The 72,089-nt window shown below is 38.5% G+C and overlaps 5 protein-coding genes across 6 annotated transcripts; 4 read left to right on the top strand and 1 right to left on the bottom strand.

The window, feature by feature from the left end:
* Nucleotides 1-4,990: 4,990 nt before the first annotated feature.
* On the bottom strand, nt 4,991-10,716 carry LOC106085111 (DNA topoisomerase 2-binding protein 1). Its single transcript, XM_013249155.2, has 5 exons — nt 9,825-10,716; nt 8,677-9,382; nt 7,888-8,618; nt 5,856-7,637; nt 4,991-5,790 (listed from the first exon to the last, which is right to left on the bottom strand). The coding sequence occupies exons 1-5, from the start codon at nt 10,503-10,505 to the stop codon at nt 5,209-5,211; spliced, it is 4,482 nt and encodes a 1,493-aa protein (XP_013104609.2). The 5' UTR covers nt 10,506-10,716; the 3' UTR covers nt 4,991-5,208.
* Nucleotides 10,717-12,878: 2,162 nt separating this feature from the next.
* On the top strand, nt 12,879-19,149 carry LOC106085118 (coatomer subunit delta). The gene is made up of 7 exons (XM_013249165.2): nt 12,879-13,019; nt 13,104-13,143; nt 13,227-13,860; nt 13,927-14,420; nt 14,489-14,600; nt 18,136-18,301; nt 18,364-19,149. Exons 1-7 carry the CDS (start codon nt 13,017-13,019, stop codon nt 18,490-18,492), a joined length of 1,578 nt encoding a protein of 525 aa, XP_013104619.2. The 5' UTR covers nt 12,879-13,016; the 3' UTR covers nt 18,493-19,149.
* A 13,088-nt stretch (nt 19,150-32,237) lies between these two features.
* LOC106085102 (uncharacterized) lies at nt 32,238-45,986 on the top strand. Its single transcript, XM_013249140.2, has 5 exons — nt 32,238-32,423; nt 32,489-32,550; nt 32,610-32,724; nt 34,141-34,277; nt 45,598-45,986. The coding sequence occupies exons 1-4, from the start codon at nt 32,389-32,391 to the stop codon at nt 34,202-34,204; spliced, it is 276 nt and encodes a 91-aa protein (XP_013104594.1). The 5' UTR covers nt 32,238-32,388; the 3' UTR covers nt 34,205-34,277; nt 45,598-45,986.
* LOC131997137 (uncharacterized) lies at nt 35,703-45,390 on the top strand. Of its 2 annotated transcripts, none has more exons than XM_059367536.1 (2): nt 35,703-35,857; nt 44,461-45,390. In XM_059367536.1, exon 2 carries the CDS (start codon nt 44,468-44,470, stop codon nt 45,074-45,076), a length of 609 nt encoding a protein of 202 aa, XP_059223519.1. In that variant the 5' UTR covers nt 35,703-35,857; nt 44,461-44,467; the 3' UTR covers nt 45,077-45,390. The 2 variants fall into 2 exon arrangements, with proteins under 2 accessions (XP_059223519.1, XP_059223518.1); XM_059367535.1 differs by having other exon boundaries at nt 35,703-36,082.
* On the top strand, nt 38,976-44,339 carry LOC131997057 (uncharacterized). Its single transcript, XM_059367323.1, has one exon. The coding sequence runs from the start codon at nt 38,976-38,978 to the stop codon at nt 44,337-44,339; it is 5,364 nt and encodes a 1,787-aa protein (XP_059223306.1).
* Nucleotides 45,987-72,089: the final 26,103 nt, after the last annotated feature.

The following is a 72,089-nucleotide window of genomic DNA, read 5'->3' as shown; positions in this document are numbered from 1 at the left end:
TTAAACTGTTAGTCAAGCGATACACTATTTTCGTAGCATGATATTTCCCTAAAAGCTCTTTAATTGTCGAAAATAAATATTCAAAGGAAAATGTTGCTCCATATAAAGTAAAAGATGGTGCAGCGAAGCGGTCCCGGTTCAGCTAGTCTTTCTATATAAATAAATATATAAAAAAATTCTAATTTATATATTGGGTTGCCCAAAAAGTAATTGCGGATTTTTTAAAAGAAAGTAAATGCATTTTTAATAAAACTTAGAATGAACTTTAATCAAATATACTTTTTTTACACTTTTTTTCTAAAGCAAGCTAAAAGTAACAGCTGATAACTGACAGCAGAGAGAATGCAATTACAGAGTCACAAGCTGTGAAAAAATTTGTCAATGCCGACTATATGAAAAATCCGCAATTACTTTTAGGGCAACCCAATAAATAATAAGGTGACCTTTCACGCCTTTTCACAAAAAAAAAGTAAGTTTAATTAAAGTTTTGCTTAAAAAACGTGTTAAAAACGTATTTACCAACATTTCCAACTATTTCGTGGCAATTATGAAAATACCAATCGGAAAATAAACTGGTTTTTATTTAACTCTTTTTTAGAATTATTCTTGTTTCATTGAACTCATGTTAATGGCGTGAAAAATTTTAACTTATGCAAAATTAGTTTTTTTTTTTTTGAAAATGGAAAACAAATTATAGAAAAATCATTAATTTGTAGCAAACGCGTTAAATGTTATAATTAAAGTTTTTTATTAATAATGTAATTGCTTATTCTTAATAAATTGAATCAAATGATCATGACCTTTAAAAAAAGGGAAATTATAAGTGGATAATGGAAAACAAGTAAACAACAGTTTACGTTAGATAACTCAATAAACGTTTATAATTGAAAATATGGCGAATGATGTATAAGCGTACTGTAAGCAAATCTGAAACGATTTCCATAATGGAATGCTAAATGTGTGATTTCGTGATGACCGATCGACAAATGTGCCCAAACTGTATGGGCTCAAGCTCATAAATTGCTTAATCGGTCTCTATATGGCAGCTATGTCTAAATTTGGACTATACTCGGTCTAGATACCGGATAGCCTACACACCAAAAAAAAAAAGGTTCGAATATATTTGTGACAAATAACTCTGTTTTATTGGGGAAGTAAAATTTTAATGGTAACTCCGCAACATTTTCCTCCACCGTTGAACTTTGTCGTACCATTTGCCACATTTGGGTGTTAAAGTCACATCGGTTATGGTAAAACTTTTATGAACTCCTTCTGTAGTAAAGGATGGCTTTTTCAAATTAAAAACTTCTTTTAGGCAAAAATGCTTCGTTTACAGCAAAAAATGATTTTTTGCAGTGTAAAATAATCATTCTTGTTTTTGTTCCATTTGGTACAGCTCAGACTGCCAGCAGTAGGTTAGGTTAGGTTGAAAAGAGGGTGCAGATATTAATCCGCCCCATGTCACTATGGACATACACCTTAGCCAGTAATCGGCTTGTTGTGCGCTCTAAAAACTAACAAGTAAAAGTGCCGGGCCGAATCTTATATACCCTCCACCATGGATCGCATTTGTCGAGTTCTTTTCCCGGCATCTCTTCTTAGGCAAAAAAGGATATAAAAAAAGATTTACTATTAGAGCGATATCAAGATATGGTCCGGTTTGGACCACAATTAAATTATATGTTGGAGACCTGTGTAAAATGTCAGCCAATTCGAATAAGAATTGCGCCCTTTGGGGGCTCAAGAAGTAAAATAGAGAGATCGATTTATATGGGAGCTGTATCGGGCTATAGACCGATTCAGACCATAATAAACACGTATGTTGATGGTCATGAGAGAAACCGTCGCACAAAATTTCAGGCAAATCGGATAATAATTGCGACATCTAGAGGCTCAAGAAGTCAAGATCCCAGATCGGTTTAGATGGCAGCTATATCAGGTTATTAATCGATTTGAATTATACTCGGCACAGTTGTTGGGTATCATAACAAAATACGTCATTCAAAATTTCATTCCAATCGGATAAGAATTGCGCACTCTAGAGGCTCAAGAAGTCAAGACCCATGATCGGTTTAAATGGCAGCTATATCAGGTTATAAACCAATTTGAACCATACTTGGCACAATTGTTGGATATCATAACAAAACACGCCGTGCAAAATTTCATTCCAATAGGATAAGAATTGCGCACTCTAGAGGCTCAAGAAGTCAAGACCCAAGATCGGTTTATATGGCAGCTATATCAGGTTATAAACCAATTTGAACCATACTTGGCACAATTGTTGGATATCATAACAAAACACGTCGTGCAAAATTTAATTCCAATAGGATAAGAATTGCGTCCCCTAGAAGCTCAAGAAGTCAAGACCCAAGATCGGTTTATATGGCAGCTATATCAAAACATGGACCGATTTGGCCCATTTACAAACCCTACCAATCTACATTAATAAGAAGTATTTGTGCAAAATTTCAAGCGCCTAGCTTTACTCCTTCAAAGTTGGCGTGCTTTCGACAGACGGACGGACCGACATGGCTGGTTCGACTTAAAATATCATGACGATCAAGAATATATATACTTTATGGGATCTTAGACACATATTTCGAGGTGTTACAAATGGAATGACGAAATTAGTATACCAATGGTGGAGGGTATAAAAAACACAAATTTTAGTAACAAGAATCACACAAAAAGAGTAAATCTGCGTCTGTAATTGTTCTCTTGAGCTAAAATCTCTACGTCAGTGACGTTGGCTTTATGCCTTGAATATATGTGAGGGTTTTATAGAATTTTCGGTTAGAGTATTCTGTTTCGCGGTTCCTGTTTTCTCCCTATTCAACCTAACCTAACTACCTCATTCATTGTTTGGAATAACCGTTAATATGACTGAATCCTGGTAAATTGACGCCATACAATATAAAGGGTAAATAAGTTACATATCTACAACCTTCCGAATGTGTAATCTTTGCCACACAATATTATAATAATTCTAAATAAAAAATGAATCATTTTTTAATAAAATTAAAATATTTAATCTTTATGTACTTCAAACAAAAACCTTAAGTTAATTGTATTTCTCACGACAATGGGTGATAGAGAAGGAGTAGTCGATTACGGAGCCCACAAATAACGATGCCAGCAGACAAGTCTCTTGTCACGCAAAGAGATTAATTTTAATTAAAATATTTTTATTTGTCCACCATAGATATGTACACTGAATTGGATGATTAGCAGACAATAGACAATCCCTAATGAATTAAAAGGAGAGTACTTGAGAATTGTTAGCGATAACATCGGGCACGAGCCAAGAAATTGAGTTCACTTGATTTTGACCAAAATTACTGAAGATATGAAAATAATGAAATATTAACTAATATTATAAAAAATAAATAAAATTTTGAAGGTTTTTTTTCTATAGAAGAAATTCGTTCTTGCCATCTCTTGATCTCTTGCTCTCAACCGTCTGTACATACTCCTCACCCTCCGCTATTACTTGTAGTAATGGAAAGTTGGTGTCTGGTGTGTGGGAACGCATGCTTAGGACCGAGAGAAAGCAACCACATGATTCTCTGTTGATGTATAGAAATAAAATTTTGACAAATTTTTTTCTATAGAAATAAAATTTTGACAAATTTTTTTCTATAGAAATAAAATTTTGACAAATTTTTTTCTATAGAAATAAAATTTTGACAAATTTTTTTCTATAGAAATAAAATTTTGACAAATTTTTTTCTATAGAAATAAAATTTTGACAAATTTTTTTCTATAGAAATAAAATTTTGACAAATTTTTTTCTATAGAAATAAAATTTTGACAAATTTTTTTCTATAGAAATAAAATTTTGACAAATTTTTTTCTATAGAAATAAAATTTTGACAAATTTTTTTCTATAGAATAAAATTTTGACAAATTTTTTTCTATAGAAATAAAATTTTGACAATTTTTTTTCTATAGAAATAAAATTTTGCAAATTTTTTTCTATAGAAATAAAATTTTGACAAATTTTTTTCTATAGAAATAAAATTTTGACAAATTTTTTTCTATAGAAATAAAATTTTGACAAATTTTTTTCTATAGAATAAAATTTTGACAAATTTTTTTCTATAGAATAAAATTTTGACAAATTTTTTTCTATAGAAATAAAATTTTGACAAATTTTTTTCTATAGAAATAAAATTTTGACAAATTTTTTTCTATAGAAATAAAATTTTGACAAATTTTTTTCTATAGAAATAAAATTTTGACAAATTTTTTTCTATAGAAATAAAATTTTGACAAATTTTTTTCTATAGAAATAAAATTTTGACAAATTTTTTTCTATAGAAATAAAATTTTGACAAATTTTTTTCTATAGAAATAAAATTTTGACAAATTTTTTTCTATAGAAATAAAATTTTGACAAATTTTTTTCTATAGAAATAAAATTTTGACAAATTTTTTTCTATAGAAATAAAATTTTGACAAATTTTTTTCTATAGAAATAAAATTTTGACAAATTTTTTTCTATAGAAATAAAATTTTGACAAATTTTTTTCTATAGAAATAAAATTTTGACAAATTTTTTTCTATAGAAATAAAATTTTGACAAATTTTTTTCTATAGAAATAAAATTTTGACAAATTTTTTTCTATAGAAATAAAATTTTGACAAATTTTTTTCTATAGAAATAAAATTTTGACAAATTTTTTTCTATAGAAATAAAATTTTGAAAAATTTTTTTCTATAGAAATAAAATTTTGACAAATTTTTTTCTATAGAAATAAAATTTTGAAAAATTTTTTTCTATAGAAATAAAATTTTGAAAAATTTTTTTCTATAGAAATAAAATTTTGACAAATTTTTTTCTATAGAAATAAAATTTTGACAAATTTTTTTCTATAGAAATAAAATTTTGACAAATTTTTTTCTATAGAAATAAAATTTTGACAAATTTTTTTCTATAGAAATAAAATGTTGACAAATTTTTTTCTTAATAAAAACCAACTTGTTTTTGAACGTTGTATTGAAAACATTAAATATTATTATTATTAACCATAATATCGGGAAAAGATACAAAATATGAAACAAATTTTTTTATAAAATGTTCGAAACGAACACTTTTGAGAACCAAAAATAAATTAAATTTTGTTAAAATAGGAATCAGTACAAAAAATAAGAACACCTCAACTAATCCAAAATGGTAAAAGTCCCGTGACTCCAAAAACCTCTTCCTTACATACGAACTTCATATTTGGCTCTATCCACATCAGCGCCATTCATGAGATATGCATTGATGTACATTTGGGTTAAAACAAATATATCATGGTTTTTAAGAAATTCATAGTCATCAGCATCCAAGGGACATTTCTTGACATCCACAAAACAATGGGTGGCTGTGGATGCCAGCGTTGAACAAGAGCTGTAGGGGGTTGTGGCCTCGACAATTTCACCTTTACCCGCTTTGATGACGTTCTTGAGAGCATCCACAGTGCGATTTGTTATGTGCAGAATGGCTCGTATACCGGTAAAGGCCCCCAATATGGAGCCGGACAATTCTTTGCGCCAACGATGTGCGGCCGCAGCAATGACCTGTTCGTCTGCCGTCAGCTGAGGCAAATTGTGGGCTTTGCAGTTACCCCATTCATAGAGTTCTTCATCGATGAAGACATCCTTAGCAAAACACTCCTCTATGTATTTTAAGCTCAGCACCCATTTGCCCGAAGAAACGCAGCCCAACATTTTCTCACCACGATTGGGTTTTTCGCAAACAAAATGGGTGCACTCGGGATCAAAATTCACTAGATTTTCACAAACCTAAACAAAAGACAATAAGAAAAAAATCACAATCTGTTTTCAAATTGGAAAAGAATGTACGGTACCTCTCCTCCTAATTGCAAAATTTTTCCTATAATCTCATCTCTGGTCTCTTCATCGGAACAAGAGATACTAAAGCGTGGAGTGCCTGGGTATTGCATTGAAGGTGCCACTTGCCTAGCACGGCGCTGTGCATGAAACTCCGTGGGATCTCGCCAACCCACCATATCCTCTGTGTGTAGCTGTTCCGATTCAAAGGGTTGCACATAGTGGGCCTCAGTTTCCATAGCTTGTACCGAGGATTGTTGTTGATCACTACTTAGCCGAGTACGTTTCAAACTTTGCCGCCTGGAATCACAATTACGCAGATATTCCGTAATTTGTTTGATTTCTGGTGAAGCGCCCGTGGGCAGGCTTGTTCGTGAAGTGGTAGCAGAATTTGGCTTTATAATAGTACCACCACCAGCATTTTCATCCACATTAGTCTCCTCAAAACTTATCTTGTCAAAGTTTATGGTTGATTTTCCACCCAAGGAGGCTCTTTGACCCAAACCACTGGGCGATGCTTGAGACATACTACGCCGATGCGAAGACATATTCGGACTCTGTGTGCCAGGTATAAAGGTATCAGACTTTCTTGTTTCATTTGTGGGCATCTGAAAAGTATTGCTAGTGTTCTGTTCTTCCGCAGCATCTGGATTGAATATAGCCCTGGGAGCCATAACTGAGGAACTGCGTGAACTCTTATTATTCAAGGGTGTTGTGTCCAAAATTTTCTTGGTTACCGCTGATTTTCTCTTATTCGAAGATGTTCCTGCCTTCTCCTCATCCTCATCGCTGTACTCTATACCCATGGCTTTGCAGGTGGCTCTAATAACTCTTCTGCGTATCTCATCAATTGGGGTATCGGGCTTCATTTTCTTGGTGGGTAAACGCCAACGTTTTTCAAACTCATCAGCCATACGCTTTTCGAATTCCGGTGTTGTACAAAAATCGGGAATACCTTTGGGTGTAGGTATTTTACGATTGACGGGAGTGCAAGCCTGACGCCGAAATCTCTCCAACTCTGGTGTTTGGTTATTCTTCATTTCATTGATGACCTCCCTCAGGCATTCGCGTTCCTCTTCATTTTCGATTTCTGCCAGTATATTTTCCATAAAATCAAAATTATACGAAGCCTTAGCATAATTATTGGTGGGTGTATGAGGAGAATCGGAACCAGAGCCGCTGGTGTTGGATAACGATTGTCGAGTAACTCTACCGGGACCAGCCAATTCGGAGACTCGTTTATTACGCAATGGCGTAAAGGTGTCGGGTGCTGCCACTTGATTATCCGCTTCAGTAGGTGTGGCACTTCCTTCATTATTCTCCACCCCAACGAAATCCATGCGTTGTGGTGTTTGCTGATTATGGGGGATGCTTGTAGTACTTTTTTCCGCAGCCTTTCTGGCCGTACTTGTATTGCGTTCACGTAAAGTCGGTGATGGTGGAAAATCATCGGGACTCTCGCCCACCAAATATGCAGCATATGGTACCTTCTTACCTTCTTCGGCACACCTTAATAGCCATTCAGAGGTTACCACAGGATAACGCCATTTAAGAGCTCCTTCATATTTAGAGCCTTCGGGTGAAGGACATATGAGAAGTGGTCTCTCCTTTTTAACAAATGTTTTATTCACTTTGGCTCCCAGTAACTGAGCTATGGAATCAATAAAGTCTCTTTCTAGCAAGGCATAGACAGAAATTACAATTGTCATGCCTTCTAAGGGTTGGGAATTTGCTGTATGTGGTATATGTTTGTGGTAGTATTCTATGGGTACCAGTTTATTGACTTTCATACAGCTTTCCTGGAAGAAAAAAAGGAAAATGATTTTCTATAGAAATTGTTTGTTCTTATATAACTCTGCAGATAATTAAAAAACAAGAATTTCTTTCACTCGATTTGTTTGCCAATTCTTCAAAATTCGCGAAAATCGCGAATGCCAAAGTACCTCACAAATAAAGAGGTACAGCTAAAAATCTGATGTTCTCGCCAGGGTTCGAACCCTGGCATCCAGCGTCATAGGCGAACATGCCAACCTTCTGCGCAAAACTTACCACATATAATTCCGTTATAATATGCCTTGCTTTGACAGGCAAATTACTTGCATCCAAAGTACTCTCAAATGACACAATGGCATAATCCACCGGATCACGAAATGTAGCGGGAACAATATTACCCTGGGCTGCTTCACATTCACTGATCATTTGTGTGTAAAACTCTTCAGGGAAATGTTGTTTGTCTATGTACAGAGACATGCCCTGGAAGAAATCTAAATTTTCATAATCAATGGTAATGCCAGAGGCATTGGTAAGATCCGACGGCTGTGCTTGCAGTTGAACCGCATTGGTCGTTTTGGCTGGTTCATTATTGGGCACACATTGTGTTGAGGAAGCCATGGGATGAGCCATTGTAACATCATGAGGTATGCTGGTGTTTTGTGGCAACGGTACTGGTGCTTGAGGCACATTTTCTTGGGAATATTGAGAGATAAGATCATGTTCCTCGGCTTCCAAAGGCTGTTGCTCCGAAGAAGTTGGGGCAGGAGGCGTTTTGTTATTTTCATTTTCGCCATCGGTTTCAGCATCCTTTGAAAATAGTTTCTTCTTAATGGGTTTCTCAGGTTGTTTGAAACTATGATTCATTGAACGTAAAGTCTTTTTTGAAGAGGGGGAGGGGGCATCAGGTTCCCTTGAAGTGGGCAGAGAAACACGATAAACAGCCTCATTGGCGGTTTGTTTAATTTTTATACTTTCCAACAGCCAATCCAAACGTACTATATGAGCCGCTAAAATTAAAAAAAAAAACTTGTAGATATTCATCATACTTTCCAAATGTTTTATTACCTGTCAAAAAGTTTTCCTTCTTCCAAGACTTAAATTCATTATCATCCAATTGACCGACTATGATATGAGTAATTTTCTCATTAACCACATCATAACGCGTTGCACCTCCCACATTTAGAATTCTGTTCAATTTTTCTTTCTCTTCTGTACGAAAACCGCTCAGATAAATACAACAACCATCCAAAAAATTTCCCGCCTTCTTGGCTTGTTTGGGACAAATCTCTTCATAGACCAAACGATAGTGACTACCGGATCCGGCCTTTTTCAAGAGATCTTTTTTCAAGTCCTTGGAGGGAGGGTTAATTGGAGCTACAAATGTGGGAGCACTTTGTGACTCATTAAGATTTGAACATATGGTATCATTCACTGTGGTCATATCGCTATTTGCCCTTCTTGAACTGCCAGCTACACTAATACGCGATATATCCGTATGGTCTGCCACTGTAAAATCCGCCAAACTTTGATCACTTTTTGTGGGTGTCGAGACCTTTAGGGACTTGACTTGATAGGCTTTGGTGGGCAATGCAAAACCCTTTTGTACACTATCCATAATCCATTCGGGTAGTAGGATATCCTTTTTGTAACGAACCGCCGCAGCATATTTATCGGAATTTGTTTTGTTCTTTTCGGTAATGACAATATCGACCAGTTGAGATCTGAAGGCGCGATGATAAGTTCCCCCGTTTTCGTTGACCAATCGCATAACCTGGAAATTAAAAATAAAAAAAAAAGCAAAACATTAAAAAGGGCGAAATAACATTGACAAAATATAAATGGATAATACTTTAGTTGTTTTTTCCCCCAAAGCGGAGTAGGGCTAATGACCTTGAGAATTATGTTAATCAGAAAGATTTAATTATTGAAAAGAAATTGCCTGTTTCTCGCAGATATCATCGGATAATGATTGGAATAGTCTGGTATGGAAAGAGAGGAAAACACACAGTTTGTGTGACATAGCAAGAAGGATGGTGGCTTGTCAGACCTCAATAAACACTCTTAAGCGAAAGATCTCTATAGTCAGACACGCCAGGCCGCAATATAAATCCAACGTAGGACCCCTTAGTGTCCAAATCCAACCCAAATAGGAAAACAGAGTTATGATGAGGCTGAAATTGACTTGACATACCAACTTAAATTCCTTCACTTACCTCATTCTTCTTATCTGTCTCCAAACCAGTACATGTTATGTTTGTTCCAAAGAATATGGGCAGTTTGTACTTGTCGAATTCTTCATCTGTAGCCGAAACCTGTGCGGCACAACTACGCTCCCAAACACGTTGAACCCAATCCACATGCATCACCGGTATGCCATTCAATGTGGCGTGTTCATATTTCGTAGACTTAATGGTATTCGAAATGAGATGTGTTATAGAACGTCCAAAATTTTGAAAATAATGACCTCCCATCCATTGGATGAGGTTCTTGAGTTTCTCCTTCTCTTGGGGCGTTATGCCAGTCGCTGAGATTTGTAAATCTCGCATGGCACACGTAAACACCGGGCTGGTGCCCAACGGTATTTGTTGGGCATTCAGCAAACATTGTGTAAGGCATGGTGGTCCTATGATCAATGATTTGGTCTGTTGTAATTGTTGAAAGAAGTCACCTTCGAAACGATCAAAAATGAAAACATCTTTTTTGGTTAGCCTGCCAGAAGCTATCAATGGAAATCCTTCGCTGGCTTTTATCTGGCGTATATTCTCTTCTGGAATGTGATTTTGCAAATAAATCAAGGACTTCTTGAAGTCTTTGATAACTTTTTCATCGCTGTCGTTTGCTGCAGCATTGATGGTTGAAACAAAATAGGCATTTATAGTATCGTCCAAACTCATTTAGATTAGCTATGGAAGATACCGAAACTTTCCAGAAAAACTATTATATTATGCGTTCTAATTACAACTACTATTACACTATGCTTGATTTATTTTCTTTATAATTATTATAGTTTTTCCTTTTGCACGATATCCGCGCTTTTCCTGCTGACAGATTTTATTTCTGTGTTGCGCCAAATTAAAAATCAACTGTCAAAGTGTTGTTGTAAATGCAAACATAAAGCACACACACAGGCACACAAGGGTTGTATTTTTGCAAGTGCAAAGTTTAGAGCTCCCAAATTGATTTGACTAGTTGTGAAGGCTGTTCACATGTCAAGATAAAGCCTAGAAAGAAGATCTAGTATATGCATTGTAAAAAATGAGAAAATCAATGCGAAAACATTTGGCAAAAGCAGTACAAGCTTTTAGAAAGAAATTGTTGCTGTTGTTTTGGTAACAGTGTGTTGTACACTGAAACGTAAGACCTTGCCGATGAAAGACTCATTGGGTCAATCTGGCTGCCATAGGATTCAAAAACGAGACTGTGATATCTTTCTACTACACAGGATTCACTTAACAAGGTTAAGCCAAGCGATCAGCCATGGCGAAACAATTGAAGGTGGTCTCGTTTGTACATCAACCACAAATCATACGGTGCAATCATTGCAAGCAAATAAGAAAAACGTAAACAATGAAAAGTTTAATGACGAAAATTCAAAAAATTTATGTGGGCTGATCACCAGGGTGGATTAAATAAGATGGTCTCACGCGAACAGCTGGCCAGGTTTGACGGTATTAAGATTTTTCAGATTTTTGTTTGCATTCTTATGTTGCTATCTTCTTTCTCGCATATTCTCTGCTCACTTACGCACACATATACACACATGCTCACAAATTTCTTTGAATGTGTTGGCAAAATGTCATTCAGCTTGATGACAACATGTCGGATTGCACCATATGATTTGTGGTTGTTGTACAAATGAGACCACCTTTAATTATTTCGGCAGTTGAATGCGATGGCGTAACTATTGCGGCAGCCAACTGTCCAAAAATACTTGGTACGACTTTTTACAGATTGTCTGTCCAAATTAAGAAGTAGAAGCGAGGTACTTAAGTCTTGTAGTGCTGACAAACGAACCCTGTATATAAGACAATTGACAGGTTACTAGTAAGACAATTGACTGGTTACTGGTTGTTTAAAAAGTCTTACTGTGGTCTGTTATCAGAATTTTTGTGTGATGTACTGTTGGAATTTGTTATCCACCATAAGCTCTTTTGAAATTACTTTCTTCCAGGTGGTGCTTCGCGTGGCTGACTATTCCTTGGAAGAGATTTTCAAGTTGCGACATCTGAAAAATTCCGCCATGTTTTGAATATGTTATTTTGTTGTTAGATGATGTTATTTCGCTTCCCTAGGACGGAGCAATCCCGTATGATATAATCTTCACGCCAATAGAACCATGAGAGAGCTTAGAGAGGTAGAGGTTAATCTGGTCGGTTCAAGTCGTGGCGGATATGTGCGGTGATGGACGTGTTATTGTATTGCTATGCATCTTCCAGCAATAGCACATCAGCATTTGCATTGATAATGACTTAAAGCCCATAGCCTTTGAGGTCTTAGACTTAGGACTTCGACTACATCTTTTGCTCCGAAAAGTTATGGTTTTGAATCGATTGGAAGCTTTCTCGCCTACCGCAGAATGTTTTGTACGCCTTGCCACTCAATGGGTGATCGACAAATTGTTGTTGTGGAGGTTGCAATCCTCGTCAAGTTCCACAGCTGAGCAAGTTATTTCCGGTCTATAGGATCGATCGCCTCGATAAATTGTCTTCCAAAATTCCAACATTGTGACACCCGCTTGCAAATTGGGATGTTTATCCCTCTTGTAACCAGGTACCACACGTCACCTGTTTATCTGCACAAACAAACATACTTGATTGCGCATAATTATGCATAGAAACCAAGGCGGATTTAAAAAGGTGGTCTCATGCGAACAGCTGTTAGCAGCCGGCCGGTGGTTTGACGGTATTAAGATGTGAGATTTTTGTTTGCATACTCTTTGTTGTCATATTCTTTCTCGCGTATTCTCTGTTCAGGTACGCACACAAATTTCTTTGTGTGTGTTGGCAAAACGTCGATCAGCTTGATGGCAAGATGGCGGATTGCATCATATGATTTATGATTGTTGTACAAATGAGACCACCTTTAACTGGTTAGCCACGCATAGAAGCATTGTTATGCAATATTTTATCAATTTCAAAAAATTACTGTTATTTCATAACGTCTGAAGCGGCCTTAAACAAAGCTCGGGAATCTGGCAACATTTGACTTTTGACATTTTTAAAGTGTTGCCAAACTTTTGCATAGTAATTCACAATTTTGACATATTTTCATTAAATTAATCGAACACGTCAGCTAGGCTATCTCCAAAAACTGAAATTCTTTTAGTTTTCAGGCTGAAAAGTGTATTAATTTGTAATAATACTTGAAATTATCAATTAATCAGGCACACTTCAACTCAATACAAAATGGTAAGTACTAAAACACTATAATGTTTGAGGAAAAACAGGAAATTTATGTGGTCGTTTTGCAACCCATCTTGATTGGTGTGACAGGTTCTTATAGCGGCAGCGGTGTGTACCAAGAATGGCAAAGGTATGTTGTTTGTGATGGTCCATTGACTACTAGCTAGACTTTCAAATGAGAAACTTGGTTTATTTCAATTTTCTATCTTTCAGTGATTATTTCACGACAATTTGTGGAGATGACTAAGGCACGCATTGAGGGTCTTTTGGCAGCATTCCCCAAGCTAATGACAGCGGGCAAACAGCATACATACGTGGAAACCGATTCGGTACGTTATGTCTATCAGCCAATGGAGAAGTTATATATGCTTCTAATCACCACCAAAGCCAGTAATATTTTGGAGGATTTAGAGACTTTGCGTTTGTTTTCTAAAGTCATACCTGAATACTGTCATACTCTGGAGGAGAAGGAAATTTTGGAAAATGCTTTTAATTTGATTTTTGCTTTCGATGAAATCGTGGCCTTGGGCTATAGAGAAAGTGTTAATTTGGCCCAAATCAAGACATTCGTGGAGATGGATTCGCATGAGGAGAAACTGTATCAGGCTGTAAGGCAGACACAAGAACGAGAGGCCAGGCAGAAAATGCGTGAGAAGGCTAAGGAGTTGCAGAGACAACGCATGGAGACAGCCAAACGTGGCGGTCCCATGAGCGGTGGCATGGGAAGTCGCTCTAGTGGCGGCTTTAGTTCGGATGGTTTTGGGGCAAATACAACCAACATGGGCATGGGTGGCATAAGTGGAGGACCCTCAATTGAAATGGATAAGCCAATAGCTCCCAAGCCACAGTAAGTGATATTTGTCCTACAGGTGGCTAGAAATTAAACATATCTTTTATTTTATTTTTCTTCTAGAAAACCAGTTTCTCGCAATGCCTTGAAATTGGGTGGCAAAACAAAAGATGTCGACAGCTTTGTGGACCAACTTAATAGTGAGGGTGAAAAGATTGCTAAATTGACCCCGGCCTCTGCAGGCAATAACTCTGCTGTTACTGCTGCCAAGGCAAAAATCATTTCCGATGTTCCCATGGATAGTATTCATTTGAAGATGGAAGATAAACTTGTGGTGCGCATTGGCCGTGATGGTGGTCTACAACAATTCGAGTTATCCGGCCTCTTGACTTTGCGCATTTCCGAAGAGAACATGGGACGTATTAAAGTGGCTTTGGAGAACAACGATGCGCATGGCATTCAATTGCAAACACATCCAAATGTCGATAAGGAATTATTCAAAACACGTTCGATTATTGGCTTAAAGAATCCTGCCAAACCTTTCCCTCTGAATACAGATGTTGGTGTGCTAAAGTGGCGTTTTGTAACACAGGATGAATCTGCTATACCATTGACAAGTGAGTGGGGTTTTATGTAAAGGATGTTATTGTGCGACGTAATATAATAACTCCTTTTTTTACTTTAGTAAACTGTTGGCCTTCAGAGAATGGTGAAGGTGGCTGCGATGTTAACATTGAATATGAATTGGAGGCTCAACATTTGGAATTACAAGATGTTTCTATTGCTATACCATTGCCGTAAGTAGATATACTCTTGGACTAAAAAAAATAATATGAAAAAAATTTAATCGGCCAAATACAAAGAGACTACAAAGTAACAAACAATGTTACTCCAAATTTATTGCAGCAAAATAAGCGACGAAAAATAATTTTAAAGATGTCAGCCCCCCAAGTTTCAGTAACTTTGTTCACAATATGGAAAGCAAAAGTATGCGGAAATTGGATGTAAGCGCCGATGATGCAATAACTTCGACTACCAACTATCCCAAGATATTTGGGGTCACATCTGGCAGGACGTTAGATGTAGGACAATGACTTCAAGTCACTAGCCTGCAGCACTTGGGTCGCTGATAAAGAAGCCTTGTAGACTACATTCCAAGCCATTCACCGACCGGTAGCCAGCTACCAACCACACACACGAACTGCGAAGAGCCGCCTGCTTAGTTCTTGTTGTTGTTGTTGTGGTTACATGGAAGTAGCAATCCTTTTCAAGTTTCATAGGATTATTAGTCACTTTAAGGCGCCAATAACTCGCCATGTCATATCGAATATCACAGGCGCCCCGGCCTGCTCATTGAGACTCCGCTCAATATTGTCAATTTCCGCGACTTCAGTTGCAGTTATTCCGTATACGAAGCATTTCACTACCCGGGAAGTTTCGACGCGGCCTGTAGCTCTCAGCTGAGCTTCTCGTGATGGCGATGAACACCATACAAATCGGAGCTCAAAGTTCCAAACTATGTGCTGCTCATAGTCATTCCGTGCCGGGTTTCCGTGCCAATTCTCGTTTAGACCACACCCATCAGGAACAAAGATTAAGTACGTGTCGCCTAAGCAGCATCTACTGGACTTTTATCGCAGCTGCTATCCAATTAAATCTCTTTTGGTTAAATATCCACAGCCCAGAGACGACAGGTTGGGTCAATATCATCTGGAGCGAGAGGTTCAAAGCTACAACAGAGAACTCTTTCAAGAATACTTCAGCGGAAGCTGTTAGAAAAAACCGCCACCCAGAGCACCTCAAGAGGTTAATCTCATTTAGCAACCCAAAACAATTCTGGCTTAACTATGTTCCGGCAGATGCAGCTGCCTCAATTTCTACTGAGTTAGGATTAAGGATGGATATGTCTAAATAGGGTCTAGAAAAACAACACAACCAGGGCCCGGGAGTCTTTTTTTTGATCGCGACACGGACCGGGAGTATACGAAGTAGGTACTCTGGGAAGGGCCCTCTCTTACAACAAAATACGCGCACTAAGGCGGCAGGCCCTGGCCGATGTAGATTCAATCGGGTCAAAGTTTCGTAAAAAAAAAATTTTATAAATTTCTTCGAAATTTTAATTTTCACGCAAAATTTCGTCAAAATTTGATTTTCACGCAAAATTCATCGAAATTTCATATTCACGCAAAATCTTGTCGAAATATAATTTTTTTAAAAAATATCGTCAAAATATGTCATCATAGAAATTTACGTCGATATTTGATTTTCACCGAAAATATCGTGAAAATATAATTTTCTTAGAAAAAAAATTGTCATGATATGACATCATAGAAAATTACGTCGCCATTTGAATTTAATTGAAATTTGATTTTTGTAGCAAATTTTTTCGAATTTTGATTTTCATGGAAAATTTCGTCGAAATTTGATTTTCATAGAAAATTTTGTCGAAATTTGATTTTTACTGAAATTTTCGTCGGAATTTGATTTTTATGGAAAATTTCATAATTTTATTTTTACTGAAAATTTCGTCGAAATTTGATTTTCATATAAAATTTTATCGAAATTTGATTTTCACTGAAAATTTCGTCAAAATTTGATATTCATAGAAAATTTTGTCAAAATTTCATTTTCACTGGAAATTTCGTCGGAATTGGATTTTCATAGAAAATTTCGTTGGAATTTGATTTCCATGGAAAATTTCGTCGGAATTTGATTTTCGTAGAAAATTTTGTCGAAATTAATTTTCACTGAAAATTTAGTCAAAATTTGATTTCCATTAAAAATTTCATTGAAATTTGATTTTTACTAAAAATTTCGTCGGAATTTGATTTTCATGGAAAATTTTTTCAAAATTTGATTTTCACTGGAAATTTCGTCGAAATTCGATTTCCATGGAAAATTTCGTCGTATTTGATTTTCACGGAAAATTTCGTCGGAATTTGATTTTTACTGGAAATTTCGTCGCAATTTTTACGCAAATTTTCGTCAAAATATAATTGTTTTAAAAAATATCGTCAAAATATGGCATCATTTACGTCGATATTTGATTTTCACGGAAAATATCGTGAAAATATAATTTTCTTAGAAAAAAAATTGTCAAAATATGATATCATAGAAAATTACGTCGACATTTGAATTTCATCGAAATTTGATTTTTGTAGAAAATTTTATCGATTTTTGATTTTTCACGGAAAATTTCGTCGAAATTTGATTTTCATAGAAATTTTGTCGAAATTTGATTTTTACTGAAAATTTCGTCGGAATTAGATTTTTATGGAAAATTTTGTCAAAATTTAATTTTTACTGAAAATTTCGACGAAATTTAATTTTCATATAAAATTTTATTGAAATTTGATTTTCAATGAAAATTCATAGAAAATTTTGTCGAAATTTGATTTTCATGGAAATATCGTCAAAACTGGATTTTTATAGAAAATTACGTCGAAATTGATTTTCACTGAAAATTTCGTTAAAATTTTATTTTCACTGAAAATTTCGACGAAAATTGATTTCCATGGAAAATTTCGTCGAAATTGGATTTTTATAGAAAATTTCGTCAGAATTTGATTTTTGCAGAAAATTTTGTCGAAATTTGATTTCCGTTGAAAATTTCGTTGAAATTTGATTTTCACTGAAAATTTCGTCGGAATTCGATTTTAATGGAAAATTTTTTTGAAATTTGATTTTCACTGAAAGTTTCGTCGAAAATTGATTGTCTAGAAAATGTTGTCGAAATTTGATTTTCACTGAAAATTTCGTCGGAATTTGATTTTTATAGAAAATTTTGTCGAAATTTGATTTTCACTGGAAATTTTGTCCGAATTGGATTTTCACTGGAAATTTTGTCGGAATTGGATTTTCATAGAAAACTTCGTCGGAATTTGATTTTCGTAGAAAATTTTGTCAAAATTGATTTTCCATGAAAATTTCGTCAAAATTTTATTTTCACTGAAAATTTCGCTGAAACTTGATTTCCATGGAAAATTTCGTGCAAATTTGATTTTCACTGAAAATTTCGTCGAAATTTTATTTCCATAGAAAAATTGGTCGAAATAAGATTTTAGGACCAAAAAAAGGGCAAGCGGTCAAATTTGATTTCCGTATAAACTTTCATCGGAATTTGATTTTCACTGAAAATTTTGTCAAAATTTGATTTTCACCCAAAAATTTCGTCGGAATTTGATTTTTATGGAAAATTTCGTCAATATTTTATTTTTACTGAAAATTTTCGTCAAATTTTGATTTTCATGGTAAAGTGGTTTTATAAAAAAAAAATCGTCGAAACTGATTTGAATCTTAGCTTACATTTTTTTTGTTTTTTTACCATTCCAGCATGAGTGTTCAGCCACAAGTTGCCGAGTATGATGGCACCTATAACTATGATGCCCGTAAACACATTTTGCAGTGGAATATTCCTATCATTGATGCTGCTAACAAATCTGGATCGATGGAATTCAGTTGTAATTCTTCTATTCCCGGAGATTTCTTCCCAGTACAGGTAAGTTAAATGGAAATCTTAAGAGGAGAAAAATGTAATAATTTATCACGATTATTTTTCAGGTCACATTTGTTTCTAAAACTCCCTATGCAGCCATTAAAGCCAAAGATGTGGTTTTGGTGGACACTGAGGCGCCAGTGAAGTTTTCAACAGAAAATATTTTATATGCGGATAAATATGAAGTTGTTTAAAGTAGACTTTCTCTTTCTCCCCCCTCAAGAATCGATGGATTCGATACACTTTTTTTTATAGAAATATTGTATATGTATGTATTACATCCACACACACACACACACCCACACACTCATATGAGTTATCGTTTAAATCTCTCATCATCAATATTATTATGAAATCCAAGGATGATTGGGAATGCAAATTTATTATTTTATCAAAACAACTATTCCAATGCTTTATCCTATAATCATCATATTTTTTTATATATATAGAGTTGTCTTTGTTTTTTTTTGAGTCTGTATGTTAAAAACATAGATTCTTAAGTTTGTGTTTTGTATTGGAGAAGAAAAAAAAAACGGAAAAACAAATGAGTAATATTTAGCTGGTGTAAATCGTTGGTTTAAACAACAGCTGCTTATAAAAAGTTTTTCCTTCAAAAGTTTATGTTTATTGATATAACGATTTTTTTGTTTGTTTATCATACATCATTAAGAGATACAGCCCCTGCTGCAGAAATGTATTCGAAAATAGCATATTCCATAATCTATCTTGAACTATAAATACAAGAAAAATAATTTTATAAAAATTTAAAAAGAAACAAATATGTGAATGAAAATTAGTTAAAGAAAGATACACCAAGAAATAATAAATAAATGATAAGAAAAAACAACAAAGGAATTTTTTTATCACTTAATGGATCGATTACTCAACTTCAGTTGAGTTGCCATCGGGCAAATTTCTTACAGAAATATCGATTTTTGTACATGTTTTTATACCCTCCACCATAGGATGGGGATATACTAATTTCGACATTCTGTTTGTAACACCGCGAAATATGCGTCTAAGACCCTATCAAGTATATTTATTCTTGATTGGCATGTCATTTTAAGGTGAACTAGCCATGTCCTTCCGTCAGCCCATCTGTCTGTCGAAAGCAGGCTAACTTTCGAAGGAGTAAAGCTAGCCGCTTGAAATTTTGCACGAATAGATTTTATTAGTGTATTGTAAATGGGTCAAATCGGTCCATGTTTTGATATAGCTGCCCTATAAACCGATCTGGGGTCTTGACATTTTTAGCTTTAGAGGGCGCAATTTTTATCCGATTTGGCCGTAATTTTGTACATGATGTTTTGGTATCACTTCCAACAACAGTGCTATATATATTATGAGGTCAGACAAAGTCGGATCGTATTGTTAGCTGGGATGTTCTTACTTTAATTTCCAATTAAAGGTCTGTTCCTGTACTTTTCCAGCTAAACATTTTCTGGAGAGTAAACACAGCCTTAACTCTCTTTTGCTATTTATTTGAATTAAACAGCTTGTTTTTTTTTTAAGTCAGCTGTACAATGCTCAAATTTCTACTGAAAAAAAAACCTCCAGAAGAAATTTGCAAGCTCTCGATTGCCAAACTCTAAAAATTTTGCTAGCTCTCGCGCACTCTGTTGCGGGACAATATTTTTCGTCTCACAATAGGGCAAAGAAAAATTTGGCGTAGGTCTCCCCTGGTATGAGGCCTTTTTCGCCTACGTGGCGGCCTCAGGACCACGAATTATCTCCAGCTCCTATTGTTGGATTTGCTGGAGGAGCTGGAGAGATCTCCTGGGCACACGCGGACGGCAACCAGGCTTGTATCGTGCTATGGTTTGCCATGCACAGGCTGTTGTTATTTTTTTTTGTTCTTTGTTATGCATTCGTATGCCTGAGCCGCCAAAGGGATTTGGGGATGTAAGTTTTGTATTTCCACATTTTCAGCTGCACGGAGCAGGAAAAGGTCGGGAGATCCAAGACAACATCTGGCCATTCCATTAATGCGACTCAGGGTGCCCACGGAATGATTCGCGATTTAATCCCACTGCCTGAAGAAAACGTGGAGTGAGTATGGGGATGCAAGTTGTGGGTTTCTAGGATAGTTTCTCCCCGTGGGAGAAGAAACCACCTGGAAACTCACAACTGCATCTTGCCGATTCACTATCACGGTTCAGGGTGCCTCGAGGATTTTATTTTTATTAATTTTTTTTGTGGGTTTACTCCTTTTATCCTTTTAATTCTGCTGGTGTTTCTTGCTGCGTGCTGTCGGTGGGGAATGTGGTTTCTAATGAACAGCTGTTTTGTCGATTGACAGCTATCGCCGGATCGCGTTGCCAATACTGCCCACCGAATTACACTGGCCGAAATTGTTGTTGCCATCGTACTACCAGATAACGCAGTTTTCATTCAAAATCTGCGGTTTTGAAATTGAGCGGAGATTTTGCGAAAAGGAAAAACGCGTAGAGTGGCACAAATGAGAGACGAGAAATTAAAGATGGCCACTGGAAGGTAAAAGGCCTGTTTTGTTGGGGAATTTGAGTGAAAGCAAGGTAATAAAAGGAGGTATTCGGGGAATTTTCCCGAATAGTTTGGTTCAGTTATTGGCGTCATTGCATATACATTTTATTATTTTTCTGTGTTTTTTTTTTGTGGTTATTGCGAAGTAAGCCCGTGTATTTATTTGAATAAGCAAGTGGGAAAATTGTTAAATTACCTTGTTCTTGTTTTTAGTTATTTTTGATAAAATTTTAACTTCTAATTGTGGCGGAAAAACGGTCGTGCTTCTGTTTCTTATATTTTTTTTTTTGTTGTCCAATACACGAAGTAAGTTATGATTGTGCCATAGATTGTGCCTAAGGGCTTTTACCAGTTATGTTCTTTTATATAGGACACAACGCCTCCTGGACGTCAGGAGGCTGGTATTTTTCTTCCCGTACTGATAATGAATTAATGAAGTATCTTGGGAAGCGGTCTTCTAATAGCCGACCGTGCCGTCCTGTTCCACCAGTTGCATCACAAACAGGAAATTGGACCAAATTTCCCAACACGAATCATAAAAAGGTAGGACGTGTAGTCTCTTATTGAATTTTACCCGCCAAATACACCCGAAATAATTAAAAAGTAAGGGAGAGACGACAAATCCTCCAGTCTTGGATTGGTGACTCTTTTTGTGTCACCCAGTTGAGGTTAGGCTCCCTCTGGCGTCCATGCCGGATGTTTATTTAACCATATCGAGAGGATAAAACAACCAAAGAGGTGTCAGGGCGATATACGATTTTGTGCATTTTTACGATATACGATATGGGCATATTAATGACCCCTAAACAAGAAATCTGAACCGGAAATATCATATGTATTTCCAAGCGACATAAATGATTTTTGCTGCCGTTTTCAACATTTGGATTATCTATATTTTTTATTATTTTTTTGTAAATATTGATTTGACATTTTAGTTTTATTGTTTTTTTTTAAGACCTCCATATATTTTTTTTATATTTCATATTATTTTTATTATATTTTATTTCTTTTTATATGTTAATTTGTAGGTCTCATTAACAGTTTTTTTTGTTCCTAAGCTGTGATAGGAGTTGCAAAGTAAATTCAATAATTCTTAGACCGAATCATAACTAGACCTTTTCCTTGGCTACTTGAGCTCATTTAGGTAGGGGTTTTGTCTAGGTATAATATTTTTTTTGGTAGTATTTTATTATGAGGAAAACTAGCCTTTATTAAGACAGTCTTTGCATATCCTAATTTTTTTTGTTCGATTGTGAAATCATTTCGGTTATACACAGGTCTTGCGGACCGTTCGTTTAATTGTATGACAATTTTTGTTAATATTAAATAATTGTTGTGTTTTGATAATTTTCCTTTTTTTGTTTTATTAGATTTGTTTTGACACTACATAAATATAATAGGCTAGATTTTTTTTTAAAGACCAAATCTTTTATTATTAATAAAATTATGTATTTTTGATTGTTTATTGTGCAAACCAAAGATGGTGTGGTAATTGTCTTTTCGAAAGGAGGTTTAACGTGAGGTAAGTGGTGTGGTGTGAGCGGGTTTTCGGGGCCATGATAACAGGAGGGGAATCCTCATGGCCATGGTGGGGTGGGCGACTGGGGGCCAACATCTGCCTCCCACTCAAGTGAATCTGTTTGTTGTGATTTTTGTTCGTTTTATGTTAGGACTTCTTATTGATTGCTGCGTACCTTGGGCCGAAATGACGGGTTGGGACCGCCCATGAGAAAACGGCGAGAGCTAGTCGAGGCACTAAGTCATTTCTAGGCCGCATAGAGGAACACGTAACAATATGGCGCCCAACTTGAAAGATATCCAGCATTTATTGTGCTGTCTTGAATAGGATGTGTAGGTCATCGAAGCACAGGAAATAGCCCAATAGATTTTGCAATAGACAAACATGGAATCTGAATTCGATAATGAAATAGTTAGGAGTCTTTATAACCGTTCTGGATGATATTCAGAAGTCTGTAGTATGAAGATCCGATGCTACGAAGTTTGAGAAGAAGGTGAACATGATAAATTCAAAATAAGGAGGCCAGTGGCATACAAATTTAAATTGAAATTTGGTATTAGCACTAGCTAGACTTTTATTGTAGAGAATTGTAGTTTCCGTTGACATCGTATGGGGACCAGAATTACGTACATCTAATAGCCGCTCTAGATATAGTTTAGGGGTCTGATGTATTAGAGTGAGGTAATCTGAGAATGAATGATCATTGCCCCGAATAGAAGCAAATAGTAAGTTTAAAGTATTTGACTGAAACAGATTCACATGGTGCTCTGAAGAGAGTTAAGGATTTGGAATACAATAAAAACCGTACACACCACAAACTCACGTTAAAACTCCTTTTTTTTTTTACATATGAATTGAAGTTAAACCTTATTAAAATTTATTGATATCTCCAACATCGAAGATATTCTGCGTACATAAAAATCTCCATTCCTGTAAAGGGTGATGAGTATAGAGACCCGATCGAAATCTATTAAAAGAAGTAGACCAGAAGGTTTTGATTTGAATAACTCTATAGTTGCGGTTGAGAGGAAGAGAGTGAGAAAAGGTCGTACCAACCTCGATATGGCGGGAGAAGGCGGTGAGCCGAATGGGCAAATTACTGATTTGTCAGGATCCATAAACTCCGCAAACGATGATGCAGGCACAGCTTCCGCTATTAATACTCCGACGTTTCCAGGAGACGTACTGAGGCGGCAAAGAGTCCTTGAGAATAATGTTCACACAGTTCAAGGCCAGATGGGTGATATGAGAAAAGCAATTGAGGAATTATCGAAAACTATCAACCAATTGAAAGAACTTACCATCAATCAGACGCGAGATCGTTCAGTATCCGATTCCGGTTTATCAGGTTCTAATTGTAATGGTCAGGCTGGCAGTTCAAGTTCGACGACAGTAAACAACAACGGTTTAGGGCCAGGCACATCGGTTTTGGGGAATCGTAATTGGGATAATTCGAAAGTCCGGATCGATAAGTTAGGCTTGAAGTTTGATGCCAGTTCACAAGGTCTGGGCGTTGAGGAATTCGTTTACCGCCTGGAGTATTTTCAGGAACAATATGGTATACCTTGGTCTGAGATCATTCGAGATTTTCCACTTATAGTTTCTGGGCCAGCAGAGTCCTGGTATTGGTTATCACAGAAGACTAACAAGTATAGAGATTGGCCACAGTTGAAGCATTGTCTATTGAATCAATATCAATCTTCGAGATCGAATTTTGAAATTTTGACCGAATTAGCTCAAAGGAAACAACAGATGCACGAGACTATAGATATGTTTTTCCAGAATATGGGTCAGATTAGGGCCAAATTAGTCCAACCGATATCAGAGTATGATATGATTAAAATCATGAAAAAGAATATAAAAGAGAGCATTGGCAGAATTATATACCCAATACAAGTTTCATCAGTGGAGCAATTGAGAATAGAATGTAACGAGGCAGAGAAAAATTTTCCAAGACGCGACATGCGAAACATTCCTCCACCATCCCGTCCCATAAGGCAAATCAATGAGGTTTTTGTAGGATGTCCTTCCGAAAGTGATTATGAGAATCCAGATTATGAAGAAATATCGGCTATACAGTACAATCGTCAGGCAAGGGCACCTCTTAAGTGTTGGAATTGCCAGAAGACTGGGCATTCCTTTCGCGATTGTGATTCCACAACAAGAGCTTTATTTTGTTATAAGTGCGGCAGGCCAGGTACGGTTACTCCAAGATGTCCAACTTGTCTACAGGGAAACCTGAACAAGGGCGTGGAGAATGTCGGGGGGCCACGTCCACCACCGAGTTCCCCCACTTTCGAGGAATAAGAGCAAAAGAAGCTCAGAACTCAATTACTTTAGAACCAGACAAATCAGAGAATGAATATGAACCATGGATGAGACATTATTTACCAATGAGTATCCGCCAGCAAAATTATGATAAAGTGCGATCTAAGATTTTCGGAAAGGACAGTATCGAGATGGGTGAAAAACCCGTACCTAAGGTCCGAATTAAATTCAACGAGAAGAAGAAGAAATTTAAAGCTATTTTAGATTCCATTAGGAAGCTCGTCCAAGGGAAAGATCCAAGGGTTTATGCCGATGTCGAGGTGGAGGGAGTACCAATGAAAGGACTATTAGATACTGGTGCCACGGTTAGTGTACTCGGTAATGGTTGTAGAGAGCTTATAGAGAATTTGAATTGTAGTTTTAAGGAAATATATTCAAATGTTAGAACCGCCGGGGGTGGGGAACATAGGATTTTGGGAAAAGTAACCTTAGATGTAGTATATAAGGGTATGAAACGTAATTTAGATTTATATCTATGCCCCGATTTAGATCAAGAGCTATACTTAGGAATTGATTTTTGGAAGATATACCAATTGGCTCCGGATATAATAAAAGTTGATGGGATCGATATTGAGAAGGTCCAGAAAGATCTACTAGATGGGGATGATGAATACAAGTTGAACCCCCATGTTCTTGAGGAAAGGCAACAACAGAAATTGGATGAAGTTATATCGGAATTCAATACTTTTGAGGAGAAAGGACTGGGCCACACCAATCTGGAAAGACATGCAATTAAGCTTATAGAAGGCGCTGAGCCATTTAAAGATAGACATTATCCAATGTCACCAGCTGTGCAGGCTTTGGTATACGAAGAGGTTGATACCATGCTTAGGTTGAACGTCATCGAAGAGAGCAACAGTCCGTGGAATAACCGAACTACAATAGTTCGAAAACCAGGAAAAAATCGATTCTGCCTGGATGCCAGGAAACTTAATAAGCTCACAGTGAAGGATGCATATCCACTTCAGAACATCGATGGCATCCTGAGCAGAATCGATGAGACCCAATATATCAGTAGCGTTGACTTAAAATATGCCTTCTGGCAGATCGAGCTGGACGAGGAAAGTAAGCAATACACAGCGTTCACGGTGCCAGGACGACCCCTTTATCAATTTCGGGTCATGCCCTTCGGGCTATGTAATGCGGCCCAACGTCTGTGCAGGCTTATGGACCGAGTCATACCTCAACGCCTAAAGGAGAACGTGTTTATTTATTTAGACGATTTATTGGTTATCTCCAGCGATTTGGACGAGCACATACGTCTATTGAGGGAAGTCGCCAGATGCCTTAAGGAGGCTAATTTGACTATTGGCATGAAGAAATCTCGTTTTTGTTTTAAGGAATTGAAATATTTAGGTTTCATCATCGGTAATGGTGTTCTGAGAACCGATCCCGACAAGGTGGCGGCCATAAGAACGATAAGGATTCCAAAAACCCCCAGGGAGGTGAGAAGCTTTTTAGGAACAGCTGGGTGGTACAGGAGATTTATTAAGAACTTCGCGACTATATCGGCTCCGTTAACGGAGGCCCTGAGAAAGTCAAGGAAATTCGAGTTGACCAATTTGGCAGTTAAGGCCTTTGAGGATTTGAAAAGGGCATTGACGTCTGCTCCTGTTCTACGCCACCCAGACTTCTCAAAGAGGTTTTATATTCAGTGCGATGCCTCGGAATACGGTATTGGGGCTGTTCTTTTTCAATTGAGTGGAGCTAACGAAGAACACCCCATAGCGTTTTACTCCCAAAAGCTGAATGCATGTCAACGCAACTACAGCGTAACGGAGAAGGAGTGTTTAGCGGCGGTAATGGCTGTCAAGAGATTTAGGCCATATGTGGAAATGATGCCATTTACCGTCATAACAGACCACGCTAGCCTGAAGTGGTTGATGACCCTCAAGGATTTGAGTGGCAGGCTTGCGCGTTGGTCACTCCAGCTCCAGCCGTACGATTTTGAGATTGAACACCGAAAGGGTGCCGAGAACGTGGTTGCGGACATGTTGTCCAGATCTCCTCAGGATGTTACGGTTGAAGAGTTGTCCAAATATGATTTACTGGAGGTCGAATCGGAGGAATTCCGGAGCGAAGAATACCTCGACCTGATAAAAACTGTCACTGACAACGGAGATAAGTTGCCGGACCTTAAAATTCGTGATGGTCTAATTTTCAAAAAGACGTGTTTTGACCAGGAGCTTGAGGATGAAAATAAGTGGAAATTGTGGGTTCCGTCGACTGTTACGAGAGGAATTATACAAAGAGCTCATGATTCACCCACTAGTGCCCATGGCGGTATCACTAAGACCATTGAAAGGGTCAAGAGGTTCTATTATTGGCCAAAAATGACCACACAAATAAAACATTATGTGGCGAATTGTCAAGTTTGTCGAGAGAGTAAACCGTGCAATAAGATACTGCGGCCAGAGATTGGGCAGGAGGCTGTAACGGATCGCCCATTTCAAAAATTATATATAGATTTTTTGGGAAAATATCCGCGTTCGAAGAAAGGAAACGCATACATATTCATAGTTATGGATCATTTTTCCAAATTTACCTTCTTAAAGGCCATGCGAGAGGCCACGGCTAATAATGTTATCGAATTTTTGGTAAAAGAGATATTTAATAAATTCGGAGTTCCAGAACTAATTCATAGCGATAACGGAGCTCAGTTTGTTTCCAAAAGTTTCCAGGATCTAATGGAGAGGTATAAGATACGACATATGCGAACCGCGGTTTATTCTCCGCAATCAAACGCCTCTGAGCGAGTCAACCAGTCCGTGATAGCGGCCATAAGGGCTTACTTAGAGGGCGATCATCGTGATTGGGACCAGTATTTATCCGAAATTGAATGCGCCCTACGAACATCCGTTCATTCCTCCACTGGAGCTACTCCGTTCTTTTCATTGTTTGGATATCATATGTATTCCAGTGGCCTTGATTATCAGCTGGCTAGGAAGCTAGGTTCCATGACGGACCATGAACTCCAGCAGTTGCAGAGACCTGAGAAACTCGAATTGATTCGGGAAAAAGTCAAGCAGAGAATACATGAGGCGTATCAACGAAGTTCGACCCGATATAATAGGCGTGCACGTACTATTAAGTTTCTACCGGGACAAGAGGTGTACAGACGAAATACCGTTTTATCAGATTTTGCAAAAGACCGAAACGCGAAACTTTGCAAGAAATTCTTGAAATGCCGGATATTGAGACCCGTGGGAAATAACATGTACGAGCTGGAGACCTTGCACGGGAGGTTTATAGGTGTATATCACGTCAAGGATATTCAGATATAGTGCAATATAGATTTTAGAAAACTGTGATTATTAGTGCAATATTAGGATAATGCAAATTAGTGATTAAGTTCATGTTTGTTGGTTTGTATTCGTCCTAATATGTAATCACGTTCTATACTATAGTGCAATATAACTCCTTTCTGTGATATATACCGAAGTACCTGATTTTTGTTTGACCATCCGCATAATTATACATATCTTGTGATTTTACTTTTGGTAATTATATTGACCGATCCGTAATTATACCCATCTTTTTTGTAACTTTACATGTGTCATTTAGTGATAATTTACTAAATCTTTTATCACGGTGTTCGGCCAGTTTCTAGACCGCTTCAAATTCTCCTTATTTTTTTTTATATGAGAACTCACCCTGATTGGGATAATTATTCGAGCCTTTATGGCCTTCGTCATAGATGTTTTGAGGACTACACGTCTGAAAATAGAAAGGACACAAAGTAAATTCCTTATGAGGTGGACTCCGACTGATGTACTTCCCTAATAGATATCGTGAGGCCCGGCTTTTTAATATCAGGGTTGTGGGAGTTCCCCACGTTCATGGACATTATTTGGTCATGAGTTCAGGGCCCGCACACCAGCCCTTTCATCGGATCCTCGAAAGCCCAGGTGTTTTGTTGCGGGACAATATTTTTCGTCTCACAATAGGGCAAAGAAAAATTTGGCGTAGGTCTCCCCTGGTATGAGGCCTTTTTCGCCTACGTGGCGGCCTCAGGACCACGAATTATCTCCAGCTCCTATTGTTGGATTTGCTGGAGGAGCTGGAGAGATCTCCTGGGCACACGCGGACGGCAACCAGGCTTGTATCGTGCTATGGTTTGCCATGCACAGGCTGTTGTTATTTTTTTTTGTTCTTTGTTATGCATTCGTATGCCTGAGCCGCCAAAGGGATTTGGGGATGTAAGTTTTGTATTTCCACATTTTCAGCTGCACGGAGCAGGAAAAGGTCGGGAGATCCAAGACAACATCTGGCCATTCCATTAATGCGACTCAGGGTGCCCACGGAATGATTCGCGATTTAATCCCACTGCCTGAAGAAAACGTGGAGTGAGTATGGGGATGCAAGTTGTGGGTTTCTAGGATAGTTTCTCCCCGTGGGAGAAGAAACCACCTGGAAACTCACAACTGCATCTTGCCGATTCACTATCACGGTTCAGGGTGCCTCGAGGATTTTATTTTTATTAATTTTTTTTGTGGGTTTACTCCTTTTATCCTTTTAATTCTGCTGGTGTTTCTTGCTGCGTGCTGTCGGTGGGGAATGTGGTTTCTAATGAACAGCTGTTTTGTCGATTGACAGCTATCGCCGGATCGCGTTGCCAATACTGCCCACCGAATTACACTGGCCGAAATTGTTGTTGCCATCGTACTACCAGATAACGCAGTTTTCATTCAAAATCTGCGGTTTTGAAATTGAGCGGAGATTTTGCGAAAAGGAAAAACGCGTAGAGTGGCACAAATGAGAGACGAGAAATTAAAGATGGCCACTGGAAGGTAAAAGGCCTGTTTTGTTGGGGAATTTGAGTGAAAGCAAGGTAATAAAAGGAGGTATTCGGGGAATTTTCCCGAATAGTTTGGTTCAGTTATTGGCGTCATTGCATATACATTTTATTATTTTTCTGTGTTTTTTTTTTGTGGTTATTGCGAAGTAAGCCCGTGTATTTATTTGAATAAGCAAGTGGGAAAATTGTTAAATTACCTTGTTCTTGTTTTTAGTTATTTTTGATAAAATTTTAACTTCTAATTGTGGCGGAAAAACGGTCGTGCTTCTGTTTCTTATATTTTTTTTTTTTGTTGTCCAATACACGAAGTAAGTTATGATTGTGCCATAGATTGTGCCTAAGGGCTTTTACCAGTTATGTTCTTTTATATAGGACACAACGCCTCCTGGACGTCAGGAGGCTGGTATTTTTCTTCCCGTACTGATAATGAATTAATGAAGTATCTTGGGAAGCGGTCTTCTAATAGCCGACCGTGCCGTCCTGTTCCACCAGTTGCATCACAAACAGGAAATTGGACCAAATTTCCCAACACGAATCATAAAAAGGTAGGACGTGTAGTCTCTTATTGAATTTTACCGGCCAAATACACCCGAAATAATTAAAAAGTAAGGGAGAGACGACAAATCCTCCAGTCTTGGATTGGTGACTCTTTTTGTGTCACCCAGTTGAGGTTAGGCTCCCTCTGGCGTCCATGCCGGATGTTTATTTAACCATATCGAGAGGATAAAACAACCAAAGAGGTGTCAGGGCGATATACGATTTTGTGCATTTTTACGATATACGATATGGGCATATTAATGACCCCTAAACAAGAAATCTGAACCGGAAATATCATATGTATTTCCAAGCGACATAAATGATTTTTGCTGCCGTTTTCAACATTTGGATTATCTATATTTTTTATTATTTTTTTGTAAATATTGATTTGACATTTTAGTTTTATTGTTTTTTTTTAAGACCTCCATATATTTTTTTTATATTTCATATTATTTTTATTATATTTTATTTCTTTTTATATGTTAATTTGTAGGTCTCATTAACAGTTTTTTTTGTTCCTAAGCTGTGATAGGAGTTGCAAAGTAAATTCAATAATTCTTAGACCGAATCATAACTAGACCTTTTCCTTGGCTACTTGAGCTCATTTAGGTAGGGGTTTTGTCTAGGTATAATATTTTTTTTGGTAGTATTTTATTATGAGGAAAACTAGCCTTTATTAAGACAGTCTTTGCATATCCTAATTTTTTTTGTTCGATTGTGAAATCATTTCGGTTATACACAGGTCTTGCGGACCGTTCGTTTAATTGTATGACAATTTTTGTTAATATTAAATAATTGTTGTGTTTTGATAATTTTCCTTTTTTTGTTTTATTAGATTTGTTTTGACACTACATAAATATAATAGGCTAGATTTTTTTTTAAAGACCAAATCTTTTATTATTAATAAAATTATGTATTTTTGATTGTTTATTGTGCAAACCAAAGATGGTGTGGTAATTGTCTTTTCGAAAGGAGGTTTAACGTGAGGTAAGTGGTGTGGTGTGAGCGGGTTTTCGGGGCCATGATAACAGGAGGGGAATCCTCATGGCCATGGTGGGGTGGGCGACTGGGGGCCAACATCTGCCTCCCACTCAAGTGAATCTGTTTGTTGTGATTTTTGTTCGTTTTATGTTAGGACTTCTTATTGATTGCTGCGTACCTTGGGCCGAAATGACGGGTTGGGACCGCCCATGAGAAAACGGCGAGAGCTAGTCGAGGCACTAAGTCATTTCTAGGCCGCATAGAGGAACACGTAACAACTCTTCCGCTTGGCACCAGTTTTTGAATACACGGACACACTTTATAACTACTGGAGGTTTTTTCCCAGCAGAAATTTGAATTATGAAAACCTGATGTTAAATTCAAATAAATAGCCTAAAGGCTGGTACTACGTTTTTTTCTGAGGAAAAATTTCCCAAAATCGTTCTTTCAGTGGTTTGACAAGGTTACCACATTTGCCAAAATGTTGTAATTTACATATAAATATTAATATGGCACCAATCAATTTATCAGCTGCTTACGTACATGTGTACACACAAATGTGAGTGTGTGGACCGTTCTCAAAATCATATATGTTGTTGTAATTGCAACCAAAATCCACCCATTCGATTTTTTCCCCAAGATGAAAAAACAAGTTATAGCGCAATGAACATTATTCATGAATATTTTCCACTTATTTTTTTATATGGAGTTCAACTCGAAAAGAGAGTAAAAGTTGTGCTCATTCTTCTGCAAATTTTTACTGGGAAAATACGCGAACAGACCTTATAAATACACTATGTGTTCTCGCGTACTCAAAAATTTGTGCAAATTTGAACAAATTATTACTGGAAGTCGTTCTCATATATTATTTGCTAGCAGAAGAGAGCAGGAGTGTGGTGAGAGCGAACAAAATTTTGAAAGTTGTGTTATTGTTGTAGCCACATTTACATGTGAAGGTGGCGAAGTTCGTCAGGCTCCTGTAAGTTTGCAAGCTCGTTCCGGCCCAAAAGACCGATCGCCGGGGGATTAGGAAGACTATTGGCTATTTAAAGGCGTCCGTAACTGCTGTTTTCTGAAAATCAGCTGTTTAAATTCAAATAAATAGCAAAAGAGAGTAAAGACTGTGCTTACTCTCCTGCAAATTTTTAATGGAAAAGTACGCGAACAGACCTACTTTCAATTGTTTTTCTACCTCCAAGCAACAATCATATGTTTCCGTTATCATCATGTAAACGTCATCGCTTTCGCTCTCAATTAGGGCATCAGTCTTAGCACAATCAGCTGTCATTGTCCAACACTGAAAAACCCAAAGAGACAGGAAATATCGTAAACAAAAAAAGTCGTCGTATTTCATTACTTATTAAGAATTAATAGGACATTGCATATTTTTTACATTAAAAGTATTAAGAAGTAAGAAAAAAAAACATGGAACAGCAACTAGAGAGAGCTTTAAATGAAATGTAAGTAATGCGCATATAAGGGAAATAGTTGCTTTAACCATTTCTAATAAATTTTCTTTCTGCAGCAATTCACAGCCAGATACTGTGGGATGTCTGATAACCAATCGTCAGGGCCTTTGTCTAGGAGGTGAGTTTTGCAGTTACCACTTGTGATTATAGATTTTATCAGTTTTTCCCATGTTTCAGCTGCTGGTAAAATTAATCCCAAAATGTCTGGTGTTGGTATGGCCTTATCAGAGCAAGTGTGTAAATTGGAACCCAACCTAAACCCACCCACTATTGTACTGTATAGTGGGAATAAGTAAGTTTTTTTTAAGTCACTTTCAGAGCTTTATACCCTATAACACAGTTTTGTAACTTTGCAATAGCTACAAAGGATAGGAAAATTAGGCCACCCACCCTTATGACTGCTGATGGCTGACTCAGTATTACTTTTAGATTTGATTAATAGCCTGTTCGTGAATGTCGTACAAAAACCACAAATTAGTTTCTTCAAACAAAAGCGTGTGTTCACAAATTGCAACAGGCTTTGTTGTTGTGGTAACCACAAATATTGTACTTGCATGTGGGTTTAGCGATTCTTGGTAAGCTTCCTTTGTGAAGCAAGGTAGTTGTTGTTGTTGTAGCAGTGTGTTGTACACTGAGGTGGCAGCCCTTGCCGATGATGAACTTCATCGGGTCAATCCGGTACGCACAACCGGCTGCCATGGGATGGTGTAGCAAGGTAGTCTCTGCGCATACTTGGATGTGGACGGTTACAATCCTTGTTAAACTTCCTTTGTAAAGCAAGGTCGTACCTATGCGTATTCCACGGTTGCAGGGGGAACGACAGACTTTATTAAGTGTCTATTTATGACTTCTTGTTTTCAAAAGGTAATATTCAATTTAACATCTACATACATAGATGTTTCCCTATCCTTTAGGGAACTGCAGATATTTCTCTCATGTCATTGAGCAAAGTCCTATTCAAGTTTTAGCACAATGATATAGGATCTCCCTTTTTGAAAAACCATCACTTCGGCCCGAGGTTGCAGTAGTGAACTGATTGTTGGATTGATGTATCTTAAATTCCTAGTTTGTGATATGTTTGACGAGTGGTTGTTGCTGTTGTAGCAGTTTATTGTGTTCTATATTTCGTCTGCTTGGTTGTGTTGAGTGTCAAGACGCAGGAACTCTGCGACTAAGATGGGGTGCGTCCACAGGGATCTGGGTCTGAGTCGAGTGAGTCTGGCTGGGCAGTTAAACAGGTGACGTGTATCATGCGGTCCCTGGTTACAATCGGGACATACATCTTGCACGTCGGCATCAATCCTTGCTCTGCAGGAGTTCAGGAGGCTGCATCTGTCGGAACGTAATTGAGCCAGAACTACTCTGGTTTGCCGGGGGAGGTCGATTTCTTCAGGTGCAACGGTCGTTCTCCAAGCACTACATACACACAGTAGCCATTTCCAGCATTTGCTACCGTGTCTGCATGCATGTTGTCTAGACCTGCTTGATATGCCGCTTGATCTAGAGGTTCTCTTTTGTAACGCTGAACCTCACGCTCTAGTTCATGTAGATCTACCTTAAGGCTTCTGGGCGGTGGATGTCTATCCACAAGATGATGATTTGAATGGTCTCTGCGATAATGTGTTGACGAGTGGTGTAGAGTATAGGCTCGACTTTGTCTTGAAAATTAATTTCCTAATTCCATTTTCCTTTTACTCTTTTTTTTCAGACGTTGTATTATCCAAAAGGATGGCGAAATAACTGGCATTATTTATAAAGACAGTTCTAATTAGTTCTAATGAATTAGAAAACTCTAAACAGTCCCGTAGATATACATGAAGGGGTATGAATTCGCTGAATTGCAACTGGACAAATTTGGATTTGTCCAATTAATTTAAGTTACAATTTATCGTAGAATAAGTATTAGACATTCTGAATTGTATTGTGAATTGTAAAATGAATTTTGTAGCATGTAAGAGGTTATATATTAGTTAAGCTATTGTGAATTTCTAGTAATAAGTATTTTAGTACTATAGCTCCCTTGCATTTCCTCTTGCTTAATTCTGGCACTTCTTTTCCAACGGCAGCAAGGTGAGCACACAACATTTCCCCCCTCTCTTATCCCCAATAAATCCTGTACTCCTTATACACCACATACCGAAACTTAACGCCTTCTCATTTTTTCCTCTTCTCATTACCTCAATATACACTTATCATTCCTCTTGGCATGAGGAATAATAAGTAACATCACCTACATTACAGTCCACACATCATCCCCCAAGGGAACTCCAATTGTGACGTCATCCGCTCTCTCATTCCACTTACCCCCCCTCTGCGTCTAACTGGAACCCCCCAAAGTTGTGCATGGTCCTCCGAAACCGTCCACTGAGAAACCATAAATTGAGGTAAATCCCATCAGCATCAAACATACATAGTTGTTTGTCATCATTTCGGTAAGTGAAACCTGTTGTGTTCGTAAAAGAAGTAAAAAAAACAAAAAAGCAACATACATTACATACACACTTAAAAACGTTCGAGTGACAAAAACCCCAAAAAAAGGAGATAAAAATTACACCAAAACGCACTGTGAAGGCAAATTGCATGTGGAAAATTGCAAAAAAAACGCATTTTTTAATGCGATGTGATATGGGAAAATCTGTGTAGAATCCCTTAAAAGAGATAAATAAAAATTTGTTATTTATTAGAATTTGTCAGCTCGTCTCATTCTCACTTAAAAAGTGTGTATGTAATTGCTTTACGTTTTTTTTTAAAGGTAGAATCGTCTATTGTGAGAGGAAAGTGCTAAAAGTGCAAAGAAAAAGTGTGATTTCTGTCTGTCCGCGTGGGTTGGACACGGAGAAAAAGTGTTATTTTTTGTTGTACACGTCGCTGGAAAATTGCATTAAAACTTGATGTCATTTCGTGTTTTTTTTTTTTTTTTTTTTTTTGCTGGCAAAAATCCCGTTAAAGTCAAATGAAAGTCGTTTAAAGTTTTCATAACGGATAAAAATCACAAAAAAAAAAAAAAAAAAAAAAAAAACAAATATATATTCAAAGCAGAAACATAAAAATCGGAATACATAGTCCGTTCTATATACAACGCAAAGTTCAACGATCGTTTCGTACAGTGTATAAAGGAACGGAGATTAATGTAAATTCTCTCTCTTTCTCTCTCTCTCTTCCTCTCGATATCTCTCTCGCCAAAAGCAAAGAAAAGAAAAGCAAAAAAAAAAAAAGGCACTCAGACAGACAGACACGCACTTTAAGAAGAAGAGCTTAGTTCACATTTTGAATATGTTTGGAGTAAAGTAGATGTGCAAGTGAAAAGCAAAAGGAAAAAAAAAAAATCAAGATTTAAACAAAAAAGTGCAACAGGCAATAAATAATTAAAAGAAGGCAAATTTAAGTTGTGAAGAGGCAAATGTGCTAGAAAACAAAAGGAAAAGGTGCATTATTGTTGTTCACATGTTGTAAAGCTAACAAAAAGCTGTACATTTCGAAAATTTTGTTATAAAGGAAAAAAAAAGAGATAATTTGTGGAAAGGCGGCAAGTGAATTTAAAAGAAACGAAAACGAAGAAAAGCAACCTATCACACTCACATACAAACATAGTTAAAATCCGACAACACATAACAATTTTAAAAGAAATTATAAAATTTTATAAAGAAAAGGTGTTAAAATTGTTCAATAGTAAAAGCTGGCCGCCAAAAATATAAAATATTGCACAGTGGTTATAAAATATTGCACATTGTGTTCTAATATTGCCCATTGTTATAAAATATTGCACGTGGTTAAATCTATTGCACCGGTTTTTATAAAATATTGCCCATTGTTATAAAATATTGCACGTTGTTAAATCTATTGCACCGGTTTTTACAAAATATTGCTCGTTGTTGTTGTATGTCGCTCGGGTTTTGTGAAATATTGCACGTTGTTACAAAGTATTGCACAGCCCTATAAAATATTTCAGTTTTCACAAAATATTGCACAAATCAAAATCGTCAACCCACTCTCTTATACGCAATTTATTCCACAGGAATTGAAAAGTCAACCCTTTTTTTTATTCACGGGTTGTGTTAAACAATTGAAAAATCACAACGCCATTTCCATGTTATTGCACATTTCGCAGTTGTTAACCCGCTCTCATAAAGGCTTAATTCGTTGGAAAGAAAGCTAAAAATTTGAACCTTTTTTGTGGGCAATTTATGTTAAAATTTATACACATATTCAGAAGAATTACGAAATCACAACCTTAATAGTATTGCACACTCCTAATTGCTGACCCGCTCTTGTGAACACCTTATTTAGGAAAATATAAATATTGCAAGTTAAATTGAGAATATTTCGCCATATCACAACGCTATTTTCATATCACAGCTCATATGCTGACCCACTTTCATGCATGCTAAATCATACCAAAAGAAAAAATAAAAACAAATTTCCTATTAATCACCTACTTATGTGGGGTTTATTTTGGCAAAATATTGTACAATTATGAACATCACCACAGCGTGATATTATTGCAGAGAAGCTTGTTTAAAAATATTAAAATATTGCACAATTCCGATACCATCACAGTTTTTATATTGCACTGGAGTTGATTAAAAAGTAATATATTGCACTAAATAAGGCTCTTACATCTAAATCACAGCACTGTAGTTTTTATTGCACGGCTCCCTCACATATTTGTTATATTTTCATAATTATTGGACAATTCTATTCCTTTTTTTTTTGCAAATTGAAATTATCCATCAAGCAAACAAACGTAAACAAAGAAAACAGAAGAAAAAAAAAAAAAAAACTAACCCACCAAAGCAACAGAGTTATTACAAGAAGAAGAACAAAAAAAAAAAAAAGATCTGACCGAAAAACGTAAAGCATAAACAAAACAGAAGGGCGATTGCCTGTCTTGTTGGTTGGAAGTAGAAGGAGACAACATACGCGCCAATTTGCCCCTCAGGCTGTTATTAATACGTATGAGTGTATGTATATGCATTTTCTAGGGTCTCGTTTGTGCTGCTTGCTTCATACGCATTCACTCTGCCGCTGATTGATAGGCAGAGCCCGCAGTAGTCAGCCACCTGATAGACACAGACCCCCCCCCCACATACCATCATTATTTATTCTCGGCAAGTTTGTTTTGCGCTTCTGACTCTCATTGGAAGTAGTCATATGAAGATCAAAACAAACCACCAAATACGCGGTGTTGCCAGACTGGTGATTTTGTAACGGGTTGTGGGATTGTATTTTTTTTCTTGGGAAAATTTCCTCGGTTATGTTAATTGACGGAAAACCGTAAACCGTCCAGGGAAATCATTCTCTTCCGTCAGAAAACATACACTGAAAGAAAAAATACACTCAAAGAGAAATACAATCAAAAGGGAGAAGGGAAAAAAGAAAAACACGCTCAAGGAAGAAATTCACTTAAAGAATTGTCTCAAAGAAAAGCTACACTCAAAGAAAAACTACACTGAAAGAAAAACTACACTCAAAGAAAAACTACACTGAAAGAAAAACTACACTCGAAGAAAACTACACTTGAAAAAAAAAAAAAGTATTCTCAAAGAAAAAAAAAAAAAAAACTCCACTCAGGGAGAATACACTCAAAGAAAAATTACACTTGAAGAAAAAGTACACTCGGAAAAAATAATACAGCGGCATTGCATTCGTGCAAATCATTCAATTCATATGTAATTTGGATTGATAGTTAGGGAATTGTTTACGTACTAACAAACCCAACACATATATGAACTAACCCCTTTTTTACAAACCATATACATTTCCTTTACCTGATTTTCAGCCTTATGTGCACTTGTTTAACAAGTTGATGAGAAAATCAGATATATTTGAAGAAATTTATAAGGCGTATGTGGGTTTTTGAACGTTGAAAGGTTCATTTACACATACGATCAAAAACCAATCCGTGATAATTTTCAACAAATATCGTCTAAACAATATTGTGAAATTAAGATTTTTTTTGCTTGCTTCTCGAAAAAAAAAAAAAAAAAAAAAAAACGGAAATTTCTCCGTTGAAACATTCGCAAACTCGTGAATCTATCTACGAGAACAATATATTCGTCTCCCAGTAAAATTCAATTTTGAGTGAATTCTCATTCACTGTTGTACATAACTTTCTAGTTCAATGAAAAGTTGGATTATTGTTCGTAGAGCTATGAATTATTTGAAATAACGCTAAAATCTTGCCTTTAATGTTCTCATATTTGAAGTCTAAGACTACCCATTAGACTACCGCAAAGAAGATTCTGACTTTTAAATTATATTTTTGGCATTTAATGCAGAACCCGCTACTTTACTAGTCCAGAATCTTATCACCGCTCTTTCTATCTAAAACGATTTGGTTACCCATCGAAGCTTTGCACTCGCTATAAATTTCAACCGCAAATCGAAATCGTTTACACTCCTTGTGTTTTCAAAGGCCAAGAGATTTCTAACCACATTTCACACAAATAATTCATCTACATCCCTATCTCAAACCAGAGCTGAAAACTCTGTACTCTTCTCTTACTAGTTCTCTTGCTCAGCGTTGTACGAACTCGGTACAAAATGAGCGTGGAAAAGGCATCTGCGAATCTCACTTCCCAACCTTCGGTATCTGATACCAATACCGGTGCTGCTCCCCCAGCGCAGACCTCGTTAAGTAATGACAAGTTCCTGTTTGATTGTGATCATTTGATCAACTTCTGCACTCAGTTTGAGCAGTGTGAGATCCAAGATCAAACGGATTCGGTATTGGAAGTAAGGTTGGAGGACTTGGAGCATAGGTGGCAGCGACTTCAGACTACATATGAGAGTCTTATGCTAGCTCCGAGAGGTACCAATTCGAAGGACTTTAGAGACAACGCACTGGTTAATTTTAATGCCAGCTCAGAGGCCTATTATACGGCGAGATCCCAAATACTCGATATGCTAAGAATATCTGGTGGAAATACTCGCCAGAATGCAAGGCACAGCCTTATTCCGGCTTATATTCCCCAACCAGCCGCTAATCACTCGTCTCATGATGTTGCTGACAGTTACATCAAAGTCCCTCCCTGTGATACCGAGATATTCAAGGGAGGTTATGAAGAATGGCCGTCATTTCGTGACATGTTCACGGCGGTCTACGCGGACCATCCAAAATTGACCCGAGCTCAAAAGTTATATCATCTGCGAAATAAGACTAGAGGTGACGCCGGTGCCATAGTCAAGCGATATGCGCTCTGCGATGAGAACTTTGATCTTGCTTGGAGTGCCTTGAAGGCTCGCTATGAAAATAAGCGAGTCTTAGTAGACAATCAACTGAAGATTCTCTTCAGTATCCCAACTGCCACTGTGGAGAACAGTGAAGCAATTCACAGGATTCAATCCACAGTTAACGATTGTCTCTGCACCCTCAGGACACTTAACGTCAATGTTGGAAGCTGGGATCCAATTTTGTTGTACTTGGTATCGACCAAGTTGCCAGATGAAACACTGGCTCTCTGGGAACAGTCTCTCACATCTCACCGTGAGCTTCCCACTTGGAACCAGCTGGATGAATTTCTCATCAGCCGCTATGAAATCGTGGAACGCCTTTCGAGCATGAAGGCCACGAAAACCAGAGGTTCGCTCCCGTCTCAGAACAGTGGTAAGATACAAACTTACCACTCGCAAGAAAAGCTAAGCTCTTCTTGCCCCCTGTGCAATTCCGACCACACTATAAGAAGCTGTGGGCAATTTCGAAAATATTCCGCACAACAACGCAACGAATTTGCACACAGGCATAAGTTGTGTATGAATTGCCTCTCCTCGTCTCATCTCAAGACAAATTGCAAGAGTATAAACACTTGCATCATATGTCACAAGCCACACCATACTCTGCTGCACTTTAGGGGTAAGCCAGAAGAGAAGACTGATGATCGCCCAAATCATTCTAATCACGAAGACAACAAGAGTCACGCGAAATCTTCGGGCGTAAGCCCAAAAGACACCTCTCTTAATGAAGCTCCCTCCACTTCAAGCGCCAATCGCTCCTCTCATGTTCAGGCTAATTTCTCATCCAACAACGAGACGATTTTACTACGAACAGCTCTAGTTCGTGTTGAACATCAAGGGGAGTTGTTCACTTTGAGAGCCCTGATTGATCCCGGTTCTCAACGAACCTTTATAACCCAACGAATTCAGAAGCGCTTGCAAATTCCCACTTCCAGAGCGCACTTCGAAATTTTTGGTATTGGAGAACAGACTCAAACTTCGGAAAAGGAATGCCAACTCGTCATTGTCGCTGAAAAATACGATGTTCGCTTCACAGTCTCGGCAATAGTTCTGCCTAAAATGACAAAATGGCTACCCTCTGTTTCATTTGAAGTTTCAAATCCCTCAGATCTGGAGGAACTTGATTTAGCCGATCCAAACTTCAATAAATCCGCTCAAATTGACCTAATTTTAGGCAATGATTCTGAACGCTTCATCAGCATGGAAGGAATCAGAAAGAACGTATGTGGCGATACCTCAGCATACAATACAGTATTTGGCTGGGTATTGAGCGGTCCAATGCAAACTGAAAGAATTTTCTCATTTTCCACTAACGTGGTTGAATCCGAGGATATAAAAATAAGCGAACTTCTGAGAAAATTCTGGGAGCAAGAAGAGGTACCCATGGCTCCCCCTCTTTGTGAGGAAGATCAGTTTTGCGAAGAGTTCTACTCTAAAACTACCACCAGATCCCCGGATGGTAGATACATCGTGAGACTGCCTTTCAAGGCAGAGTTCTCCGATTCCCTGTCTCTCGGCTCTTCTCGCTTTCTCGCTCTAGCTCAATACAATCGTATGGAGACAAAGCTCTCTGATGACCCCGAGCTAAATACAGAGTACAATTCAGTGTTAAGCGAGTACCTTTCTCTCGGTCATGCTGAAGAAACCTCTTCTCAGGAGATAAACTGTTATGGGAAATACAATTCCTTTTATCTCCCTCACCACGCCGTCATTCGTCCAGAGCATAAATCCACAAAGGTGAGAGTTGTGTTTAATGCGTCTCGTAAGAGCAAATCTGGATACTCTCTGAATGACGTGCTGCACACTGGGCCTACGCTACAAACCGATTTGACATCTGTTATCCTCGGCTGGCGCAGATACAGATATGTATTCTGCGGGGATATTCAAAAAATGTATAGGCAGATATGGTTGCATCCAATCGATAGAGCCTATCAGCGAATACTTTTCAGGCCGGATCCTACGGGACCGGTAAAAGATTTCGAACTAAAAACGGTTACCTTTGGCCTCAACTGCGCCCCGTTTTTAGCCATCCGCACCCTTTTGAAACTGGCCGCTGACTCTGAGAACAAATTTCCCAATGTCGCAGAGACATTGAGGAAAGAGACATATGTCGACGACATTTTGTCCGGAGGCTTCTCTATTGAAGACACCATTCAAGCGCAAGGGGACATAATCTCGGTCCTTGCGCAGGCAGGGTTTCCCCTTGTCAAATTAACCGCGAACGACCCACAATTACTGGCAAACCTCCCACCCGAAAGTCTATATAACTCAGACTTCTTGCGTTTCCATGACTCTAGCACTACCAAGACTCTGGGTATCAAATGGAATGCCCTAACTGATTCATTCAGTTACACCCTCAGCGCTATTCCAACCGACCAGCCTATGAGCAAACGCAAAGTTCTCTCCGCCGTCGCTCAACTATTCGATCCTGCAGGATGGGTTGCTCCTGTAGTGATCAAGTCGAAAATTCTGATGCAGCAACTTTGGCTTGAAGGGCTGGATTGGGATGACGAACTAAGCTCGGAAACTCTGGGAAAATGGAATTCTCTGGTCTCTGACTTGGGTCACATTGGGTCGATTTCCGTTCCCAGATGGCTGCAGTACCATCCCTCTGATACCGTGGAGATTCATGGGTTCTCTGACGCATCTCAAGCGGCAATGTGTGCATGCGTATACATTCGGTGTCAGACCTCCAAGTCTGTAGTGTTCTCGAATTTGTTCGTGGCGAAAAGTAAAGTGGCTCCTCTGAAGCCTGTATGCCTTCCACGTTTGGAACTCAATGGTGCCTTCCTCCTAGCGAAACTTGTCAACTATGTGGTGTGCTCGTTCGACATGAACATTAGTGGCATCACGCTTTGGACAGATTCGTCTATTGTTCTTGGTTGGTTAACAAAACCACCATGGACCTGGGAAACATACGTGGCAAATCGAACTTCCAAAATTCATGATCTTCTACCAGAGGGAACATGGCGACATGTACCCACCCACGACAATCCAGCCGACCTCGGTACGAGAGGCTGTAGGCCGCAAGACCTCGCTTGCAATTCATTTTGGTTTCATGGCCCGAATTGGCTGACAAACCCACCGTCAGAATGGCCAGACAGAAACCCTTTGATCTCTCCCGAAATGAGAAAGCGCCTGAATATTCAGGTTATGCACGAAACGGTAGAAGATCCGGACATCTTGCTTAGATTTTCGTCATATCCCCGAGCATTGAGAGTAGTGTCTTATATGCTTAGATTCTGTCATAACTGTCTTAGTGGACGCAGGGGTACCACGAGGATTTCCTCTTCGATTCTTACCCAAGAGGAGGTAAAACGCACAAAATTTCGCCTCATAATGTTGGCACAGATGAAATGGTACCCAGAGGAGTACAAGCAGATCAGTAGATCTGAAGAATTGTCCAACAAAAGCTCACTGCTCTGTCTAAATCCCTTTTTAGACCAGGAAAGAGTCCTTCGTGTGAATGGTCGTCTCGCTGCCTGTTCTTTACCCTATAATGAACGTTACCCCATCATACTTCCTGGGAACTCTCGGCTTTGCCATTTATATCTACTCCATTTGCACGAATTTCTCGCTCACGGTGAATGCATCCTCATGTGCCGGATGATTCAAACGGAGTTTCACATCTCACGTCTCAAACCAAGGGTGAAAGGCATTATTCATAAGTGCAAAACCTGCATCATATTCAGGAAACGATCTTGCGTCCAGATAATGGCTCCGCTCCCTCCTGACAGATGCACCATTACACCAGCATTTCACGTGACTGGTATAGATTTTGCAGGACCCTTTGAGATTAAAAGTTCATCTCTACGCCGATCCCCTCTCTTGAAAGGCTATGTGAGCATTTTCGTGTGCTTCGCCACCAAGGCCGTACACTTGGAGCCATGCTCCGAGCTTTCCACGGCGGCATTTGAGGCCGCTTTTTCTCGTTTTCTTGGGAGGCGAGGCCTACCTAGAAAGGTAGTATCGGATAATGGCAGAAATTTCGTAGGTGCAAGTCGAAAGATGCTGAAAGAATTCAGAAGTTTCATTCAGGTAGCAGCGAGTGACATTGCTGGAAAGTACGCTACCCAAGGCTTTGAGTGGCAGTTTATACCCCCCCATGCTCCACATATGGGTGGCCTTTGGGAATCGGCCGTGAAGTCATTCAAACACCATTTCAAACGAGTAGCAGGCGCTCATCTCTTCACTTTCGAGCAATTCGCTACCGTTCTCGCTCGGATTGAAGGAGTTCTAAACTCCCGTCCAATCTCTGCTGTCTCTGAGGATCCGAACGACCTCACAGCTTTGACTCCCGGACACTTTTTGAAAGGCTCACCAATTGTGGCTTTTCCCGAGCCTCTTGCCCCAGACCTCTCCCTTATAAACAGGTGGCAGAGACTGAAGGCGATACATCACCAGTTCGCTATTCGATGGAAAGAAGAGTACCTCAAAGCTCTTCAAAAGCGATACAAGTGGAAAACCACTTCTCCCAATATAAAGGTCGGCGATCTCGTAGTCGTAATGGACGATCTACTGCCGCCTAGCGACTGGCGACTCGGAAGAGTGGCTAGGACGCATAATGGTCCCGATGAAAATGTAAGAATAGCCGATGTCCGTATCGCCTCGGGCATCATTACTCGACCGATTGTCAAATTGTGCCACTTGCCCTTGCTCGATCAACCCCAATAATAGACCCAGTGTATTGCTATCTCGATGCATGACAATCTCTGCTTTTCAACCCTCCCATCTCATTTCATTTTCCATTTCATCCCTTCATAGACATCTCACTCACCTCTCGGTTCATTTTCAGATTTACAATGCGTGCCCAGGAAGTGTACAAATGTACTCTGTGCCAAAACCGCCATGGCCTCCGGTACTGCCCAAAATTCATCAAGATGACCGTGGAGGACAGAAGGGTGGCAGTGCTAAGGCACAAGTACTGCCGGAACTGCCTGGCCAAAAGCCATATTGTGGACGATTGCCAGTCGATGGAAACTTGCAGGAAATGTGGGTTCCAGCACCATACAATGCTGCACCCACGGAAAGTAGCCCTAAAACCCAAAGACTCCAGCGCTACCAACCAATCTACCCCATCAAGACATCAACGCCAAGAGCCAAGAAGACCCAACAATGGCCAATCCACCTCATCTCAGTCCCAACGAAAACCAGCAAGGCCCAACGTAAGCGTCAAATCACGCCTAGGCCAGCGTAACCAAGTGTCAGCTGGGCAACAGCAACAACAAAAAGCCAGAAAAACCAACAGGCCCAAGGGCCAAAGACACCACCAACAGCCTCAACGCAAGCCTCAACGCAAACCCCAGTCAACCACGACACCGTCAACCAATCAGCCCAATCACTTGATCCTCTCAGAGGCCATCAAGTCCCTGGCGACCGTGCTTTGCGCCTCATCAACCAATTTTGCGTAACCGCAAGGCCGGCGCCATGGACAAATTTGGATTTGTCCAATTAATTTAAGTTACAATTTATCGTAGAATAAGTATTAGACATTCTGAATTGTATTGTGAATTGTAAAATGAATTTTGTAGCATGTAAGAGGTTATATATTAGTTAAGCTATTGTGAATTTCTAGTAATAAGTATTTTAGTACTATAGCTCCCTTGCATTTCCTCTTGCTTAATTCTGGCACTTCTTTTCCAACGGCAGCAAGGTGAGCACACAACATTTCCCCCCTCTCTTATCCCCAATAAATCCTGTACTCCTTATACACCACATACCGAAACTTAACGCCTTCTCATTTTTTCCTCTTCTCATTACCTCAATATACACTTATCATTCCTCTTGGCATGAGGAATAATAAGTAACATCACCTACATTACAGTCCACACATCATCCCCCAAGGGAACTCCAATTGTGACGTCATCCGCTCTCTCATTCCACTTACCCCCCCTCTGCGTCTAACTGGAACCCCCCAAAGTTGTGCAGCAACAAATATCTTTTATGCATATTTTTGCCATTTTGAGATAACAAACGGAAAAACAAAACAGTGTATCAGGTCAAACAACCACAACGTGCTAAATGTGCCGCGTTAGTAGTACTTTGGACGAATGTCTCAATCATTCATGCTTCCATTTGTGATTAAATGTTAATTATATGAAATATATATAAATTTAGTTTACATACGTACTACTTCTACTTCTAAAATATGTAGATTTAAGATTAATTTTTTTCATTATATGCATAAGCAAAACTCAAATTTAAAATTTTTTTGCATCTATACAAAATTTGTATAAAACTATTTCCGAATCAAATAAAAACCTAAGTAGGAAAACAAGCAAATGTGATTTTTAATAAAAAAAGGTTTAAAAATGATTTAAATTGATGTATTATAGATAGTCTGGACGCCCCGGTAGCCGATTTGGTATCGTGCTTGGATTACCAGTGCAGGGGAGGAAATCGACCTCCCCCGGCAAACCAGAGTAGTTCTGGCTCAATTACGTTCCGGCAGATGCAGCCGCCTCAATTACCACAGAGCTAGGATTGATGCCGACGTGCAAGATGTATGTCCCAATTGTAACCAGGGACCGCACGATAAATGCCACCTGTTTAACTGCCCGGCCCGGCGTCCCTGTGGACGCGCCCCATCTTAGTCGCAGAGTTACTGGGTCTTGACACTCAACAGAATCAAGCAGACGAAAGATAGAAGACAACAAAAATAACAACCGGTGCAGGGGTCGTGAGTTCGATTCCCGCCAGAAGCCATGGTCTGTCGCTACTAAGTAAGTCTAAGTGAGTCTGTAAAGGACTGCCACTCTTAACTAACCTAACCTTACCATTATATATAGTTTAGGAGGCCACCGTGGCGCAGAGGTTAACGTTGGTTATCCCCTTACTAATGCTGGTTACATATGTGAGGTATCCTGCCATGTTAAAACTTCTCTACCAAGTGGTGTAGTTAAATGGCAAGCCGTTTGGACTTGGCATAAAAAAGAAGGCCCCCTTATCATTGAGCTTAAACTTTAATTGGGCTGCACTCATTGATGTGAGAGAAGTATCCCCTGTTCCGTTATGGAATGTTAATGGGAAAAATTTTATTTTAGGTAAGATATATTGGGTTTCCCAAAAAGTAATTGCGGATTTTTTAAACGAAAGTAAATGCATTTTTAATAAAACTTAGAATGAACTTTAATCAAATATACTTTTTTTACACTTTTTTTTTTCTAAAGCAAGCTAAAAGTAACAGCTGATAACTGACAGAAGAAAGAATGTAACTACAGAGTCACAAGCTGTGAAAAAATTAGTCAACGCCGACTATATGAAAAATCCGCAATTACTTTTTGGGCAACCCTAGCTATGAAATTTTCTGAGGATGTGAAAATTACTCTATTCCAATATCTCATGGTACCCAACAGGGACCATTTATATGTGTAGTCGACTCAGGCTAAACGAAATTATAACTATTTGGTATTCACTCTAGTCTTGAGAAGATAAAATATGCCCTCTGCTATCGTTGGATTGGGAAAAGGCTTTCGATAGCGTTGACCATTTTGTCTTGGTCAGAAAACTTCACCGGTTTTTTGGGCTTGGTCTAGATGCCTGTACATTGTTTTGCTCATATCTTTTTGGCAGAACACAATATGTGCAGGTCCATGGTGTTCGGTCGAATATTTTGCCTGTAGGTTAGGTTAGGCTTAAAAGAGGGTGCAGATATTAATCCGACCCATGCCACTATGGACATACACCTAAGCCAGTAATCGGCTTGTTGTGCGCCCTAAAAACTACAATTTAAAGTAACCTCTAAAAAAAAATTTAAGATAGGAATTCCGTGCTACTTACAAAATCCTTAATTGTTTTCAATGCCACTCCCCTAAGTTGGTTCATGTCTGATATTGTGTCTCCACCTAAGTACCGGTATCTGTTGAACGCGTAAGCCGGGCAATGACAAAGGAAATGCTTCAACGTCTCATCATTTTGCCAGTAAGAAGCAGAGTCCTTTAGGCCTCCATTCTTGGGCCACTTCTTTTCATAATTTTTATAAATGACCTCTTTGAGTGTTTTGACACATATTGTTTGCCCTTTTCTTATGCCGATGATGTGCAGTTGCTGTTCCGGGGCGATATTTATAACATTGATGTTCTACAAGCCAAGATTGATTTCGTAACAAGCTCATTACATAATTGGAATTGCAATCCCATGGCAGCCGTTTGTATGTACCGGATTGACCTGATGAATTCCGTCATCGGCAAGGGCTGCCGCCTCAGTGAACCACACAGCTACTACAACTACAACAACATAATTGGATGAGTTCCAACAGCTTCTATGTTAATGCTTCTAAGACTAAGGCTTTACATTTCTCTACTCATCCCGGCATTCAACTGAATTTGTCTTATAAAGGTGAGGACATTGATTTTGTAAATAGTCTGGTACATAGTCTGCTTGGGTGTCACCATTGATCATAAACTCTCATTTGATGTGCATATCGATAACGTAGTTAGTCGTTAGTTAGTAGTTAGTAATGTAGCACTTCGCCAGCTATACAACTGTGATCTAATGTTACCACTTCCATTAAAGGAGAGACATGTACATGCTTTGATAATGCCACATATCCTTTATTGTAGTGATGTTTTTTGTGCAACTACGACTGAAAACCTTAGAGGCTTAAACTTGCAGTACATGGAGTAGTCCGTTATCTGTATTCAGTTCGGTGCTATACCCATATTTCTACTTAAGTTATCGATTTTTTGAATGTTCCTTCCTGAAGTTTAATGATTTCAGATGTCTGATAATTTTCCACAAAATATTTAAAGCGCAATCACCCAGTTTCCTTGTAGGCTCCTTTAGTTTTGGTCGTACGCGACGAAATCAGATTATCATTCATATGGCCAAAGGTTATATGAACAAATCATTTAAAGTTAGAATTGCCAGATTATACAACTGTCTTCCTAATAACTTAAAAGATTTCTCGATATCAGATAACACCTAGTGAAAAAGATTACTCCGTTATGTGGCAACACCTACATAACGGTAATCCATTTTTTGTAGTTTGGCTGTGTTGATAATTTCACCTCAATGAATTAACATTCGCATACATTTGCATACATTCAAGTATGTTTTAATTTTTTAATACCCACCACCATTGGATGGGGGTATACTTATCTAGTCATTCCGTCTACTTTACTTTACTTTAATTGGCTATGACAGAATATTTCTTCCACTAGCCGAACGTAGAATAGCGTTCCAAGCGCCTCGATCTTCTGCGCTCATTCTAAAATCTCTGACACCAAGTTTCGAGGTGTCTCCCACAACTTGATCTTTCCATCGGGCTTTTGGCCTTCCCGGTTTGCGTGTACCACCGTGTTTGCCTTCAAAAGACTTCTTTGCTGGAGCTTCTTCATCCATTCTGACAACATGACCTGGCCAACGCAGCCGTTGTATTTTGATGCGTGTAACTATGCTATCGTCGTCATACAGCTCATACAGCTCGCGGTTCATACGTCGCCTATATTTTCAGTTAACGCAAACTGGTCCATATATTTTACGAAGAATCTTTCTCTCAAATACTCCAAGCACTGCCTCATCTGCTTTCACAAGTACCCATGCTTCAGAACGATATAACAGCACGGGTAGTATCAGTGTCTTGTAAAGTGTAGTCTTCGTCTGTCGAGAGGTGGCCTTGCTTCTAAACTGCCTACATAGTCCAAAGTAGCATCTGTTTGCCAGTATTATTCTTCGCTTTATCTCAAAACTGGTGTCATTCGTTTCAGTTACGGCGGTGCCGGGGTAGATAAAGTTACTGACTATCTCAAAGTTGTGGTTTCCAACTTTCTCCATTTTCTTTATCTGCTCGGTTGTGCAAGGCTGTTTTGGGAGTTGAAACAATCCATTTCGTTTTGTCTCCATTTATTGCCAGACCCATTTTCACTAACTCTCTTTCGATGACTCAAGAACCTGATATAGCTCCGATATAAACAGATCTCCCGGTTTGACTTTTTGCGCCCCTGGACGCAATTTTTGTCCGATTTGGCTGCAATTTTGCATGTAAAGTTCCGTTACGACCAAAAACTGTGTCAAATACGGTTCAAATCGGTCTATAACCTGATATAGCTTCCATATAAACCAATCTCCCGATTTGACTAATTGAACCGCTGGAAGCCGCAATTTTTGTCCGTATTGGCTAAAATATTGCACATAGTATTCTGTTATGACTTCCAATAACTGTATCAAGTACGGTCCAAATCGGTTTATAACCTGATACAGCTCCCATATAAACCGATCTCCCGATTTGACTTCTTGAGCCCTAATAGACCCCAATTTTGTCCGGTTTAGCTCAATGCGGTTTTAGTAAGGTGGTCTCACGTGAACAGCCGGCCATGTTTGACGGTATTAAAATGTCAGATTTTTATTTGGATTCTCTTTGTCATCATCTTCTTTCTCGCATATTCTCTGCCCATGTACGCGCACGTATACACACACGCGCACAAATTTCTTTGTGTGTTTTGGCAAAACGTCGATCAGCTTGATGGCAAGATGGCGGATTGCACCATATGATTTGTGGTTGTTGTTCAAATGAGACCGACCACCTTTAATTGTTACGCCATGGGTTTAGCTTAAATTAAATATTCTGTTATGTCTTTGAAAAACTGTACTAAGTAAGGTTTAAATCGGTATATAACCTGGTATAGCTCCTTTATAAACCGATCTGCTGATTTGACTTATTGAGTCCTTACAAGCCGCAATTTTTGTCTGACATTTTACATGCGGTGTTCTTTTACGACTTCCAATCCTTGTTCTCGATTATTCTTCTTCGGTTGCTAAAAGCTTTAATTTTTGCTGGTTTGACAGAAGCTTGGTATGTAGAAAAAAAGAATGCCCTTTAACGAAATTTAGTTTTATAAAATTTTTGCAAATTCCATGGTGATAAGTTTCCAAAATTCTACCCGGCCGAACTTAGCACGCCGCTTTTATTTGTTTCCTCTAACATCTCTTTCCATGGCGAAGCAATTAAAGATGGTCCCATTTGTACAACAACCACAAATCATATGGTGCAATCCGCCATCTTGTCATCAAGCTGATCGGCATTTTGCCAACTCACTCAAACAAATTTGTGTGCGTGTGTGTATACTTATGCGTATATGGGCAAAGAATATGCGAGAAAGAAGATAAGAACAAAGAGAATGCAAACAAAAATCTGACATCTTAATACCGCCAAAACCAGCTGGCTGTTAACAGCTGTTCGCGTAAGACCACCTTTCCAAATCCGCCTTGATTCCCTCATAGTTAAGCAGCAGTTATATTCAGCAAACAACAGACTTTTCAGCAGTAAGCCTGCTGCTTTGAAATTGCATAACTACTGCTGCCTGAATCCCTTACTTGTAGATTCAATTCCCTTATTCTATGGTTAAAACTTTTCTGGAGGGCGTTTAGCCCACCTCCCAGAGGCTTTACTACGCTTATGGGTGTTGCTTAGCTTTGTCGGCCCACTATGTCGATATCGTCTGCAGAATCAAAAAATATGCTATACTACATTGCTACATATGTATATGGTGGTTTCAACTTACCTCGTTTCTTGTGCATTGAGATTAGTATGCTTGGCATCCAAGCTGGATGCATATGTCTTATAATGTTACCAAATCGTGTCTCAAGTAGCTTTGCTGGCAAATCACCTGCTGCTTCATTATTTGTTGCTCTCCGACTCCCTCCGTTGACGAAAAAAGTACGCCATACGAAAACGCGACCCAAACGTTAAACCCTCTGGAAAGAGGGTGTAGGTGATGCAGGGGGACCAATGTCTAGAAAATATGTCAATTAGACCGTGGGAATCCACCAAATGGATCCTCGCCCCGTACAATATTGTGCTACATGAGGTCTAGACTAGATTTTCTAAGCAATGGGCATAATACTTCAACCTCTTTCTTTGTGTAACCCAAAAATTGCACTGATATCTAAGGACCATTTTCTCACAACGTAGTTAAAAAAACATCTGTAGGCTTTAATGGGTCGATCATCTGTTTTCCCTTTATAAAATCAGCTGAATCCGGATTTAATGAAAATTTTAACAAACAAAGCACTACACGCTAATTCTGTTTTGGCCTTAAGTGACCCGGAGTCGATCGGTATAATTATCAATGGGTCTATCTCTCTTCCTTCTGGGTGCTACTAACAAATGCACTAAGTTATAATACCCTGTAGGGTATTAATAGCTCTTGGCTCATTTGTAACAACACCCTTGCTTTTATGGCAATAAATTAAATTTTGTGCATCTTAACCCCATACTCACACACAAGCACACACATAGTCCCATACACACTCGTATAGCCACAGGCATTTATACACCAGACTTAGGACAAACAGAATCTTATGGAATTGAGGTAAACTATTTTGTTAGTTTTGTTAAATTCTCTTTCACATCTCTGGCTTGCATGGAAAAAGTAAATGCTCTGCGTTACTGCATGCAGCGTAGTAACATTGTTAAGTCATCTGGGATACCGCATAGAAATCCTTGTCTGCTTTAGATCCAATCCAAGGACTTGTGTAGCTTTGTGAATGCCTTCTCCAAAAAGATGATGGGGGGCGAGAATGAGAAAAATTGTAAATGAACTAACGAATATTTACATGCTAATGAGGCACGTATGAACTTATTTGGCTTAAGCCAAGGGGTTTTGCCAGCAATGCAAATATTTTATAACAAAATATTTTTTTTTAAGTTTTTGAACTTACAAATTTTATAAAAAATTTTAAAGCAATAGGTTAACTTAACACTGATATTCTATCCAGAACATCAGACTTTGACTGGATAGGAATAAAGCAAATAAGAACTTGTTAAGTTCGGCGGGCCGAATGGTGGTGGATTTCCAAGTAATTAAAACAAGTAAGAGCGTGGTGAATTCGCCCGGGCCGAATCTTATATACCCTGCACCATGGATCGTATTTGTCGAGTTCTATGCGAGGTATCTCTTTTTAGGCAAACAAAGAATATTGAATAAGAACTGTTATGCTATTGGAGTCATATCAAGTTATAGTCCGATTCGGACCATAAATGAATGCTGAACATTGTAGAAGTCTTTGTGTAATATTTCAGTTCATTCGGATAAGAATTGCGCCTTGTATGGGGCTCAAGAAGCAAAATCGGGTGATCGGTTTCTATGGGAGCTGTATCAAGCTATTGATCGATTCAGACCATATTGAACACGCATTTTGAAGGCCATAAGAGAAGCCGTGTTTTGTTATGACTTTCACTAACAATACTAGGCATGGCGCAAAACGGTTCATAACCTGATATAGCTGCCATATAAACCGATATAGGATCTTGACTTCTAGAGCCTCTAGAGGGCGCAATTATTATCAGATTTGGCTGAAATGTTGTACAACGGTTTATCCCATGACCTTCAATATACATGTCAAATATGGTCTGAATCGGTCTATAGCTTGAAACGACATCGGGGGCATAGCCTGAAGCAACACATCAGAGATACTGGGAAAAGAATTCGACAAATTTAATCCATGCTGGAGGGTATATAAGATTCGACCTGGCCGAACTTAGCACGCTTTTACTTGTTTTGTTTTAACTGCCCTCATCATCATCAACACATCAACACGAACAGAGCTAGGATTTTATTGATTTGGTATTCAATTCATGTTTGTTGGTCTTTAAAGAATTTTAGCAATTCAATTCTTAATTTTGAAATCAATCTTCTGGCCACAGGGAATGTTAGAATTAAATTCAAATATTTATCTGTACGTCTGCATGCATAAGTAAATGATATTTCTCTACTTGTTTTTTGCCCCGAAATTAGTCAATAACTCTGGTAGATGGGTGAAAAAAAACAAGTAAAAAGGCGTTAAGTTCGGCCGGGCCGAACTTTGGATACCCACCACCTTGGGTATATATGTAAACCACCTTTCATCAAAATTCGGTGAAAATTTCATACCTTATACTCATATACCTCATACCGATCTGAACTATATACGACACGGATGTCGAAAAGCAGAACATAAGTCACTGTGTCAAATTTCAGTGAAATCGGATTATAAATGCGCCTTTTATGGGGCCAAGACTTTAAATCGAGATATCGGTCTACATGGCAGCTATATCCAAATCTGGACCGATTTAAGCCAAGTTGTATAAACATGTCGAAGAGCCTAACACTAAGCACTGTCCCAAATTTCGGCGAAATCGGACAATAAATGCCTCTTTTATGGGCCCTAAACCTTTAATCCAGAGATCGGTCTATATGGCAGCTATATTCAAATCTGGACCGATTTGGGCAAAATTGAAGAAGGATGTCGAAGAGCCTAACCAAACTCACTGTCTCAAATTTCAGCGACATCGGACAATAAATGCGTCTTTTATGGCCCCAAAACCATAAATCGAGGGATCGGTCTATATGGCAGCTATATCCAAATCTGGACCGATCTGCGCGATATTGCAGAAGTATGTCAAGGGGCTTAACTTAACTCACTGTTCCAAATTTCGGCGACATCGGGCAATAAATGAGCATTTTATGGGCCCAAAACCATAAATCAAGAAATCGGTCTATATGGCAGCTATATCCAAATTTGAACCGATCTGGACCAAATTGAAGAAATATGTCAAAGGGCCTAACACAACTCACTGTCCCAAATTTCAGCAAAATCGGATAATGAATGTGGCTATTATGGGCCTTACACCATAAATCGGAGGATCGATCTATATGGCAGCTATATCCAAATCTGGACCGATCTGAGCCAAATTAACGAAGGATGTCGATGGGCCCTACACAATTCACTGTCCCGAATTACATCAAAATCGGATAATAAGTGTGGCTTTTGTGGGTCTAAGACCCTAAACCGGAGGATCGGTCTATATGGCAGCTATATCCAAATCTGAACCGATCTAGGCCAATTTAACAAAGGATGTCGATGGGCCTTACACAATTCACTGTCCCGAATTTCATCAAAATCGGATAATAAATGTGGCTTTTGTGGGCCTAAGACCCTAAACCGGAGGATCGGTCTATATGGCAGCTATATCCAAATCTGAACCGATCTGGACCAAATTCAAGAAACATATCAAAGGGCCTAAGACAACTCACTGTCCCAAATTTCAGCGAGATCGGACCATAAATGTGGCTTTTATGGGCCTTAGACCCTAAATCGGAGGATCGGTCTATATGGCAGCTATATCCAAATCTGGATCGATCGGAGCCAAATTGACAAAGGATGTGGAAGGGCCTAACACAACTCACTGTCCCAAATTTCAACAAAATCGGATAATAAATGTGGCTTTTATGGGCCCAAGACCCTAAATCGGCGGATCGGTCTATATGGGGGCTATATCAAGATATAGTCCGATATAGCCCATCTTCGAACTTAACCTGCTTATGGACAAAAAAAGAATCTGTGCAAAATTTCAGCTCAATATCTCTATTTTTAAAGACTGTAGCGTGATTTCAACAGACAGACGGACAGACGGACAGACGGACAGACGGACAGACGGACGGACCTAGCCATGTCCGTCCGTCTTAGATTTTCACGCTGATCAAGAATATATATACTTTATAGGGTCGGAAATGGATATTTCGATGTGTTGCAAACGGAATGACAAAATGAATATACCCCCATCCTTCGGTGGTGGGTATAAAAACATACAGTCAAAGCACTGTGGGGAATTGTTGCTGAAAGTGTGTGGGTGTGTGTGTGTGTGTGTCTAAAATTTTATTTCTAAATATATTCATTTATTCATTAGAAATTTTTCAGTTCAACACATTCATATTTTTGCAGCACAAAATCAACACTTCAGAACATGCGTAAATAGCATAAATGAATAAAAACTTAAAACAATAACAGAAACACCAACAACAGGAGAATAAATAGAAAAGGATTTTAAAAACTCCCAACATGTTATGTTGTGAAAAATAACTTTCTTTGCTATTTTATTGGTAGCTGAAATGTTAAATGGGTTAAGTGACAAAAATATCACAGACCGTTTGTTCCATTAGCCGAACTAAGAATAGAATTTTAAGTGCCTCCGACATTTAGGCTCCTTTACCTATTACTGAGACATAAATAAGGGATGATTTTTTAAGAGCTATAGAAGTTAAAAAAAAAAACAAGTAAAAGCGTGCTAAGTTCGGCCGGAATCGAATCTTTTATACCCTCCACCGTGGATCGCATTTGTCGAGTTCTTTTCCCGGCATCTCTTCTTAGGCAAAAAAGGATATAAGAAAAGATTTGCTCTGCTATTAGAGCGATATCAAGATATGGTCCGTTTTGGACCACAATTAAATTATATGTTGGAGACCTGTGTAAAATGTCAGCCAATTCGAATAGGAATTGCGCCCTTTGGGGGCTCAAGAATTAAAATGGAGAGATCGATTTATATGGGAGTTGTATCGGACTAAAGACAGATTCAGACCATAATAAACAAGTATGTTGATGGTCATGAGAGGATCCGTCGTACAAAATTTCAGGCAAATCGGATAATAATTGCGACCTCTAGAGGCTCAAGAAGTCAAGATCCCAGATCGGTTTATATGGCAGCTATATCAAGTTATAAGCCGATTAGGACCTTATTTGACACAGTTGTTGAGAGTAAGAATAAAATAAGTCATGCAAAATTTCAGCCAAATCAGATAGGAATTGCGCCCTCTAGAAGCTCAAGAAGTCAAGTCCCAGATCTGTTTATATGACAGCTATATCAGGTTATGAACCGATTTGAACCATACTTGGCACAGTTGTTGGACACATAACAAAACACGTCGTGCAAAATTTCATTCCAATCGGATAAGAATTGCGCACTCTAGAGGCTCGAGAAGTCAAGACCCAAGATCGGTTTATATGGGAGTTATATGAGGTTATGGACCGACTTGAACCATACTTGGCACAGTTGTTGGATATCATAACAAAACACGTCGTGCAAAATTTCATTCCATTCGGATAAGAATCGAGCACTCTAGAGGCTCAAGAAGTCAAGACCCAAGATGGGTTTATATGACAGCTATATCAGGTTATGAACCGATTTAAACCATACTTGGCACAGTTGTTGGATATCATAACAAAACACGTCGTGCAAAATTTCATTCCATTCGGATAAGAATCGCGCACTCTAGAGGCTCAAGAAGTCAAGACACAAGATCGGTTTATATGGCAGCTATATCAAAACATGACCGACAAGGCCCATTTTCAATACCAACCGATCAACACTAATAAGAAGTATTTGTGCAAAATTTCAGCGGCTAGCTTTACTACTTCGGAAGTTAGCGTGCTTTCGACAGAAAGACGGACGGACAGACGGACGGACATGGCAAGATCTACATAAAATGTCGCGACGATCAAGAATATATTTGCTTTATGGGGTCTCAGACGAATATTTCCAGTAGTTACAAACAGAATGACGAAATTAGTTTACCCCCCATCCTATGGTGGAGGGTATAAAAACATAAAATTCAGAAAATGCATGAATCTTTTTATACCCACCACCGAAGGATAGGGGTATTTTCATTTTGTCATTCCGTTTGCAACACATCGAAGTATCCATTTCCGACCCTGTAAAGTATATATATTTTTGATCAGTGTAAAAATCTAAGACGATCTAGCCATGTTCGTCTCTATGTCCGTCCGTCTGTCTGTTGAAATCGCGCTCCAGTCTTTAAAAATGGGGATATTGAGCTGAAACTTTGCACTGATTCGTTTTTTTGACCACAAGCGGGTTAAGTTCGAAAATGGGCTATATCGGACTTTATCTTGATATAGCCCCTATATAGACCGATCCGCCGATTTAGGGTCTTAGGCCCATAAAATTCACATTTATTTTCCGATTTTGCTGAAACTTCGGACTGTGAGTTGTGTTAGATCCTTCGACATACTTTGCATATTTGGCCCAGATCGGTCCAGATTTGGATATAGCTGCCATGTAGACCGATCCGCCGATTTAGGGCCTTGGGCCCATAAAAGGTGTATTTATTGTCCGATTTTGCCAAAATTTGGAACAGTGAGTTGTGTTAGGCTAGTCGACATCCTTCTTCAAATTGGCTCAGATCGGTCCAGATTTGGATGTAGCTTCCATAAAGACCGATCTCTCTATTTAAGGTTTTGGGCCTAAAAAGGCTCATTCGATGTGCGATGTCGCCAAAATTTCAGACAGTGAATTAAGTTAGGTCCCTCGATAACTTCCAGGAGTATGGCACAGATCGGTCCAGATTTGGATATAGCTGCCACATAGACCGATCTCTCCATTTAAGGTCTTGGGCCCATAAAAGGCACATTTATTGTCCGATTTTGCCAACATTTGGGATAGTGAGTTGTGCTAGGTCCTTCGAAATCCTTCTTCAAATTGGCCCAGACCGGTCCAGATTTGGATGTAGCTTCTATATAGACAGATCTCTCGATTTAAGGTTTTGGGCCTATAAAATGCGCATTTATTGTCCATAAACAGGTTAAGTTCGAAGATGGGCTATATCGGACTATATCTGGATATAGCCCGATCCTCCTTTTTAGGGTCTTAGGCCCATATAAGCCACATATATTATCCGATATTACTGGCATTTGGGACAGTGATTGTGTTAGGCCAGTCGACATCTTTCTTCAATTTGGCACAGATGGGTCCAGATTTGGATATAGCTGCCATATAGACCGATCTATCGATTTAAGGTTTTGAGCCCATAAAAGGCGCATTTATTGTCCAAGGTCGCCGAAATTCGGGACAGTGAGTTAAGTTAGGTCCCTCGACATACTTCTGCAATATGGCACAGATCGGCCCTGATTTGGATATAGCTGCTATATAGACCGATCTTTGGATTTAAGGTCTTGGGCCCATAAAAGGCTCATTCATTGTCCGATTTCGCCGGGACAGTGAGTTGTTTTAGGCCCTTCAACATTCTTCATCTTTAATTTGGCTCAGATCGGTCCAGATTTGGATATACAATAGCTGCCATATAGACTGATCTCTTGATTTAAGGTTTTGGGCCCATAAAATGCGCATTTATTGTATATATGGCAGCTATACCTAAATCTGGACCGATCTCGGTCATATTGCAGAAAGATGTTGAGGGGCCTAACCTAAATAACTGTTCCAAATTTCGGCGACATCGGACAATAAATGCGCCTTTTGTGGGCTCAAAACCTCGAAGAGATCGGTCCATATGGCAGCTATATCCAAATCTGGACCCATCTGGGTCAAATTGGAGAAAGATGTCGATTGGCTTAACACAACTCACTGTCCTCAAATTTCAGCAAAATCGGATAATAAATGTGGCTTTTATGGGCCTAAGACCCTAAATCGTCGGATCGGTCTATATGGGGCCCATGTCAAGATGTAGACCGATATAGCCCATCTTCGAACGTAACCTGCTTATGCACAAAAAAAAGAATCTGTGCAAAGTTTCAGCTGAATACCTCTATTTTTAAAGACTGTAGCGTGATATCAACAGACAGACAGACCGACATGGCTAGATCGTCTTAGATTTTTACTCTGATCAAGACTATATATACTTTATAGGGTAGAACATGGATATTTTGATATGTTGCGAACGGAATGGCAAAATGAATATACCCCCATCCTTCAGTGGTGAGTATGAAAAGGTGGCAAACACAACTTTGAGATAGTCAGCCACTTTATTTACCTCGGCACCGCCGCAACCGAAACGTGTGACACCAGTTTTGAAATAAAGCGAAGAATAATACTGGCAAACAGATGCTGCTTTGGATTAAAGCTGGGTGTGCATCTCTTTCGGTTGCAGCCAAGACATTTGGATTTAAAATATTTTCTTCAATGCCTATTATGTCACCCTGCGTACTTGAAAGAGAAATTTTCGGTAACGGTATCGGTAACGAAAATTTTGTCAATGCATTTCTTATTTTAACGATAATTTCGACAGAGGTGCATACTGCCCATAAGGAAGTAGTTTAGAAACAAGACGACCTTTCGACAGACGAAGAATTCGCCAAACAAGACATTGATACTACTTGAGGTATGGGTACTTGTGAAAGCAGGCGAAGCAGTGCTTGGAGTGTTTGAGAGAAAGATTCTTCGTAAAATATGGACCAGTTTGCGTTGATGCAGAGTATTGACGTCGCAAGAACCATTAACTGTATGAGCTGTATGACGACGTTAGCATAGTTAAACGTATCAAAATCTAGTTGCGTTGACTAGGTCTAGTTGCCAGAATGAATGAACTGTGGTACACGCTAAGCGGGACGGCCAAAAGCCCTATGGAAAGAGTAAGTGGTGGGAGACACCTCGAAACTTGGTGTCAAAAATTTTTGAATAAGCGCAGAAGAACTAGACGCTTGGAACGCTATTCAAAGTTCGTTAAGGAGACAAATTTTCTGCCAATGGCAATTAAAGTAAAATAAGTAAGTACTATAACCTAAACTAACCTAACCTAGCCTTGCTTGTATTTTCCAAAAACATCATTAGATAAAAGCTTTTACAAAATTATTTCTCCTAAGAGACTGGAAGTCTCCATTCCATAACATAAACCCGCATATCTTAGCATCTTTCTCCATTTCCTGTTGCTATAAATATATGTTTTTTTCAAAATATTAGTTCCATCGTTTTGAGCTGCATGCGGCCTGTATGTGCATGCATGAATTTACACATTATTTTTTAGCAAATAAAAACTTTAATTTTAGTATGCACACAAATTTTTCAAACAACACAAAAGTCAGGTCAAAAATTTAAAACACAAAAAAAGGAGAGAAGAAAAAAATCACCAACCAGACTTCTTCGGTGGTACCAGTCAATAAAAATGAATCCCAAAAGCTATTTTATTTAGATGTTTTAGTTGTTGTTGCTGATGTCAGTGGTTATATGGGTGGTTTATGTGGCCGAATACTACTTCCTGCCACTGCTGTTGGACGAACTCTTTCTACTTTATATTTGTACAAATTGTGCAATTAGAAAGGAACTGAAAACTTTGTGGGAATTGCGTGCATTTGCATACGCAATGGCCAAATGAATGTCCTGGGAACGATAGTTGCCTTACACATACTCACACACACACACACAGTGCCAGACATCCCTGGATTTGGTATATCAATAATGTTGTGGCTTAGTGCTAACTATGAAATGCATCACAATTTAAATGTTGAAAGTTGAGTGTTTATTTAAAAAGTTTATTTCATTTCCCATGGAAACTATTTTCTGCCACAAAATAGAAAATATACTCAATTAAAATATCTTGAATCCATGAGAGAGAGTTTTCGTTACAGTTTCAATCACCAAAGAATCAGGGTACAAAAATTTTGACATTTTATGAGCTAAGTTGAAGGGCACTGCATCAGGCAACCTCTGCCGTTTTACTAGGAGACCCAAGGTCCACTGTATTCGCTATAAAAGACAAGAAAAAAGAATACAGATAGAGATCCACCATACTACGTACTTTGCGACATCTAGGGAGTGTTGGTAACCAAGCCACGGTTCTGATTGATTTGAACTTCGCAAAGACCTGGCCGATTTGGTTATAATGACCTCCGAGTTGTGTAATGTGGGAAAGCTATCTCTATAATCCGTTTAAGGTAGCTAGAACACGAGTTTACTTAACATTGGGTCTAGCTCTTCTCCTTCTTGGCGTTGCAAACAAATGCACAAAGTTTTAATAACCTGTTCCACAGTTGTGGTGTAGAGTATAAACATGTGCTGCGAGTTCCACATAATGACCATAAACTATGGTTTCGGATCAGTAATCCAACGTTTAGACGACATCCACAAACGACTTAGGTACCGAGATTTGCGAAACTGCACCTGGAGTGTTCAAACTTTCTACCAAGAAGGTTAGGTGTACGCACTAGCGCATATACTAGAAGAGTATATGGCCGACATTACCTTCTTACAAGAACCGCTGTAACTTAGTAGAGCGAAATGTGACGCGTTCTAATATAAAGGGTTAAAAAAACACATAAAATTCAGAAAAAATGCAGCCAATTCACCAAACTCGCCTCTCAGTAAGTCCATGTGGCATGGGGCACCTTCTTGTTCAAACCATATGTCATGTAAGTCAAGCTCTTGCATTTTGGGCAAAAAAAGTTGGATATTGTCTAACGGTAGCGCTCACCATTTACAGTTACGATTTGCATCATCTTTGAAGAAGTACGGTCCAATGATTCACCAGCCCATAAACCACATCAAACTGTCACTTTTCTGGATGCATTGGTAGTTCTTGCAATACTTCTGGCTGATCTTCACTCCAAAATCGACAATTCTGTTAATTAACGTACCCATTGAGCCAAAAATAAGCTTCGTCGCTCAATGGAAGAAGCGCGCGATGAACTTTCTTAACAGAGCACGCATTTTGATAATAGATTTCAATAATTTGCAAGCGTTGTTCGTTTGTAAGACGATTCATGGTTAAACATCTTAGAAATTGAAGAAGTTTGACAGCTGTTTAAACCAGTGTTGGGAAAAAGATAATAGCTAAAAAATTGTCCTATACATAGCCACCATGAAAGGAGATATCAGTTTGGCAGTGCATTTCTGGTTACATAGTTGAAAATAGATTTGCCGATTTACTCCGATTGATGAGAACACAATTCGCATAAAACCTGAAAACTTTAACACCAGCCCCAAATGTGTATATGCCCCGGCACATAGTGGGATAGAATCGAAAAATTCTGTCATTTGAGAACGGAGAGAGATATGTCTTTGAAATTTTGAGTGGTTTGAGCTAAGATGTTATCATATCGATATCATATGCAAAATTTGAAGTGAACGGGGCGTAAAATACATCATAAGTTTCGGCAGAACAAATCATATATAGGCAAAGAGAATATACGAGGCATTTACGATAAGCAGAACGAGTCGTAAGTAGCCGATCGATGAGCAAGAGCGGGACAGAGAGTAGTTATGTACATGATAATGTAATTTATTACTTTAGAACGCCAAATACGCAACAAATGACAACCCCATACTCTTTGGTAGGCGCAATTACTTTAAAAAGTCACTACCTGTCGCGATAATAAAGCGACGCAAATGAAAAATCTCCAAATGCGGAGGGAAACTCGTATTCTATTCGAGACCCATATCACCATCATAATGAAAGTGGGTCAACTGCCAATGGGTGTGGACTGTCTCCAGGCACTTTAAAAGATGTAGCACCCTTTTGTAGCATAGGCTGACACTTATCTATCATATGCCGTTTAAATCATTCATTTATCTTATTCGGTGCAAAAGATATGATTTTTGCAACGAAAAGAACTGAAACCGCGCCACTGTGTGACGGGTATATATGTCCGCATAGAGAGTTTTTGAGAGGAATGGCGGGTGTCTTGTCATATAGGGGTTATAATCATTTAGTCATTCCGTTTGCAATACATCGAAATATCCATTTTTGACCCTACAAAGTATATATATTTCGAATAGTCGAAAAATTCTAAGGCGTTTAAACAGTGTCCGTCAGTTGTAATTACGCTACAGTCTTTAAAAATTGAGATATTGAACTGAAATTTTGCACAGACTTGTATTTCTTCAATACGCAGGTTAAGTTATTGAATGGGCCAAATCGGACTACATTTGGATATAGCAGCATACCGATCGGGCGATTTGGGGCCTAAAGCCCGTTAAAGCCGCATTTTTTGTCCGATTTTGCCTAAATTTGAAACAGGAACATGTACTAGGGGCCCCGATATGGACTAAATCGGACCATATTTACATACAGCTGCCATATAGACCGATATGTCGGTTTAGGGTCTTGAGCCCATAACAGGCTCATTTATTTATTATAGAGAGTTGTTTTGAACCTCCCGTCATCCGACCAGCATAAGGTTCAAACCAAACTATATTTCGATATAGCTGCCATATAGACCGATCTTCCAATTTAGGGTCTTATTCCCATAAAAAGTGGATTGATTGCCCGATATAAAATAACGTTTTGGTTTTAGGGTTAAGTAAGAGTCAGTGCCACCTGACCCCTCACAGAGGCTCTCCTCTCGAAGTCGCAGCCTGCCTGTGCTCGCTTTTGCAGCTACTACGCATAAATATGAAGCTTTCCACTATTCGCACCCTGTGGACGTGCCCGGTATCTTTCATCTAAGCTTCCCGTATGATGCTCACAGTTATCCTGTGTTGGCCGGGTTATTGATGTAACCGTTGTAAATTATACGATTATTTGTTCATTTGAAAATATTTTATTTTCAATTGTTCGATTAGTTGAAATCGAATAATCGATTAACAAAATAACGTTTAGTTGAGTGTACACCCTACTTGAGACCCACATCGTTATGATGGGTGGTGCACTGACAGCAGTCATTGAGCCCCAACTTTGTATGATAAATTGACATATTCATACGATTCATTTGAGTCTTATATTGCCCCGATGGATCTACATTTAGATTCGTAATCTATTCTTAAATAGCTTTCATAAAAGTTCCATATTATATACCTTTGTGAGGTTTTCGGGTTGGATTGGATCTTGGATCTAAATTATGGTATAAGGTTACTATAAAAATGGAAGCGAAACTTCGCTTGAAGTTTTGCAAAATGGGTAAAAAGGAGGGTCCGCCCCCTTTTATTGAAAAAAATCTATTTTTACCACTGTACCCTTTAACACCACTTGTGAAATTCGGTTATATTCATAATGATCCTTACATATCCACATTATCTCATTTCACATTCATTTTGTGCTTCATCCATCTCCTCTATGTTCTCCAATGTCTATTGAAAATATCCTTTAAATAGTCCTTGGTGAATTTCTCCAAGCAGATCCAAACTGAAGGCCTTAAGCATAGAATACGAGTATGTTTAGCAAATTCCATTTCTTAGTTGTTGTTTGTTTAGCTTAAGGTATTGCCATGTTTGTTGGTTTTCCAATCCTGTCAATGTTAATGTTGATGATACGTTGGTATACTGTAACATAAACACCAATAGAAACACACGCGCACACGCACACACACACACACTCAAAAACATAGGACACAGACTCACATAATTTCATGTCACTTTAGAATTTGCTCAATGTTCTTTCTAGTGAGTACGAGTAGTGTATGGTTGTTGACGCTTGTAGGTGCAGAGGCTGAGAGGGATGAAGAGAGAGAGAGAGACTAAAAACATGGCTAGATTATTCTGTTAACTTCAGTTCAACTGTGTTGTTACTATTGCTGCGTCTGCAGCTAATCCCAATGTTGGTACCTACTGCTGTTGAGGTATTGGATTGCTAGCTGTTGGTGTTTAATGTTGTTGCTCCTTTATCAAAATGTTGATGATAGTATTTTACCACTTTAGCCACATGGACAAATGGCAAATAGGCTGACATATGCTGGTTCGGCTACATCTGTACATACATGTGTATATTTGAGTGCAAAATAAATGAACAATGCTAGTGCATCGTCAACAAATATGTGCAGTTTTGGAATGGTTGTGTTAGTAAAAATATTAGAATATACATTAGGGTAGTTCATGACAATGTGTATTGGATGAAAGAGGGAACATTGGCAATATGGAGTAATACTCGTACTTGGCGATCAGAAGCTTCAAGAGATTCATGGTGGAAACGGAGAGGTTTAGGTAAGGTTAGGTTATGGAGGCAGTATGAAATCATTTAGGCAATTGTGTCCATTGTATCGCTACCAACTCAGCTAAAGGGTGCTTAACCAAGAGGGTTAAACTTTTGAAATTTTAAGCACAACAAGTAAAAAGGCGTTAAGTTCGGCCGGGCGGAACTTTGTATACCCGTGGTGGGTATACAAAGTTCCGCCGGGTATATATGTGAACCACCTTTGGTCATAATCCGGTGAAAAATGCATAATTTATGCCCTCATAGCAGCTTTATCGAAATATCATCTGATTGGGACCGAATTCCGCACGGATATTGAGGGATAAGTAAAAGCCATTGTTCAATTTTGTAGAACAAAAAATTGGTATTTTTGGCCCAAATATAGACCCATCTGAATCATATACGACACGGATGTCGAAAAAGCCTAACAAAAGTCATTGTGTCAAATTTCAGTGAATTTCAGGATTATAAATGCGCCTTTAAGGAGGCCCAGACTTTGAATTGAGAGATCGGTCTACATGGCAGCTATATCCAAATCTGAACCGATAAGGACTAAATTGGAGAGAAATATCGAAGGACCCAAGACATGTCACTATCCCAAATTTTAACAAAATCGGACATTAAATGGGTCTTTTATAGGCCCAAGACCTTAAATCGAGAGATCGGTCTATATGGCAGCTAAGTCCATATCTGCACCGATCTGAGCCAAATTGAAGAAGGATGTCGAAGGGACTAACGCAACCCATTGTCCCCAATTTCGGCGAAAACGGATAATAAATGCACCTTTTATGGGCCCAAAATCTTAAATCGAGAGATCGGTCTAAATGGCAGCTATATCCAAATCTGAACCGATCTTGGTTAAAATGCAATAAGATGTCGAGAGACCGAACACAACTCACTGTCTCAAATTTCGGCGACATCGGAAAATAAATGCGTCTTTTATGCGCCCAAAACCTTAAATAGAGAGATCGGGCTATATGGCAGCTATATCCAAATTTGAACTGATCTAAACCAAATTAGAGAAATATGTCGAAGAGCCTAACACAACTCACTGTTCCAAATTTCGGCGAAATCGGCCAATAAATGCGCCTTTTATGAACCTACACCTTAAATCGGCGGATCGATCTATATGACAGATATATTCAAATCTGGACCGATCTGGGCCAAATTAAAGAAGGTTGTCGAAGGGCCTAACACAACTCACTGTCCCAAATTTCAGCAAAATCGGATAATAAATGTGGGTTTTATGGGCCTAAGACCTTAAGTCGGCAGATCGGTCTATATGGGGGCTACATCGATATATAATCCGATATAGCCCATCTTCGAAATTAACCTGCATATAGACAAGGAAAGAATATGTGCAAAGTTTCAGCTCAATATCTCTATTTTTAAAGATTGTAGTGTGTTTTCAACAGACAGACGGACGGACATGGCTAGATCGTCTAAGATTTTGACGTCGATCATATATATAGTGTACTTCTGTTCAACCGTCTGTAAAGTGAAATTTTTGACCCTATATCGAACTATATGTTGATAAAAGTGTCCTTTTGGTTGGTGTTTTTGGGGGTGGGAGACTCCCCTGACGCTAAGGGTGGTATTTTTATGCCAAGGTCGTATTCTACTTTTTAATACTTTTCATTTAATACCCATATTGTTCCAATTGGTAAACATGTCCGTTCGGGTAAGTTTCCCCCCTAGGTTATTTGACCCCAAAATTTTATACCAATTTCGTACCATAAGGAGGCATACAAAATTTCGCTTAAATCAGTTTACCCATCTCAGAGATCTGGCATTTTCGAAAATGGTAGTAATGGGGAGGGTCCAGCTCCTCTAGGGATATCCAAAAATGTAGTACCCTATTTTCACCGGGGGCTCAAACTCTACCATATGTGAAAATTTCATGAAAATCGGTTTGTCCGTTACGGAACAGACAAACAAAACAAACAAACAAAGCGCAACAATTTCATTTTTATACCCACCACCATTGAAGGGGGTATACTAACCTAGTCATTCCGTCTGTAACACCTCGAGGTATTAATCTAGGACCCCACAAAGTATATATATTATTGATCGTCTCGACATTTCAGTCGATTTAGCCACGTCCGTCTGTCGAAATCACGATAGCGGTCGTACGCGTAAGGCTAGCCGCTTGAAATTTAGCATAGATACTTAATATTGATGTTGGTCTTTGGGAATTGCCAGTGGGCCATATCGGTTCAGATTTGCATAAAGCTCCTATATAAACCGTCTCCCGATTTGACTTCTTGAGATCCTGGAAGCCGCACTTTTTGTTCGATTTGGCTGAAATTTTGCATGTGGTGTTTTGTTATGACTTCCAACAATTGGTCTAAATCGGTCAAGAACCTGATATAGCTCCCATATAAACAGATCTCCCGATTTGACTTCATGAGCGCTGACAAGCCGCAGTTTTTTCGGCCCGGCCGAATTTAGCACGCTTTCACTTATTTTGCTAAAGGCTTGATATCTTTGGTGGTGGGTAAATACGAAACTAAAAGCGATTTTACGTGTTGTTGTTCGTTTATTTTCCCTGAAACACCCTAATGTATTATAATTTTTCATAATTTGTACTTTTGTATATTTTTGCTTGCTGATATTCGTCTGTTGTTTTTTGGCTTATTTTTGCATAATTGTTAGTAATGCTGTTGTATTTCATGTGCCATACAGGATTGTCATTTTGACTCTGTTCTCAAAACCCTCGACATATTTCATAAAATTTTATGTTGAAACCACCTAATAGGCATCACAACCGCATTTATTCACAATTTAAATTTCAAATGATTGAGTTGTGCGTTTCAATGTGCTAACAAATCTTACAATAACATGCATGGATATGACATTTTGCGATACATTAAATTACCAACTGAAAATTTATGACAGATAATCGGCGAAGAGAGATAAACAATTTCAATTAAATCATACTAGATTCTATTTTGATTTCATTCATTTCGTTCATTTCATTCATTTCATTCATTTCATTCATTTCATTCATTTCATTCATTTCATTCATTTCATTCATTTCATTCATTTCATTCATTTCATTCATTTCATTCATTTCATTCATTTCATTCATTTCATTCATTTCATTCATTTCATTCATTTCATTCATTTCATTCATTTCATTCATTTCATTCATTTCATTCATTTCATTCATTTCATTCATTTCATTCATTTCATTCATTTCATTCATTTCATTCATTTCATTCATTTCATTCATTTCATTCATTTCATTCATTTCATTTTCATTCATTTCATTTTCATTAATTTCATTCATTTCATTTTCATTGATTTCATTCATTTCATTCATTTCATTCATTTCATTCATTTCATTCATTTCATTCATTTCATTCATTTCATTCATTTCATTCATTTCATTCATTTCATTCATTTCATTCATTTCATTCATTTCATTCATCTCATTCATTTCATTCATTTCACTCATTTCATTCATTTCACTCATTTCATTCATACATTTCATTCATTTCATTCATTTCATTCATTTCATTCATTTCATTCATTTCATTCATTTCATTCATTTCATTCATTTCATTCATTTCATTCATTTCATTCATTTCATTCATTTCATTCATTTCATTCATTTCATTCATTTCATTCATTTCATTCATTTCATTCATTTCATTCATTTCATTCATTTCATTCATTTCATTCATTTCATTCATTTCATTCATTTCATTCATTCATTTCATTTCAATCCATTTTATTTTATTTCATTTTATTGTGGTTTTGTTTTTTTTTTCGCATTTGGTAGGAAAATAAGTCGACTCTATTCGAAGTTTTCCCCAATTTGCAACATTGGTTGGTTTCCTGTCACTTTGCTTAATTGTGGTTAAATTTGTTGAATGTTAGCCGTGTGTTCATTCTTTTGCTCCCATATGTTGTTGACATCCTGGCCAAACATATTTTTGCTGACGATAATTTAGCAAATATTCCAGGGATAATGAGAAGTGGGATGCTTAGAACATAGAAATCTGTCTCATTCACTTGGCTGTTGTTCATTTTGCCATAAGTCCATAGATATGGCGAATCTGAGTGGAATGCATGGCTAAAAACTGGGAATATTATAACAAAATGCCTATGTTGTGTCATTAAGAGAAGAATTAATTAAAAATGGTATTTCTATGATTTAAGATTAGTACAGAGAAACAAAATTTTAAAGATATTTAGCAAAAGAAATGTTGGTGTTTTCTATAAATTAAAAGGCTTTGAAAAAATATGATTTAAATAGAAAGTTTTGTGAAAATTTGGTATTCATAGACGAAATATTATAAAATTTGATATTCATGAAGATCAGATATCGAAAAGAACGTCGTACCAGATAGTCTAAGGCCTTCCTAGTCTACTCGCTGTATCTATAGTATCTAGCATGAATAACGCCACGCTGCAGAATAACGTGCTTTAGCTTGTCTTTCTAAAGTCGGATCTATACAAAATATCGTTGAAATTAGGAAAAGTAATTTATGTAAGCCTGTCGGCACAAGATAACTACGAAAATTCTAAGGGTTGGAAGAATTTTGTGGCAAATATGGCGGATAAGAATTGGATACGGATAAGAATTGCGCCCTCCAGCGGCTCAAAAAGACAAGATCCGATATCGGTTCATATGGCAGCTATACCAAAACATTAAACAATTTGGCCCATTTACAATCCGAACTGACCTGCATTAATAAGATGTATTAATGCAAAATTTCAAGCCTGTAGCTTTACTACTTCGAAAGACAGCGTGCTTTCGACAGACAGAAGGACGGACCGACAGACGGACGGACATGGCCAAATCGACTAAGAATGACAATACAATCAAGACTATATATACACTTTGTTGGGTCTCAGATCCATATTTCGATGTGTAACAAATGGAATAACCAAATTATTTTACCCCCATCCTATTGTGGAGGATATAACAAACTCTTCACTCAGAGAAGGCGTTAATCTCTTTCTTACTCTTCGTTCGTGACCTAACCATCCTGGTTGTTAATGCCCTTATGCCCTGTATACTGTCCGTAAAAATATGCACACTCAACGTCCTCGCGTTAACAGCATACCACCTCACTCATTCGATGATAGCCCGGATCTCCGCCTGCAGGACCGTATTATGGTCAGGCAGTCGAAAGGCATATCTCAGTCCCTGCGTTCCCAATGTAGATCACCAGGGCCACTATGCCCTCTAACTTTGTTCCATCATGTCCTGTATACTGTCCGTAAAAATATGCACACTCAACGCCCTCGCGTTAACAGCATACCACCTCACTCATTCGATGATAGTCCGGATCTCCGCCTGCAGGACCGTATATGGTCAGGCAGTCGAAAGTAGATCTTAGTCCCTGCGTTCCCAATGTAGATCACCAGGGCCACTATGCCCTCTAACTTTGATCCATCTGTGTTGCATGAACTTCCAGATGGCAATACCAGAGTTCTGTCAATCCAAGACTGTGCCGCTGATAGCAATGCCTCGCACTCGGCCTCAAGTGTTGTCTCAGATATCCGAATGGAAACCTCTTCCATTCCTTCCGGGTTTCCTATCGTCGCCGCGATTATACCATGATGGTATGATCCGCAATCCATTCTACCATCGCCTTAATCGTCTCAAAGCCTCAGTGGCTAGCAGTGCCTCGCACTCGGCCTCAAGTGTTGTCTTAGGTATCCGATTGGAAACCTCTTCCATTCCTTTCAGGTTTCCTATCGTCGCCTCGAATATACCACGATGGTATGAGCTGCTTCTATCCGCAATCCATTCTCCCATCGCCTTAATCGTCTCAAAGCCTCAGTGGCTGCCTGCAAGTATATGGGTCGGATATGTAGAATAGGCTCCGGTGCCCTAGTGGGCGTGATCCTCATCGTCGAGCCCATACCAAGATGATATGTTTTGTGAATCTTTTGTCTTTTATCCTTACTGTTCACTTTTTTCTACGAAGGCCTTTCATAACGCAGGTCCTCGGCCGAGTTCCAGTGTTGGCATAGAATAATTGCTAGTTGATATGGTTCAGTTCAAAACTTTTGTTCCGGGTCGTTCATGGCTCCTGAATTAAGACAATATGAATTTGGCCCTTGCCGAATTGCAGACCGTGTGTAGCCGTCTCCCTCCGTTGGAGGTTTATCTGCATAACTTCAATCATGTGTCCTCCAGTAAATCGACTTCTTGGTAGTCACTGTAGTCTAATCGTCACTGACGGTCTTTTATCACTGCACAGTCTGATGTTTCAATGTTAGGATCTTTGCCTATCTTAGTCTTCCCAAATTTGGGCAAGCGGGTGATGCTCTTATCGCCGTCTCCCTGTTCGTTAGCCATTGCACTCCTTTTTTCACTGCACTACCTGATGTCTTAATATTAGGGACTTGGCCTATCTTATTCTGCCCAATCTTGAAATAGATAGCCTTGGTCGTGCAGAACGCCAAGCCTTTCGTCTTTGCCAAAATTGTCATGTAGACTTGCTCAAGGCCCACCACAAGGAGAGTTACTTTCTCCCTCTACTCAATGTGGAAGAACCCCACGTTTCTCCGGGACCAAACCTTGATTTTGCTTGCTTAAAACGTTCACCATGCTTTCTGTAGCAAATATTGCAAATTTTGCCCATGAACATTCCACTATAGAACAGGGGTAAACTGTAGCAAATATGCTGACTCATTCTTTGCTGAAGACTTCGCCTCTGTGAACTGGGAGAGTTTCATCTTTCTCACCAGGTCGATCTTTGCACCCTCACAGTGAGTTGGGATATTCTCAGCGGGCTTTTTGACGGCATCAATACATTCTGCTGACGCGAAGCCTACATCAAAGTGTACTCCACTCCACCATACATAAAGATTTAAGTTTCAAATTTAAAATTCTCCAAAAATATCTCTTCTTCTTACCACAATAATTGCCATACATCACTATTAGGTCATATCTAAAAGAACATTTGAAAAAATCTCAGCGTTGAAAAATTGAAACCAAAATGTCCATTAAAATCCCCTTTAAGCCAAACTATCGTTCAAAACTAGAAATATG

This window comes from Stomoxys calcitrans, chromosome 4 (genome assembly GCF_963082655.1).
Source record: "Stomoxys calcitrans chromosome 4, idStoCalc2.1, whole genome shotgun sequence".
NCBI classification, from domain to species: Eukaryota; Metazoa; Arthropoda; class Insecta; order Diptera; family Muscidae; genus Stomoxys; species Stomoxys calcitrans.
The sequence above is the reverse complement of the archived record's forward strand: the minus strand, read 5'-3'. Positions and strand labels throughout refer to the sequence as shown.

Coding starts and splice junctions, on each gene's coding strand:
- LOC106085111 (XM_013249155.2), bottom strand. CDS start 10,505: ATGAGTTTGGACGATACTATAAATGCCTATTTTGTTTCAACCATCAAT. Junction 9,383..9,824: donor AGACAGATAAGAAGAATGAG/GTAAGTGAAGGA, acceptor TTTAATTTCCAG/GTTATGCGATTGGTCAACGA. Junction 5,791..5,855: donor TTTTGCAATTAGGAGGAGAG/GTACCGTACATT, acceptor TCTTTTGTTTAG/GTTTGTGAAAATCTAGTGAA.
- LOC106085118 (XM_013249165.2), top strand. Junction 13,861..13,926: donor CCAATAGCTCCCAAGCCACA/GTAAGTGATATT, acceptor TTTTTCTTCTAG/AAAACCAGTTTCTCGCAATG. Junction 14,601..18,135: donor TCTATTGCTATACCATTGCC/GTAAGTAGATAT, acceptor TTACCATTCCAG/CATGAGTGTTCAGCCACAAG.
- LOC131997057 (XM_059367323.1), top strand. CDS start 38,976: ATGAGCGTGGAAAAGGCATCTGCGAATCTCACTTCCCAACCTTCGGTA.
- LOC106085102 (XM_013249140.2), top strand. CDS start 32,389: ATGGAACAGCAACTAGAGAGAGCTTTAAATGAAAT. Junction 32,551..32,609: donor TCAGGGCCTTTGTCTAGGAG/GTGAGTTTTGCA, acceptor CCCATGTTTCAG/CTGCTGGTAAAATTAATCCC. Junction 32,725..34,140: donor GTACTGTATAGTGGGAATAA/GTAAGTTTTTTT, acceptor CTTTTTTTTCAG/ACGTTGTATTATCCAAAAGG.
- LOC131997137 (XM_059367536.1), top strand. CDS start 44,468: ATGCGTGCCCAGGAAGTGTACAAATGTACTCTGTGCCAAAACCGCCAT.